The sequence below is a fragment of the Procambarus clarkii genome, chromosome 5 (assembly GCF_040958095.1).
Source record: "Procambarus clarkii isolate CNS0578487 chromosome 5, FALCON_Pclarkii_2.0, whole genome shotgun sequence".
Classification (NCBI taxonomy): domain Eukaryota; kingdom Metazoa; phylum Arthropoda; class Malacostraca; order Decapoda; family Cambaridae; genus Procambarus; species Procambarus clarkii.
This window is the reverse complement of record NC_091154.1, coordinates 42840615-42912703: the sequence shown is the minus strand read 5'-3', so window position 1 is coordinate 42912703 and position 72089 is coordinate 42840615. Positions and strand designations below refer to the sequence as shown.

The 72089-nt window shown below is 46.0% G+C and overlaps 1 protein-coding gene across 1 annotated transcript; it reads right to left on the bottom strand.

Moving 5' to 3' along the window:
* Positions 1-41359: 41359 nt before the first annotated feature.
* Positions 41360-66730, bottom strand: LOC138351890 (neurofilament heavy polypeptide-like). Its single transcript, XM_069303941.1, has 5 exons — positions 66674-66730; positions 66127-66373; positions 65545-65802; positions 42067-42276; positions 41360-41811 (listed from the first exon to the last, which is right to left on the bottom strand). Exons 1-5 carry the CDS (start codon positions 66728-66730, stop codon positions 41360-41362), a joined length of 1224 nt encoding a protein of 407 aa, XP_069160042.1.
* Positions 66731-72089: the final 5359 nt, after the last annotated feature.

Sequence of the window (72089 nt, the reverse complement as noted above, 5' to 3'; positions counted from 1 at the left end):
GTCGTTTTCGTATTGTCTTTCTGCCTCTCTTCTCATCCTGACACACTCATTCCTGGCATTCTAGTATCTTTCTCTGCCCTCCAGTATCCTGTTATTCCTATAGTTTCTCCACGCCCTTTTACTTTGCTGCTTAGCTAGCCTACATCTTTGATTAAACCATGCGTTTCTCATCTTCATTTCACTGTTTTCCTTTTGGGCTGGGACAAACTTGTTTGCTGCGTCCTTGCACTTTTGCGTGATGTAGTCCATCATATCTTGGGCCGTCTTTTCCCTGAGCTCTGTTTCCCATGCTATATCTTTTAGGAATTTTCTTATCTCCTCATAGTTTCCCTTTCGGTATGCTAACCTTTTGGTTTTGGTATCCCTCCTCGAGTTCAATAACCCTTCTTCAACCAGGCACTCAAACACCAATACACCAAAGCACAATGTGTGTATTCACTTAATTGTACTCACCTAATTGTGCTTGCGGGGGTTGAGCTTTGGCTCTTTGGTCCCGCCTCTCAACTGTCAATCAACTGGTGTACAGATTCTTGAGCCTACTGGGCTCCATCATATCTACATTTGAAACTGTGTATGGAGTCAGCCTCCACCACATCACTTCCTAGTGCATTCCATTTATTAACTACTCTGACACTGAAAAAATTCTTTCTAACGTCTCTGTGGCTCATCTGGGTACTAAGTTCCCACCTGTGTCCCCTTGTTCGTGTCCCACCCGTGCTGAAGAGTTTGTCTTTGTCCACCCTGTCAATTCCCCTGAGAATTTTGTAGGTGGTTATCATGTCTCCCCTTACTCTTCTGTTTTCCAGGGATGTAAGGTTCAGCTCCTTTAGCCTTTCTTCGTAGCTCAATCCTCTCAGTTCCGGGACGAGCCTGGTGGCATACCGCTGAATCTTCTCTAACTTTGTCTTGTGTTTAACTAGGTATGGACTACAGGCTGGAGCGGCATACTCCAGGATTGGTCTTACATAAGTGGTATACAGGGTTCTGAAAGATTCCTTACACAAGTTTCTAAAGGAAGTTCTTATGTTGGCCAGTCTAGCATATGCCGCTGATGATATTCTTTTGATGTGGGCCTCTGGGGACAGGTTCGGTGTGATATCAACCCCCAGGTCTTTCTCTCTATTTGATTCTTGCAGGATTTCACCTCCCAGATGATACCTTGTGTTCAGCCTCCTGCTCCCTTCGCCTAATTTCATCACCTTACACTTCCCGGGTTGAACTTTAGCAGCCATTTTGTACACCATTCCTCCAGTTTATCCAGGTCATCCTGTAGTCTCTGTCTATCTTCATCCGTCTTGATTCTTCGCATCATTTTTGCATCATCAGCAAACATTGAGAGGAATGAGACTATACCCTCCGGAATATCGTTCACATATATTAGAAACAGGATGGGTCCAAGTACTGAGCCCTGTGGGACTCCGCTGGTGACGTCTCGCCACTCTGATGTCTCCCCCCTCCCCCCCCCTGTGTGTGTGTGTGTGTGTGTGTGTGTGTGTGTGTGTGTGTGTGTGTGTGTGTGTGTGTGTGTGTGTTTGTGTGTGTAATCACCCACCTATTTGTACTCACCTATTTGTGCTTGCGGGGGTTGAGCTTTGGCTCTTTGGTCCCGCCTCTCAACTGTCAATCAACTGGTGTACAGATTCCTGAGCCTACTGGGCTCTATCATATCTTCATTTGAAACTGTGTATGGAGTCAGCCTCCACCACATCACTGCCTAATGCATTCCATCCGTTAGCTACTCTGACACTGAAAAAGTTCCTTCTAACGTCTCTGTGGCTTATGTGGGTACTTAGTTTCTACCTGTGTCCCCTTGTTCGCGTCCCTCCAGTGTTGAATAATTCATCCTTGTTTACCCGGTCGATTCCTCTGAGGATTTTGTAGGTTGTGATCATGTCTCCCCTTACTCTTCTGTCTTTCAGTGTCGTAAGGTGCATTTCCCGCTCCCTTTCCTCGTAACTCATGCCTCTTAGTACTGGGACTAGTCTAGTGGCATACCTTTGGATTTTTTCCTGCTTCGTCTTGTGCTTGACAAGGTACAGGCTCCATGCTGGGGGCCGCATACTCCAGAATTGGTCTTACATATGTGGTGTACAAGATTTCTAAATGATTCCTTACACAGGTTCCTGAACGCTGTTCTGATGTTAGCCAGCCTCGCATATGCCGCAGACGTTATTCTTTGTATGTGGGCTTCAGGAGACAGGTTTGGTGTGATATCAACTCCTAGATCTTTCTCTCTGTCCGTTTCATTAAGTACTTCATCCCCTATTCTGTATCCTGTGTCTGGCCTCCTGTTTCCACTGCCTAGTTTCATTACTTTGCATTTAGTCGGGTTGAACTTCAACAGCCATTTGTTGGACCATTCACTCAGTCTGTCTAGGTCATCTTGTAGCCTCCTACTATCGTCCTCAGTTTCAATCCTCCTCATAATTTTTGCATCATCGGCAAACATTGAGAGAAACGATTCTATACCCTCTGGGAGATCATTTACATATATCAGAAACAGTATAGGTCCAAGGACTGACCCCTGCGGGACTCCACTTGTAACGTCTCGGCAATCTGAGACCTCACCCCTCACACTGGCTCGTTGTCTCCTCTTGCTTAGGTACTCCTTTATACAATGGAGTACCTTCCCTTTCACTCCAGTCTGCATCTCCAGCTTTTTCACTAGCCTCTTGTGTGGCACTGTATCAAAGGCTTTCTGACAATCCAAAAATATGCAGTCTGCCCACCCTTCTCTTTCTTGCTTTATTTTTGTTGCCTGGTCTTAGAATTCAAGTAACCCTGTGAGGCAGGACCTGCCATCCCTGAACCCATGTTGATGCTCTGTTACAAAGTTCTTTCGCTCCAGGTGCTCCACTAGCTTTCTTCGCACAATCTTCTCCATCAGCGTGCATGGTATGCAAGTTAAGGACACTGGCCTGTAATTCAGTGCCTCCTGTCTATCCCCTTTCTTGTATATCGGGACTACGTTAGCTGCTTTCCAAAATTTCTGGCAGTTTCCCTGTTGCCAGTGATTTGTTATACACTATGGAGAGCGGTAGGCACAGTTCTTCTGCTCCTTCCTCTAGTATCCAAGGGGAGATTCCATCTGGGCCTATAGCCTTTGTCACATCTAACTCTAGTAAACACTTCCTTACTTCCCCGCTGGTAATCTCAAAGTCTTCCAGTGGTTCCTGGTTAGCTATTCCCTCTCTTATCTCTGGGATTTCTCCTTGTTCTAAGGTGAAGACGACCTAGAATTTCTTATTCAGTTCCTCAAACACTTCCTTGTCGTTTGTAGTGAATCCTTCTGCCCCTATCCTTAATTTCATAACCTGTTCCTTTACTGTTGCTTTTCTCCTGATGTGGTTATGCAGCGATTTAGGCTGAGTCTTTGCCTTGCTTGCGATGTCATTTTCGTATTGTCTTTCTGCCTCTCTTCTCATCCTGACACACTCATTCCTGGCATTCTGGTATCTTTCTCTGCTCTCCAGTGTCCTGTTATTCCTATAGTTTCTCCTATACCCTTTTACTTTGTTGCTTAGCTAGCCTACATATCTGATTAAAACATGGGTTTCTCATCTTCATTTCACTGTTTTCCTTTTGGGCTGGGACAAACTTGTTTGCTGCGTCCTTGCACTTTTGCGTGATCTAGTCCATCATATCTTGGGCCGTCTTTTCCCTGAGCTCTGTTTCCCATGCTATATCTGTTAGGAATTTTCTTATCTCCTCATAGTTTCCCTTTCGGTATGCTAACCTTTTTGTTTCGGTATCCCATCCTCGAGTTCAATAACCCTTCTTCAATCAGGTACTCAAACACCATACACTGTGGTCGCTAATTCCTACTGGGGCCTCAAAACCTATTTCTCTTATGTCAGAGTCGTTCAGGGTGAAGACCAGGTCGAGTCTCGCTGGTTCGTCATTTCCTCTCATCCTTGTGGGTTCTCTGACATGCTGGGTTAAAAAGTTTATAGTCACCACCTCCAGTAGTTTGGCTCCCCATGTATCCTCGCCTCCATGCGGTTCCTCGTTCTCCCAGTCAATCCTTCTATGATTGAAGTCCCCCATGATGAGCAGGTGAGATCTATTTCTACAGGCAGCAGAGGCTGCCCTCTCAATTATAGTGTTAACTGCCATGTTGTTGTTTTCATACTCTTGACTGGGTCTTCTGTCATTTGGTGGAGGGTTATATATTACTGCTACTACTATTCTTGGTCCTCCCATTGTCATGGTGCCTGCTATGTAGTCTCTGAAACCCTCACAGCCCGGGATAGCCATCTCCTTAAAACTCCATTCTTTTCTCAAGAGTAGGTCCACTCTGCCTCCTCCCCTACCTTCCCTCTCTTTCCTTATTACTGTGTGCTCCTGAGGAAACACGGCATTCGTTATGATTCCAGAGAGTTTTGTTTCAGTGAGTCCGATTACATCTGGGTTCACTTTTTGTGCTCTTTCCCTTAGTTCACTTGCCTTGCTTGTGATCCCATCTATGTTCGAGTACATTACCCTGAAACTGACTCTCTTCCCTGGAAACACAAACCGAAACTGTCTCTATTTTCCGCTTGTTACAACTTGTAATAAAGTTGTTACATCTTGGCTTAACGTGTTTATGACGTATTAGAACGTTGTTACAACTTGCTATATTGGTTGTTATAACTGGTTAGGAGGTGGTAAAACTTGTTCGAACGTTGTACCAACGTCGTAGTTTCGGTGTGTGTTTGGCGGGTTCTGCTTCTCCTCTGGGGGGGACCTGTGGGGTCTGGGGTGAGCAGGAGCTGGGAGGATCTGGTACGAGGAGACTGGTGGAGGAGGAAGGGCTTGGGGGTGATGGGGGGGGGGAGGGTAGGGTGGGTGGGTGAGAGGAGGAGGGTTGGGGGGATGAGAGGGGGAGGTTTGGGGGAGTGAGAGGGGGAGGTTTGTGGGGGGGGGTGAGAGGGGGATTGTTGGGGAGATGAAGAGAAGAGAAGGGGGGGTTTGGGTTGGCAGTAAAGGGGGGAGGGCGTGTGGGAAAGGGAAGGCTGAGGTGGGTAAGGAAGAGGGGAGGGTTTTGGGGAGTGGTGGAGAGGGGAAGGCTTAGGTGGAGTGGGGGAAAGTGGGGGGCAGGGAGAGAGTGGGGGACGGGGGAGAACAGGAGGGCTTGTGGGTGGGAGAGACAGGAGGGCATGTGGGAGAAGGGAGGGCTTGGGGGATGGGGGAGAAGGGAGGTCCTTGGGGGGTGGGGGAGTGGGAGGAGGGGGTGGGTGGGGAGGGGGAGTGGGAGGAGGGGGTGGGTGGGGGGAGGGGGGAGTGGGAGGAGGGGGGTGGGTGGGGGGATGGTGCCTTAGGTGGATATTTAGTGGGGGTCTGACAGGGGTTGGGGTAGGTAGGGTGTCTATTGGGTAGAATGTGGGGGTGGTGACGCTCTCCCTGTGGTTATTGCACTGTTTGAGGAGGGTTCCCCACTCCCCTCTGGGATTGTAGGGATCGAGGTTGTGGCTCCCTGATTCCTTTCTCTCTCCCTGCACTCCTTCCTTGCATCTGCTGCCTGCTTTCTCTCTTCCCTTGTCATATCCCTCCACAGGAAGACTTTTTTTTAATCTTTTCTACATTTGCTAGACCGCTCTTCCTTGCTAACAGTTCCTCTTTGGTGATTTCGCTCATGAATACCACCTTTATCATTCGGTCTCTGTCCTTGTTGTACTTTCCAAGCCTGAAAACCTTTTCAACATTTTGTTCAGTTCCCTCCATCCTTACCTCTTTAAGGATCTCGGTAACTATGTTTTTGTCCTTGTCTCTCCGCTCCTTTGGTCTGGTCCCTGTTTGCTCTTTAATGCCTGCTACTACTACTGCTCTTTTTCTCTCTATCAGCCGGCTAGTACATCTAGCTGCTTCCTGAGAGGAAGTCACCTCCATGGCAACTTCCTTAACTGCAGATCTAGCTTCAGGGCTCTTTTTAAGCATTTCAGCAAATGAGAGCTGAGGTGTGGAGGTCCCCTCCACAGTAGCATTCCTATCTCCCTGAGGCACGGTTTGTGTCTCGGTATTGTGGAGAAGTCTCCTTCAGGCATCTTATCTCCTCCTTTGCTGCCCTTAGTTCATCCTGCAGGTTGGCAACTGTCTCCCTCATTACCCTCAGTCCTTCACTGAATTCATCCCACATTTGCTGGAATACTCCCTTCATCCAGGCTTCCTGTTCCACCCCATCCTCTGAATTTGTTCCAGCCACGATTGTCATCCTGCGTTTGTCACCTCGAGTTCGTGTCCCTTCCATGTTTTCCCTATGAGAGAGAGAGAGAGAGAGAGAGAGAGAGAGAGAGAGAGAGAGAGAGAGAGAGAGAGAGAGAGAGAGAGAGAGAGAGAGAGAGAGAGAGAGAGAGAGAGAGAGAGAGAGAGAGAGAGAGAGAGAGAGAGAGAGAGAGAGAGAGAGAGAGAGAGAGAGAGAGAGAGAAAGAGAGAGAGAGAGAGAGAGAGAGAGAGAGAGAGAGAGAGAGAGAGAGAGAGAGAGAGAGAGAGAGAGAGAGAGAGAGAGAGAGAGAGAGAGAGAGAGAGAGAGAGAGAGAGAGAGAGAGAGAGAGAGAGACAGAGAGAGAGAGATGTAGGGGAGAGATATGGATATGTGTGTGTGTGAGATGTGTGTGTGTGTGAAATTGTCAGGTGATAGATGCAGGCTGTCACATGCCAGGAGAGGCTGTGACGGGGTGGGAGGGGGAGGGACATATGACCCACTTAGGAATTTGTATGTTGAGGTCATGGCACACCTTTGAGAAAGAACAATGACACACTCAATGCTATGAGGAGGTTCGTTATTCAGAGTCCAACCACAGTGCTGGCATAGCCCTGACGGGGGTGAATATCTCCCAGACTCCCCTGTAGACTTGGAAAACGATTAAGGATGATGGACGTCATCCGCAAGACCCTGCTCTCTCTCTCACACTCTCCTCAACATTTCCTGATCATAAAGGGGGAAACTAATCGTCGTCATTGATCACCATCAACACAGCTGCATTGGCTGAGAAAAAGTTAAACGCTCCTTTGTTTACATTGTGAGAGTTTTAAGTGGTGGAATAAAATGCTATTGGTATAAGGAATTCAGCTCGGAAAATTTCTAAGAATTTTCTTTATTCTTTAACCTTTATTCCGTGTCGTGATATTCAATTAGGTCGCCTGAGGAAGGACTTGCTTAGCTAACACACCAGTGTAGTAAGCAGCTCATTCCTCACTTTGGGACCATGTATGAACAATTGACTAGGCGCGAGCAAACGCCGAGACCCCAATGAAAATTGAAATCCCCTCCACTTGGGCGACGACCTTCGCCAATCGCTGAAGCGAATCTTGCGAGTAGGTCAAGGGCTCTCACAACAATAATTTATTGTTGTGTGGTGCCGTATATTTGGTCCAAAACTCAGAATCAGTCTCAATTTTATTAATAGAGTGTGAAGAACACTTGCAGGGCAATAATAATGTGTGGGGTGTAACGAAAAGACAGTGTTAAACATAACAACTTAGTTTATTCAATAAAGTACTAACTAGTGCAACAAAACAAAAAGAAATGTCAATGACGTTACTCGAAATCCTTCCTGTGACACTGTCAATGACAGCTAGACACCAGCCCCTCGGACTGCACAATGAACTAACTCGAACATAAGCGTGAACACAGAGGAATCAACAAGAAACAAGAACTAACAGATATATAATCACAATTACAACAAATGACACAGTGGGTTCTGAAACACGTCTCCAGTAACCTCCTAACTGTTCTACGCCTCAGTGCAGTCTACACCTGCAATGGCGGTTGCAATGAAATCAAATCAGTAGTCTTTCCATGACAACAATAACTAATGGGTTCACTGGCACTCCAGCACCCTTCCTCAAATTACTCCTTACGTTAACACTCCGTCCCACTGACACGATCAACAATCAATAACAATTGATTTACGTTAATAACAAAATAACATTTACGTTAATTTAATAACTCTTACAACTGTCACTAGTAACGCGGAAATTACACAACACTCTACCCGTCGAGCATTCAGTGAGAAAATCCCATTAATCCCTGTACTACCAGACAGCTGATTAATCTCTTTACTAGTTACGTTAATTTACGTTAATCGGTTACTAATCACTCAGCGATGGTAAACTCTGATTTACAATGTCCAAAGTGCTAAGAGAACGGTAATCACTCGTGATTACCTTTAGAGTAATTAACTACTATCCTCAAGATCAATAATTAAACAATAAAATACCCAACCTTTCACATCTGGCTCAGCAATTTACATTAAGGTATGAATTCCGTCTAAGCCTTCCATACTCAGACCAATTCAGGTGGCTAATAACAGTAATTAGCCCCACGTTTATGTTATTCTAAAATGACGTTACTCCTCCCATGAGTCAATCAAGTGCCGGTACTTCCGGGCAGATAAATAACGACGTTACGTTAATGGAACAATGGAGCCTTCGTGTGAGTCGATCAAACAAGGAATCGAGGTTAATTACTTTGACATCCTGAAACACGTCAATATCCCGGTCCACTGACCGTTAAATAAGACAGGCAATACTCTAATTCTTATCTGGCTGATGGCTAGGCTCCTCTAAACTACCGTAGCTGCTTGGCAGGAAAGTAAATTAATCCCAAACGTATTCTACAGTTACTCAAATTGTCAAAGAACAAATTCTCTTAAAACAATGGGCGTTCCCTTGGTTATGTTATATTAATTGCCTCGCAATCACCTCACCTGAGTACTGGACTTCGATGTCCTACCAGATAAACAGGAGAATATATGTGTACCCAAGTATTCGTCTACAGCTGAGTTCACCCACGACAATGACAAATCACACTAACAAATCACAGTGATTTACGTTACAATCCGGTTGCAATGACAATACTGCAGAATCTAGTAAAATAACATACCGGACATGAACCCTCTAGAACACTGCCCACAATGACTTTACTGAACTGCAATTACATACGGTGATGCTCAACACTAGCAACAATCACCATCAAATAACAACCCCTTTGCAATAACACACACGGCAAGTACTCTAATTTCCAAATATTAGAATACTGCACACACTTACTGTTGCAAATGACCCCAGTGCTCTCAATAACCCCTAGAACATAGGTCCCAAATTTGCAATCACCACAGTAAATAACACAATAACACTGGGCACCGTGACACTACGATTATATATATATAAATATATATATATATATATATATATATATATATATATATATATATATATATATATATATATATATATATATATATATATATATATATATATATATATATATATATATATATATATATATATATATATATATATATATATATATATATATATATATATATATATATATATATATATATATGAGTGAGTGATTTATCGATCACGCATGCCGAGAGTTACGTTACTCGACAGAGCGATGGCGGTCTCTCCAGACAGCCTCGTCACTCGCCAAATTCTACCAAAATTACGTTAATACTGCAACCACAATACATATATATATAAATCACACTTGTCACGGCCCTGGGAACAATACAAGAAATTAAGACCACACTGTGGTACACTCCACAATAATCATTGCCAGGAATCACTGACGTTACACACACACTAACCTAAGCGCTCAGTGTTGGAATTCCACACCTGCAAGACTACACATGGAAATGATATCACTCCATCCCATGGACGATCAAAATGATTAATTACCACAATGGAATAATATAATTATTACATGGACATCCTCTCAGTCCTTGGCTAATCTATGTATACTCTATTCCCATGTGTACCCACACACACACACACACACTGTACGTCTGTGTACACAAGACGTAAGTCCCTCTGGACTGACAAGATGACAATAAAGGGTGATTATCTCCTCGTCCACACTTCACTTCACCTCACGGGTGCTGCGGGACAATGTGACAGAACACTTGACTTTCGAATTCAAGCTTTTAGAGACTAACTGATCACCAGAAATACACACATAGGTACTTACTCATTCATACTGCCTGGCTTACACACCATTCCCATACATCAGGCACCCCGCTACGGGTGGCTGGCTCGCTCACGGCAGTGGTAGGTGGCATAGGCGTCGGTAGTACCTCACGTGGTATTTTACGTACAATTGGCACGCACTTCGAACCCCTCCCACTCACAACATAGGCTCGGTTTGCACCCTCGACCCACAGGTGAAGTGAGGCGTTCGTACCCAGGTGACGCGCACAACGATAGCGTCTTACACAAACATGGGAAATTTGCCTTAAAGCACTGACATGAATTTCCCCATTCCAATCGACTGCTAGAGAGCACTAGCAGGTATTATTAATAATCACTGGTATGGGATCTACGAGTCTGTTACTGCTCGTATACACATTACCCCACAATCCCAGATCACAAGATCTCCCCTACCCACTGTACAATGTCTTTCCCCCTTCGAGCGACGACTTCGGCTGGATTCTGCACCGGCTGCTGTCGTAGATGAAGCAGGAGGTGAAGCAGTTAAGTAGTCAAGCCACCACGACGCCCTATACTCAATTTGGCCGAATTGAGTACAGAGAGCGTCTTGACAAAGTGGCAGCTATGTTCAGAATGACGCTTACACCCACGATTCCCGCGTTCTCCTCGAAATAACCAATGAAAGGAAGGCATACAGCGGCCTACCCCTCTCAACCAATCAGCGACGGTGTAGCAAGGCCCCTAGGACAACTCCAAGATGGCCGACCAACATGGCGGCTCAAGATGTTTACTAAGATAGCGGCTGTTTCCATGACGATGACTCAAGTGGCAAGCGAGCGCGGGAGGCCCACAGCTCACGCCACGTCTGCAGCCTAGCTGTTCCCTCGCAAAGTTGAGTCTCGCTCAAGCCATACAATGAAATGATGCTATCGGCTCTAGCACTGTCCACAGACGTGCTACCCCAGCCAGGGTAACATTTCTGGAATGCTGGTGACTGGGGCTCTCACATGAGCCCAAACACTAGATGTTTTGGTTGCTGGTTACCAAAGTTAAGTCCGCACACTTAACAAGTGCACTTAACAAGTGTACAGGCCTCCACAGGCATAAGAGCGCTATTGTAAGTGAGCTGGTGAACCATCTCCTCACATACATATACTGTCACACAAACCCACCTTGTTCCCTCACTTTCCCCTTCTTCTCCCCTCACATCTTAAATACCTGATCTCCTCCCTCTCAGCTAGGGCTCCCCCCTCCCTCCAGAACATAACCTACATACTCCAATACCCATATTAAGACTATGCTCTCCTTCACTCAACATACTCCAATCTATCTACACACACAGGATTAACTCTACGGAACATACTCATACATATTCATCTTCTCCTCCTCCTCTTCCTTCTCCCTACATGACCGCATACCAACCACATACCCTCCTACCCCAAACATAACCCTCGGTCAAAGGCCCCGTGCACCCAGACGCCACGCGCCGACATGCGCCAAAACTCTCGGGGAATCCCCCCAGACCCCATTGTGACTTTGCACCTGTGCTCACCTGAGAGGGGGGCTTAATGAGCTCACCTGCTCCAGTGCTGCGCACGGTTCTAGGCGTACTTTACACTACTTAAAGTTCTTTCAGAAAACTCTAACCAAGGCGAGGGAGCGCATGACAGAGCTCAGGCAAGGTAACTGGAAACTTTTGTTAACAGTCTCAACTCTCACACCCCACTCAGCAAGGCATGGAAGGATATTAAAAGAATTAAAGGCGATAAGCTCGGCCAAGTAGCACACCCTCACCCTCTACACAGAGCAAACGAGCTAGTCGATGATTGGGCAACCACCTCTAGCTTCAATAATCTTCCCCCAGACACACAATTCAGGTTAAATGCTGGTTACGGAGATCGAGAGAGGCTCGTTGACTTCATGCTCCACAAGGATGATGAATGCAACGTGCCATTTACCGACTTTCAGCCCTAAACAAAGGTAAAGCCACATCCCCCGGTGAAGATGGTATCACTTATGACATATTGCGTCTGCTCCCTTTAGTACCAGGGAATCCCCTGCTTGAGCTGTATAATATGAGCTATGTTACTGGGGAACTTCCTATCTCTTGGCCCAACAGTATAATCATTCCAATTCCCAAGCCAAATCAAGAGAATGCTTTCCGCCCAATTTCCCTTACTAGCTGCATTTGCAAAACATTCGAGAGAATGGTCCTAAACCGTCTCCTCCATAGAATCAGAACCACGTTATCCCCCCAGATATATGGCTTCATGCATGGAAGGAGTGTGCATCATTGCAGCACCATCTTTCTTACCCTGCACAGTGAAAAGTCATATACCACCTTCCTAGATCTCAAGTCTGCCTTTGATATTGCAAATAGACATGTTATCTTGTGTGAGCTTGCAAGAATGAATACGGGTGGTCGGCTTCTTTGTTGGATCAGGGGTTACTTATCCAACAGGAAGTCATCTGTATTTTTCCAGGGGCATAGGAGTGTAACAAGTGACTTTGAACTAGGTACCCCACAGGGAGGTATCTTCAGTCCTACCTTATTTAATATCTTAATAAACACGCTGTTAAACTCTGTACCAAGCAAACCCAACGTTCACATCATTAGCTATGTTGCTGATACACACCACTGGGTATGCTAATACGCAGAACGCTCTTAACTCTGTATTAGACACATGTCAGGACCTAGGTTTAGTTATCTCAGCAGAGAAAACAAAGATACTAAATCGGCGCCCACCCTGGCAGGGAGGAACTGTTCGCAAGATGCAACTGTCTGATGGCTCCAAGCTTGACTATGTAAACAGATTCAAGTAAGTAAGTAGTTATCAAAAGAAGGCACCAAACTGGGAAGGCTATGAAGCACCATCAAATGTGCGGAATAATCAGAGGGTGCTAAATATCTCCAAGGATGCCAATACGAGAACAAAAACGCATAAGGCGAACGATATCAAAAGTATCCGAGTCACCAAGAATTCTATTGAGGGACAGGTGACCGTGAGGGGCGGTCGGAAAGCAAGACACATGCTCATCCTGAAGTCAGGACATTCAAGAAGGACATGCACGACTATAAGAGGGACAATGCAATTAGGACAATAAGGAGCAGGGCGGCGCTCTATCAAATGACCATGGGCTAAGCGAGTATGGCCGATACGCAACCTCGCCAGAGCCGTTTCCCATCGCCGGTTACGGTGGTAGGAGGACGGCCACGAAAAAACACAACATTTAAGAGAATGTAGTTTGTTACCAGTAACAGACGACCAAGAAGCCTGCCAACGGGTAAGGATGGAGAAATGGATAACCGGGTAAAAGTCGAAATATGGAATTACCTTTACGAGAGATGGGACAAGAGTGGACAGTTTCCTTGGCAGCAGCATCCGCACTCTCATTGAAAGACACACTAATATGGCTGGGAACCCAACAAAACTCAACCGACTTAAATTTACTGTGAACAAGAAATAGCCAATACTGGATCTCGACTACTACTGGATGAACTGGATTAAAGGACCCGAGAGCCATGAGGGCACTACGAGAGTCAACAACAACTACAAAGGAAGACTGACAACGAGAAAGCAGGAGACAAAGAGCATAGAGAATAGCATAAAGCTCCGCTGTGAAGATGCTAGTCTCCGGAGGTAAGCGACACATATAAGTGCGATCAGGAAAAACAACTGAGTAGCCAACACTGTCCTCAGACTTGAAGACAGAAACAGACCCATCGGTGAAGACAGAAACGGAGCAGGAGTGAGAAGAAAAGTGCTCAAGGAAAAGGCGTTTTAGAACCATAGGAGGGGTAAAAGCTTTAGTGATGCGGGTCAAGGAAGTAAGAACTGCGGAAGGGGGGACTCTCCACGGGGGGCAAAGAAGGAACAACACGAGGAGAAACATTAGAAATACGAACAGAAAGAGAATCCTGTAAGCGAGATAACCGGACAGAAAGAGGGAGGTGGTGAAGAGGAACAGGAACCGCAGGAGGGGGTAAAAGTTAAAGCACGACAGAGGCGAGAGCAAGGATGTTGTAAGGACCGCGCAAAATAGCGAAGACAGTAGCAATCACGGCGGTCCTGGAGAGACAGGAAGCCAGTGTCAACATACAAGATAAGGATGGGAGTCGAACGAAAAGCACCAGAACTGAGGCGCAACCCAGTATGGTGCAAAGCATCAAGACGGCGAAGAGTAGAAGGAGAAGCAGACGAGTAAGCAGGGCAACCATAATCGAGCTTAGTCAGGACGAGAGAGGAATGTAAAGCAAGGAGGGTGCGCTTATCCGCTCCCCAAGAAGTATATGCCAATACCTGAACGAGGGTAAGGGCCTTAGAGCACTCAACACGGTGGTAAGAGATATGGGGAGACCAAGGCAAACGAGTGTCAAGCTATAACCCCAAAAGCTTAGCGCAATCTTTGTACTCAAGGAGATGACCATAAAGTGACAAAGAGGGACGAAGAACAACCCGTTTCCGAGTAAAAGTCATGGCACAAGACTTAGTAGTAGAGAACTTGAAGCCATGATCGGTGGCCTAAGACGACACGGCATCAATCGCAAGTTGAAGGAGAGGCGAATCATCACCCTGACAGCAAAGGGTAAGATCATCGACATAGAGAGCGGAGAAGACGCCTGAAGGAAGAGAGGAAAGAAGACCATTGAGGGCAACCAGAAAAAGAGTAGTGCTCAGAACACTACCCTGGGGCACACCTTCGTATTGCTGAAAAGAGACAGAGAGAGCGGTACCAAGCCACATCCGAAAGGAACGACGAGAGAAGAAGCTGCGGAGAAAGAGAGGGAGATGACCACGAAGGCCAAAAGAATGAAGCTGGGATAGAATATGATAACGCCAAGTGGTGTCGTAAGCCTTTTCCAGGTAAAAAAGGACGGCAACAACGGAGGTCTTCGCAGCAAAAGCAGTACGAATATAGACCTCCAAGTTCACCAGGACATCTGTCGTGCTGCGGCACTTGCGGAAACCAAATTGAGAAGGGGAGAGGAGGTGATGGTGTTCCAGGAACCACATCAGACGAATGTTAATCATACGTTCAAAGAGTTTGCAGACACAAGTCGTGAGGGCAATAGGGCGAAAGTCCTTAGGGGATGTTCCCAGAGACCCTGGTTTGTGAACAGGGAGGACAACGGCATCGAGCCAGTCCTCAGGGACTGACGACGACTCCCAGATCCGATTATACAGACTCGGTAAATACTGAGACGTGCATGGAGGGAGATGGCGAAGCATCTCATAATGAATACCATCGGAGCCCGCCGCCGTAGAACCACAGAGGGCCAGGGCAGAACGAAGTTCAGAGAGAGAGAAGGGATCGTTATAGGGAAGTCGAAGACGAGTGCAGAAATCTAAAGGACGACAAACCATTGCCACAACAACACACCCTGGGTCAGGGTAGAGAGGAGGGAGAACTACCAAAACCTTCCAGAAGTGACACACAATATGGACAATCATTCATATTTGCAAACATTAAAGGTTTAAAGCCAAAGTCAAGAAATAAAGTTAAGTTCATAAATGGCCTCCTATTAGAGTCAAACTCAATATTTGGGGCATTCACGGAAACTCATACAAAAGATTACATGGATGGTGAAATCTGCATTCCAAATTATAATTTATATAGATGTGATAGAAAAACTAAGTCAAATGGTGGAGTAGGTCTGTATATTAATGAGGACCTGGTATGCACAGAACTACTAAACTCAACTAATGAGGTGGTAGAGGTACTTGGAATTAAGGTAGAGAAACTAAACCTAATTATTATTCTAATATATAAACTGCCCGATACAACGGTTGAGGAATTCACAGAGCAGTTGCACAAAATAGAGAACATACTTGATAACCTAGCAAACCCAGCTCCAGATATTATCTTCCTTCGAGATTTCAATTTACCGAGTCTAAGATGGAGAATGGCAAACACAAATATCATAGCAGGGAATGACCCTGGGAAATAATCAACCACAGGTCAGAGAACTTTGAGATTCTGTGACAAATTCTCGCCCAATCAACAGATTACAGAACCAACTAGGAACGAAAACACACTAGACTTGTTATTCACAAACAATGATGAACTAATCAGAGACATCACAATCTCAGATACTTCATACTCAGACCATAAGCTCATTGAAGTGCGAACTAGCATAAATAACGGTAGTAGGTCTAAAAGACCCAACAAGCGAGAAGGAGTATTCAATCAATTAAATTTCAACAATAAGAGGATTGACTGGGAAAAAATAAATGTAGACCTTGCAACCATTCAATGGGAGACTGTTTTAAGCGACAAAACTCCCACACAGGGAATAGCTCAACTGACAGCTGAAGCTTACAAGGTCTGCTTGAAGCACGTGGCTGTGAGGAGGGGCAGAAAGAGGACAACTCTAGAAAGAGAACGCAGACGACTGAACAGGAGAAGGAAAAAAATAACGGAAATGCTTCGGCAGACACAACTATCACAAGCAAGGAAAATAAGCCTAAGCAGGGAGATCGTAGAAATAGAACAAATGTTGAAGCGATCATATGAGTCTGAGGAAATGGAATTGGAACAGAAAGCTATACAAGAGATAAGGAAAAATCCGAAATATTTTTACACATACGCAAAATCAAAATAAAAAACCTCGACCAGTATTGGACCGTTAATTACAAATGAAGGTACGTACACAGAGGACAACAAAGAGATTAGTGAAATTCTAAGAAGCCAGTATGAGGCTATGATTAGCACACCAATAAACAACATGAAAGTTGATGACCCAGACAGCTTCTTTATGAATGACATTCAAGCTGCAGATAATATAACGGATATTACCACAAACTCGGAAGACTTTGAAAGAGAAGTTGACAATGTACCTACGCACTCAGCTCCTGGGCCTGACTCATGGAATTCAATATTCATAAAGAAATGTAAAGTACCAGTAGCGAGAGCACTCAGCGTAATATGGAGAGAGAGCCTGGATACAAGGGAGATACCAGCAGCACTTAAATCTGCAGATATAGCTCCATTGCACAAGGGGGGGAAGTAAAGCCTTGGCAAAAAATTATAGGCCAGTTGCATTAACATCACACATAATAAAAGTGTTTGAAAGAGTGATTAGGAATCAAATTTTTAGTTTTATGGAAAACAAGGAATTGCACAATCCAAGACAACATGGATTTATAGTGGGAAGATCCTGTCTGTCACAGTTACTCAACCACTATGACAAAATCACAGAAGCCCTAGAAGAAAAGCAAAATGCAGATGTTGTATACACAAACTTTGCAAAGGCATTCGACAAATGTGACCATGGAGTGATAGCTCACAAAATGAGGTCAATGGGAATAACTGGAAAAGTAGGACGCTGGATACTCAATTTCCTGTCGAACAGAACACAAAGAGTAATAGTCAATCAGATAAAATCAAGTCCAAGCGCAGTTAAAAGCTCTGTACCTCAAGGTACAGTCCTTGCACCGCTACTGTTCCTTATTCTCATATCTGATATAGACAAAAATAAACGTCACAGTTTCGTGTCGTCCTTTGCAGATGACACAAAAATCAGCATGAAAATTACCTCTGCTGAAGACATTGAAAAACTACAAGCAGATGTCAACAAAGGTTTCGATTGGGCAGCAGAAAATAACATAATGTTTAAATGATAAATTTCAGGTACTCAGGTACGGCAAAAATGAGGATCTGAAACATAATACAGGGTACAAAACACAATCGAATCTTCCCATAGTAGAAAAACAGCATGTCAAGGATTTGGGAATAATGATGTCCGACGATCTAACGTTTAGGGAGCATAACCAAGCAAATATCGCGTCAGCCAGAAAAATGATCGGATGGATTATGAGAACTTTCAAATCCAGGGATCCCATCACAATGGTTGTATTCTTCAAGTCACTTGTATTGTCCCGTCTCGAGTACTGCTCAGTACTCACTTCCACCTTCAGAGCAGGAGAGATTGCTGAAATAGAGGGAATACAGAGAACATATACAGCACGCATAGACGAGATAAAACACCTAAATTATTGGGATCGTCTCAAAGCTCTTCAAATGTACTCTCTAGAAAGGAGACGAAAGAGATACTAAATAATATACACATGGAAAATACTGGAGGGCCAGGTCCCAAATCTACACAGTAAAATAACAACGTACTGGAGTGAACGATATGGAAGAAAATGCAGGATTGAACCAGTGAAGAGCAGAGGTGCCATAGGCACAATCAGAGAGTACTGTATAAACATCAAAGGTCCGCGGTTGTTCAATGTCTTCCCAGCGACTAAGAAATATTGCCGGAACAACCATGGACATCTTCACGAGAAAACTGGACTGTTTTCTAAGAGAAGTTCCGGATCACCCGGGCTGTGGCGGGTATGTGGCCCTGCGGGCCGCTCCAAGCAACAGCCTGATGGACAAAACTCTCACAAGTCGAGCCTGGCCTCGGGCCGGGCTTGGGGAGTAGAAGAACTCCCAGAACCCCATCAAGCAGGTGTCAAGCAGGTACGAGACTCAAGGACAGGTTTATGAAGAAGGAAAGATTGGGGAAGATGAAGACCAGAGCTAACAGTAGAAAAGTGGGAACCCAGTTCTGTAGCGACCTGCAATGGGTCCGCCACAAGAGTACCATGGAGGTGAAGGACCGGTGAAACATTGGGAACGAACTTACCCGCTATCTTGTGGATACGCTTCCAGATCTGTGGCAGAGGAGTTTCGGATGTAATGGTAGAGACATAAGATGCCCAACATTCACGTTTAGCCATACGGATGGCCCTACGGGCCACCGCACTCGCCTTCCGAAAGAAAAAGAAAAGAATCGGCTGTCTGCCAACGGCGGTGTCTCCTCCAAGCTGCACGCTTAAAGCGAACAGCCCAAGCACAGTCTGCATTCCACCAGGGAACGCACTTCCGTGGACCCGAGAGGAAGAGCGAGGAATAGAGCGGAGGGCAGCATCGAAGACAGTGTCATGAAAGAAGAGGAGAGAGCGAGGGAGAGGCCAGAGAGAGAGCAGCGCTAAGGGTAAAGAGGTCCCAGTTGGCTTTCGCAAACTGCCACCTAGGGAAGGAGAGGGGAGCGAAAAGAGAAAAAGGTAACATAAATAAGGAAATGGTCACTGCCATGAAGGTCATCAAGAACCTGCCACATGAAAACTAAGTAAAGAGAAGAATAGCAAAGAGAAAGATCAAGACAGGAAAGGGTGCAAGTCCAAGAGTCCAAATGCGTGGGCTCACCAGAATTCAGAAGAGACAGGGAAGAAGAGAGGATAAACGGCTCAAGAAGGCAACCCCGGGTGTTCATCAGAGCATCACCCCATAGGGAATGATGACAACTGAAATCACCCAGCAGGAGCACAGGCTCCGGCAAAAAGTCCAGTAAGTATTTCAGATCAGGAAGAGAGAGTGGGACACTCGGGGGGGGGGGGGGGGGAGATAATTGGAACAAACAGTGTACCATTTCCCCACAAAGATACGAGCAGCAGAACAATAGAGAGGCGAAGGAAAAAGTAAGGGGACAAAGGGAACATCAAAGCGATTCAAGAGAGCAGAAGAGTTAGGAGCCCCAGCAATAGCTGGGGGGGGGGGGGGGAAGAGAGAAAGGAATAGCCACGAAAGCGACCAGGACGAGCACCAAGCATCAGCTCCAGGAGACAGACACAAAGGGGCGAAAACCCGCAAAATCAGAAGTTGGAGTTCGAGGAAATTGGTGTAATAACCTCGAACGTTCCATTGAAGAATAGACATCGAGGAGAAGAGAAAGGACAACAACAGAGAACAAGGAAGAAGCAAAGGCAAAAGAGCAACACAGCACGTTAAAGAAAATCAGGGTTGGGATCAGGATCAGCAAAGTCAGGGTTAGGGGGCATGGGTAAACTGAGCAAAGACGGAGGGAAGGAAGCGAGAGAACAGACCAGAGGTGGGCAGGCGGGGTCCGGAGGAGGAGGAGGAAGAGGAGACAACGGAGAGGAGCAGTCAAGGACAGCAGCAGGAAGAGGGGGAGTAGAAAGAGGGGAGCGCACCTCAGCAAGGGCAGCAACCGAGAGGGAAGCGGGGGCCAAAGAAACCTCCATAGCAGGAACAGGGAGCACAACCACCGAAACGGGAGGGGAAGGAACAATAGAGTCAGTAGTAGGGGCCGAGGAAGAGAGCAAATCCTTCTTACCCGCCAGGGAGGAGGAAGGAGAGGAGCCAGGCTAACGCTTCTGACTTAAAGAGACCGGTGTCCCAGCAACTACTATCGGGCAACGGATTCCAGCGTCTCAACAGAAGAAGCTGAATGAGAGCACACACGACGGCCGCTAGGAGAGCGATGGACACCAGCCCGCACCGACAGGCGGCAGGGAGAGTCAATAGATGGAGGAGAAGGATGGGAAGGAGGATCGGAGGGAGATGAGGAAGAAGACACAGGAGACATGACAGACTAGGTAGAAAGAAGGGGAACCCCAGACAGAGGACCAGGAGGGGGACCCTTCGGGACAGAACTCAAAGTAACAAAGGAGGGGGCAGTGGGCGTATCAGGGTCCAAGGCCCAGAAACGGTTGTGAGTCTGAGGAAGGCGGGAAGGATGAGGAGAGGAAGAGCGCAACACGCGTGCGTAAGAGACGTTAGCATAAGGCAGGAGCCGGCGAGCCTGGCGCCTCGCCTCAGGAAAAGATAAACTCTCCCGGTGCTTCAAGGTGAGGACGGCTGCCTCAAGCTTGTAATGGATACACGCACAGGAGAAGGTAGGATGGGCCTCACCGCAGTTGAGGCAGCGAACCTGGGAAGAAGTGCACTCCGACTTAGAGTGACCTTCGCCCACACGCAAAGGACAGAGAGAGAGACAGTCCCAGAGCAGCGGAGGGCACCATGCCCAAACCTCCAGCACTTGTTACAGAGCCTAGGAAAAGGAATATACTCCTGGACAGAGAACCTGGCACCAGCAAAAATGACAGAGGGTGGAAGGGTTCTACCGTCAAAGGTAATCTTCCCAACTCGAAGGGGTTGACGGCGACACCCACGATGGGGACGAGTAAACGTGTCAACCCGGAGGACAGAATGGCCCTGGGTATCAAGGATATGTCGAATATCATCGTGGCAGTCCTGCAAATTCCGAACACCGGTCGCAACATGGGGCGGGAGGAGAATAGTGCCAACCCTGGCATTTAACTGAGCGTTCTTTGAGACCCAAACAAGGGTCTCGCCAAGGCAGGATAAGGCAGCCAAGCGGGAAGCTGCATCCTGAGAAGGAGCAGCAACGACACGTGTACCGAGACGAGTAGGGTTGAAGGTAACAGAGGCATCCACAGAATCAACAAGATGTCGATGGAGGGAGAAATCGTCAGGAGGCGCAGAATCAAGAGGGAGGAGATCAAAGTATTTGGCCCACGAAGCGGGACCAAATAAGGCTTGATAGGTATCAGAACGGGAAGGAATCGAGCGAGTGCGGTCGTGTCGAGGCCGGCGTTGAGATCCCCCAGAGAGAGAGGGGTTAAAAGGCAAAGTAGTTATAACTAGAGATGGAGCCGTGCCAGGGGACGAGGTAGTCACCACTGGGGGCATGGGGCTCGACCCAACGACAGAGAAGGGAGGGGAGCCGAGGGAAGTAGTCAGAGATGCCAAAGGAGGAGCAAGGTCGGGACTCAATGCAGCAGAGGCTACAGACCCCGGTCGTCCAACACGGACCGACTCGGGGGCTTGGTCGCCCACCCCACGAGCCTGAGAAGGTAAAGGAGGAACAGAACACAACATAGGTACGAACCATTACCATTCATTCACGAATGTGCCCCCACACCCACCATGGAGCCACAATTAGAGGCAGGACACCCAACAAGAAGCTATCGCTGATCATGCCGGGGCCTCCTAGGGGTGTGTCGTGAGTATACGCCCCACAAACACCACCTTAAGAACCGACAGTCCGTCGAGATCAGGTTCAGTGACGAAAGGGGGATTGACAATAAAAGGTTCCCCTCGCTCTCGACGTTGGGTACTACAGTTCTACGGGTGCAAGAGTGTGCCTCCTCAAGCACCTGGGCGTCAAAATAGAAGAAGTCCAATTAAGGAATAACCAAAACAAGCAAAAGGTCGGCAGGAAACGGCAAGCAGATAGGAGAAGAGCGGGGAGAAAAACGAAACAGAAGGAAAAGGAAAAGTTGCTAAGCACAACTGGAGAGGACGGCCACAGGAGCACAAGGCTACAAAAGGACAGACTGTCCCAAGGAGCATCACACTCCGGCAGCCGTCCACTAAGCCCACCACATGGCATCAACGAGCTGAACGGGGAGGGGGTTTCCTTTCTAAAGATAATCTTCAATGAAAGTTTGCTGATTTCGTGTATTATTGCTTAATGAACTCGATCATGTAAATAGATTGATTAATCCTGTAGATATTACTGTGATGTAAAATAAGTCTACACTAAATCTTTCTCGTTTATTTCACAAAGTCTTAATTAAACAAAATGCCTTACAAGAAATAGTATTACGATGTAACATTTATTTATGACATTAATATTTGTTGTAACTCCTTACTTCCCTAATTAATTATGAATACGTAAACTACTTTACGCTCGGGATTCCTATGGAGCATACTGCGCATGCGTATCCCAGCGAAGAAGAGACGCCATTGACAGCGTGTTAACAGCGTGTTCAACCGCACTGCTGATACAAAGTTGTGTTTAGGAGCGTGTAATACCGGCTCACAACTCGACAGTCTACAGCAGCAGGTATCAGGGATCGAAAGTGACTCCAACAACTACTGAACACCTTTACGGTGAGCGTAATTTATCATTGTTCCTGCTAATGGTGGTAATTTGTGCACATTAGTCAACGGGTAGGTTGCTCGTTGTTACTGCTAAAACAACAAAATAACTCAAGTTAGTCTCCATTTCTCTCTTGTCCCCACTATCAGAAGTAAGTAATTAAATTAATTATCAAAAGTAAGTAAGTAATCATCAAAAAGAAGGCACCAAACCGGGAAGGCTATGTAGCACCATCAAATATGCGGGATAATCAGATGGCACTAAATATCATGAAGGATGCCAATACGAGAACAGAAACGCATAAGGTGAACGATATCAAAAGTATCCGAGTCACCAAGAATACGATTGAGAGACAAGTGACCGCAGGGTACAGTACGGAAAACAAGACACACGCTTGTCCCGGAAGTCAGGACATTCAACAAGGATATGCACAACCATAAGAGGGACAATGCAATGAGGACAATAAGGAGTAAGGCGGCGCTCCATCAAGTGACCATGAGTTAAGCGAGTATAGCCTAACCTCGCCAGAGCCATTTCCCATTGCCGGTTTCAGTGGTAGGAGGACGGCCACGAGGACACACAACTCTTAAGAGTATGCAGTTTGTTACCAGTAACAGATGACCAACAAGCCTACCAACAAGTAGTGATGGAGGAATGGATAACTGGGTAAAAGTCGGAATAAGGAATACCTTTACGAGAGATGGGACAAGAGCGGACAGCTCCCCTGGTGGGAGCATCCGCACGCTCATTTAAAGGGACACCAATATGGCTGGGAACCCAACAAAACTCAACCGACTTAAATTTACTGTGAACAAGAAACAGCCAATGCTGGCTCTCGACAACCACTGGTTGAACCGGATTAAAGGACCCGAGAGCCATGAGGGCACTACGAGTCAAAAACAACTACAAAGGAAGATTGACAACGAGAAAGCAGGAGACGAAGAGCAGAGAGAATAGCATAAAGCTCCTCTGTGAAGATGCTAGTCTCTGGAGGCAAGCAACACATATAAGTGCGGTCAGGAAAATCAACAGAGTATCCTACACCGTCCCCAGACATTGATCCATCAGTTAAGACGGAAACGAAGTGAGAGTGAGAAGAAAAGTGTTCAAGAAAAAGGCGTTTTAGAACCGTAGGAGGGGTAAAAGCTTTAGTGATGCGGGTCAAGGATGTACAAAACTGCGGAAGGGGGACTCTCCACAGGGGCAAAGAAGAAACAACACAAGGAGAAATATTAGAAATACCAACGGAAAGAGAATCCTGTAAGCGAGATAACCGGACAGAAAGAGGCAGGTGGTGAGGAGGAACAGGAACTGCAGAAGGGGCAAAAGTTAAAGCACAACAGAGGGGAGAGGAAGGATGCTGCAAGGACCGCGCAAGATAACGAAGACAATAGCGATGACGGCGGTCCTGGAGAGACAGGAAGCCAGTGTCAACATACAAGCTGAGAACGGGAGTCGAAGGAAAGGCGCCAGAACTGAGGCGCAACCCAGTATGGTCCAAAGCATCAAGACGGCAAAGAGTAAAAGGAGAAGCAGATGAGTAAGCAGGGCAACCATAATCGAGCTTGGACAGGACCAGAGAGGAATGTAAAGCGAGTAGAGTGCACCTATCCGCTCCCCAAGAAGTATGGGACAATACCCAAAGGAGGGTAAGGGCCTTAGAGCATTCAACATAGAGGTAAGAGATATGGGGCGACCAAGACAAACGAGTGTCAAAAATTAACCCCAAAAGATAAGGTAAGGTAATTATCAAAAGAAGGTACCAAACCAGGAAGGCTATGTAGCACCATCAAAGTGCGAAATAATCAGAAGGCGCTAAATATCACCAAGAATGCCAATACGAGAACAAAAACGCACAAGGCGAATGATATCAAAAGTATCCGATTCACCTAGAATTCTATCGAGGGACAAGTGATCGCGAGGGACGGCCAGAAAGCAAGACACACGCTCGTCCTGGAAGTCAGGACATTCAACAAGGATAGGCACATCTGTATGAGGGACAACGCAATTTGGACAATAAGGAGCAGGGTGGCGCTCCATTAAGTGACCGTGGGTTAAGCGAGTATGGCCCACCCGCAGCCGTGCCAAAGCAGTTTCCCACCACCGGTTATGGTGGTAAGAGGAAGGCCATGGGGACACACTATGTTTGAGAGTGCGCAGCTTGTTACTAACTACAGAGGACCAACAACCCTGCCAACGGGCAAGGATGGAGGAATGAATAACAGGATAAAAGTCGGAATAAGGAATACCTTTACGGGAGATGGGACAAGAATGGATAGCTTCCTTAACGACAGCATCCGCACGTTCATTGAAAGAAACACCAATATGGCTGGGAACCCAGCAAAACTCTACTGATTTAAATTTACTAGAAATTTACTAGAAATAAGAAACAGCCAATGTTGAATCTCGATGACCACCGGATGGACAGGATTAAAGGACCCTAGAGCCATGAGGGCACTACAAGAGTCAACCACAACCACAAAGGAGGAATGATAATGTGAAAGCAAGAGACAAAGAGCATAGAGAATAGCAAAGTTCTGCTGTAAAGACGCTAGCCTCCGAAGGAAGGCGACACATATAAGTACGGTCAAGAAAAACAACAGAGTAGCCCACACCGTCCGCAAACTTAGACCCATCGGTGAAGATGGAAATAGAGTGGGAGTGCGAAGAAAAGTGCTCAAAGAAGAGGCTTTTCAGAATCGAAGGAGGGGTAGAGGCTTTAGTAATACAAGTCAAGGACGTACAAAACTTGGGAAGAGGGGACTCTCCACGGAGGCAAGGAAGGAACAATACGAGGAGAAACATTAGAAATATGAACAGAGAGAGAGAATCCTGTAAGCGAGTTAACCAGACAGAAAGAGGGAGACGACGAAGAGGAACAGGTGCTACAGGAGGAGGAAAAGTTAAGCATGACAGAGGCAGGAGGAAGGATCCTTAAAGGACCGCGCAAGATAGCGAAGACAGTAGCGATCACGGCGGTCCTGAAGAGAAAGAAAGCCAGTGTCAACATACAAACTGAGGGCAGGAGTCGAACGAAAGGCACCAGAGCCGAGACACAACCCAGTATGGTACAAAGCATCAAGACTGCGAAGAGTAGAAGGAGAGGCAGAAGAGTATGCAGAGCAACCATAATCGAGTTTAGACAGGACGATAGAGGAGTGCAAATAGAGGAGCCTGCGCCTATCCGCTCCCCAAGAAGTATGGGACAAAACCTTAAGGAGGTTAATGGCCTTAGAGCATTCAACGTGGAGGCAAGAGATATGGGCTGACCAAGACCAACTAGTGTCAAAGACTAACCCCAAAAGCTTAGCGAAGGCCCTGTACACAAGAGGATGACCATAAAGCGACAAAGAGGGACGAAGAACGACATGCTTCCGAGTAAAAGTCATAGCACAAGTCTTAGATGTAGAGAACCTGAAGCCATGATCGGTGGCCCAATGACGACACGGCATCAATTGCAAGTAGAAGCCGGTGTTGAAGGAGAGGCGAATCATCACCCTGACAAAAAAAAAAAAAAAGAGATCATCAACATAGTGGAGAAGACGCCTGAAGGAAGAAGGAAAAGATCATTGAGGGCAACCAGAAAAATAGTGCTCAAAATACTACCCTGGGGCACACCTTTGTAATGCTGAAAAGAGGCAGAGAGAGCGATACTAAGCCTCACACGAAAGGAACGACGGGAGAGGAAGCTGCGGAGAAAGAGAGGGAGATGACCATGAAGGCCAAAAAAATGAAGCTGGGATAGAATATGATATTGCCAAGTGGTGTCCTAAGCCTCCAGGTCAAAAAGGACGGCAACAACGGAGGTCTTCACAGCAAAAGCAGTACGAATATAGACCTCCAAGTTCACCAGAACATCTGTTGTGCTGCGGCATTTGCAGAAACCAAATTGAGAAGGGGAGAGGTGATGATGGTGTTCCAAGAACCACATCAGACGAACGTAAACAATACATTCAAAAGAGTTTGCAGACACAACTTGTGAGGGCAATAGGGCAAAAGTCCTTAGGAGATGTTCCCAGAGACCCTGGTTTGCGAACAGGGAGGACAACGGCATCGAGCCAGTCCTCAGGGACTGATGACGACTCCCAGATCCGATTATACAGATTCAGTAAATACCGAGACGTGCACGGAGGGAGATGGTGAAGCATATAATGAATGCCATTGGAGCCCGCCGTCGTAGAATCACAGAGGGCCAGGGCGGACCTGCAACGGGTCCGCTACGAGAGTACCACAGAGGTGAAGGACTGGTGAGACATCAGGAAAGAACTTACCCGCTATCTTGCGGATACGCTTCCAGATCTGCGGCAGAGGAGATCTGGAAGATTACATTCGGACGTAATGGTGGACACACACGATGTCCAACATTCATGTTTAGCCATACGGATGGCCCTATTGGCCACCGCACTCGCCTTCCGAAAGAAAAGAAAAGAATCGGCTGTCTGCCGACGGCGGTGTCTCTTCCAGGCTGCACGCTTACAGGGAATAGCCTGAGCACAGTCTGCATTCCACCAGGGAACGCACTTCCGTGGACCCCAAGAGGAAGAGCGAGGAATAGAGCAGAGGGCTGCGTCGAAGACAGTGTCATGAAAAAGGAGGAGAGAGCGAGGGAGAGGCAGAAGGGAGAGGTCAGAGAGCAGCACTGGGGGTAAATAGGTTCCAGTCCGCCTTAGCAAACTGCCACCTAGGGAAGGAGAGGGGGAGGGTGAAATGAGAAAAATTTAACAAGGATGGGGAAATGGTCACTGCCATGGAGGTCATCAAGAACCTGCCACGTGAAATCTAAGTAAAGAGAAGACAAGCAAAGAGAAAGATCAAGACAGGAAAGGGTGCGAGTCCGAGAATCCAAATGCATGGGCTCACCAGAATTCAGAAGAGACAGGGAAGAGAGGATAAACAGCTCAAAAAGGCGACCCCCGCGTGTTCGTCAGAACATCACCCCAAAGGGAATGACGACCATTGAAGCAGGAGCCCGGGCTCCGGCAAAGAGTTCAGTAGGTGTTTCAGATCGAAAAGAGAAAGCGGGACACTCGGGGGGGGGGATAAATGGAACAAACGGTGTACCATTTCCACACAAAGATACGAGCAGCAGAACAATGGAGAGACGAAGGAAAAAGTAAGGGGACAAAGGGAACATCAGAGCGAATCAAGAGAGAATTAGAGTTAGGAGCCCCAGCTGTTGCTGGGGTGGGGGAGAGAAAGGAATAGCCACGATAGCGACCAGGACGAGCACCAAGCATCGGCACTGGGAGACAGACACATAGGGGAGAAAACCGCGAAATCAGAAGTTGGAGTTCAAGGAAATTGGCGTAATAACCCCAAACGTTCCATTGAAGAATAGACATCGACGAGAAGAAAAAAAACAGGAACAGAGAACAAGGAAGAAACAAAGTTGAAAGAGGAACATAGCTCGTTAAAGACGATCAGGGTCGGGATCAGGGTCAGCAAAGTCAGGGTTAGGGGGCATGAGTAAACTGAGCAAAGACGGAGGAAAGGAAGCGGGAGAAACAGACCAGAGGTGGACAGGCGGGGTCCGGAGGAGGAGGAAGAGGAGACAACCGAAAGGAGCAGTCAAGGACAGCAGCAGGAGGAGGGGTAGAAAGAGGGGCACGCACCCCAGCAAGGGCGGCAACCGAGAGGGAAGCGGTGGCCAAAGAAACCTCCATTGCAGGAACAGGGGGCGCAACAACCGAAACGGGGGGAAAGGAGTGAGAGTCAGAAGTAGTGTCCGAGGAAGAAAGCAAAGCCTTCTTACCTGCCGGGGAGGAGGAAGGAGAGGAGCCAGGCTTACACTTCTGACTCAAAGAGACAGGTGTCCCACCAACAACGTACTGGGCATCAGATTCTAGCATCTCAACAGAAGAAGCAGAACGAGAGCAGACACGATGGCCGTTGGGTGAGTGATGGACATCAGCTCGCACCGACAGGCGGCGTGGAGAGCCAATAGACTGAGGAGAAGGATGGGAAGGAGGATCGGAGGGAGACGAGGAAGAAGACACAGGAGACACGACAGACTGGGTAGAAGGAAGGGGAACCCTAGACAGAACCAGGAGGGGGACCCTCCGGGCCAGAACGCAAAGGAACAGTGGTGGTGGCGTTGGGTGTGTCTGGGTCTAAGGCCTAGAGACGGTTGTGAGACGGAGGAAGGCGGGAAGGATGAGGAGAAGAAGAGCGTAATACACGAGCATAAGAGACGTTAGCGTAAAGCGGGAGACGGCGAACTTGGCGCCTCGCCTCAGGAAAAGAAACGTTCCTGGTGCTTCAAATTGAGGACGGCTGCCTCAAGCTTGTAATGGGTACAGGCACGGGAGCAGGCAGGGTGGGCCTCACCGCAATTGAAGCAGCAAGCCTCGGGAGAAGTACACTCCGATTTAGTGACCCTTGTCCCCACACACAGGACAAAGAGAGACAGTACTGGAACAGCGGAGGACTCCATGCCCAAACCTCCAGCACCTATTACAGAGCCGAGGAGAGGGACTGTACTCCTGGACAGAGCACCTGGCACCAGCAAGAATGACAGTGTCAGGGGACATATTTTCCCTGCTCTCTCGTGCACTGAATTAAGTACGAAATTGCATAGTGCACCAGTGATGTGCACCGTGATTCAACTTTCTGAATATAACTTTTCCACAGTCGTGTTGGGTGTCGTTGGACAGCCCATGACATTTGCTAGCCATTGATGTCATTCTGATCGCTGTATCAGGTCTGTGAAGGAAATTACAGGAGGGAGTTGATTTCAGGGAAATTTTTGTACAAGTCAAGTGTAGAGAGGGAGGTATGGGGTGTTAACGGCCGTAGACCACCCCCCCCCCCCTATCACGTGTCCACCTCGTGAGAGAGGGGGTAGCGTCATGGGGCAGGTGCGGGATTGGCTGAGGGCCTGGGCCTCAGAAATGCTGAACCGTGATTGGCCAAGACGCTGAGGGGTACCGCATGGTACCCCAGGCATGATGTTGGCGGGAAAGACATTCTTACCTAGGACGTTACCTTGAGGAGGACGACGTTTCCCGTGCTAGGCCAAGCAACGGGAAATACCGCCTGCAACGTTACTAAAGTCACGCCTACATCTTGCTATCTTTCCGTGTGCCGTGCGTAAGAATCCGGTAATCGTTAAGGGGCTTGTATCAAACCGTGTGAACTTGTCATCTAGCCGCGTAATTGTGGGACGCCATCTTAGAGGAACTGGACTGAGTGAGGCGTTAATTATCGGGCTACGAAAACGACATCCGCCGTCCATCGTATCTGTGCTTGAAGATACTGCTGTGAGACGTGCTAGAAAAAGTTTCAGTGTTATGAGAGAAACCTTAAAAGTTCTAATTCTGAGGAACAGTGAAGGACTCTGTCTCGGGTCTCGTGTACCATGTAACACCGTGTACCGTCGTATCCTGGGGTACCGTGTCAAGTGGAAGGGGCATGGTACCACATCCCTGCTGTTGTGCGCAACCTTGGCTGCCTGTGCCGGTGTGTCTGCGCCATCCTGGTCTGTGTGTGTGTGGAGCTAACCCCGTGGTCTAGGACCCTGTGCTCCACCTGACCACGGGTAGGAAGTGAGGACGCCTACGTCATCATCCAGCAGCAGCAGTGGGAGTGTGATTGACGTGTATGTGTGAGTGAAAGAAGGTTGAGGGGCCCCACATGATTGATGTAAGTACACTGTTTCCGTTTGGGTAATAAAACTCTGAAGCTGGGTTCGCCCCCAGTGTTCCGTCTGTCCTCTGTCCCTGGGACCACCTGGGGAGGTGAATGGGAATTGGAGACGTGTGAGTCTACCCTGTTTGTCATCAAGTTGAGGATTGGGCCCAACTGGGATTTATGACGTGTGTGAAGACACCTAGTGACACATTCAGAGGTAGAGTAAAGTGAGTTATTTACTTCTATTTTTTTTCTATGTGCCGTGTATGTATTCGCTGTAATTTGATTCCCTTTTTCAGCAGTGAAAAGTGGTAACAGGGAGATTTCCCTTGGTTATATATTTTACTGTTGTGTTGTGGTAAAGTGTGAATTATTGGTGGATAATTTACTGGGGGAAGTCATTTACAAGTTTTGCCGTGAGTGGCAAGGATGTACTGTGTTGTACTGTGATGTACTGTGTTGTACTGTGTGTGTGTAAACCGTAGACAAGTTTGACCTTGGTGGAAGGCGTTGTGTACTGTGAAGGATTCCGTGAGAATTAAAGTCAGTTAACGTCACCGGGGGTCACGATTTACTTAACGAGGTCACTTGTTCGTTGAACATTGTTGTGATTAACGTAGGGACGTGTAAAAGCAACAGTCACAGTGAAGTTCACGCAGTGGAGGAATTGTCAAGTGAAGACTAACGTAGTGTTAACGATTTAACGAGCTGTCGTTAATTGAGTGATTAACGTAAGGGGTTGACGGTCTGTTATGATCGGAGTCAATTGCGCTGCAATTAAGCTTCCGTAATTCATTGGACTGATCAGATCTGTCTGCGGACAGAGTGATTAAGCACTCGTAGCTAATTAAGGAGAATTAGTAATCACCACTTAGTGAATTCACCAGGTGTTGATGTTGTTGTTTACACGGAGTATCGGAACATTGTGTGTGGTACAGTAGTCTACCCTCGTTAAGGTAATCTTGTCGTAAGACCGGAAGAGAACTGTCAGTTGAGAGACAGTAGGCTTTATCAATACTCGTCTGAATTAATAGGCTGTTGTATTCAGTAATTAATTGGGAATTACTCACCGAATGCTTGACTTTCAAGTTGATGTAATTAATTGATTTACAAGTTATTGCTGCCATTTAAGTGTCGTTGAGACACGTGTGTGTTAACGTAATTGTTTAAATTCAATTAGAGTAACTTTTGTTTTGATTGTCCTGAGAGACAAGTGTTAACGTAAGATTTTTTATAAGGGGTTATCATTCTTGGATTAACCGCCTTGTTACTTGGTACCTCGTTGTGGGCAGCGAGCGCCAGTCAAGTTTTTGTGATTATAGTATTGGTCACCGTGAAGCCGTGACAATATTGATTGCAAGCTTGCGTCACCAGTGGGCACCACTGTGTTCAGTTAGTGTCATTGTTCAGTCAGCGACTGAACAATGAAAGTATTAGCTGTCCTTTAATGTGCCACTGTAGTGACAGTAAAGTAACGTAAATTCACTGTGTAGTAGTTTAGTCTTGTTTTGTGAATAAATTGTTTTGTTATAGAAAACGGTCGTTTACGTCAAACCTTCCAATATTACTGCCCCACATTTTATGTCTGCAACGCTTTGCCTGCTTATGTTCATATTCAGTCTGTATCTAAAGCTCGAGTCCATTGCACAGCACCACACTTCCATAAATAAGAGGTGAGAATCCGTCGGCTACCCTTTATTAGTTGTCAACTAGGAGGAGCCAGCGACCTAAGTGACAGGTGTTACCCGTGTGGTTTCGCCTGGCGGTTTGCTCCCGCGGTCCTATGATCTTAGGCTTTAAGATTAAATATCTGCCACTGGCAGCTCTTGCTGCTTAAGGTCTGCCTCTCTTGCGAGGTAGTTGCGATTAACGTAACATCAATAGGACTTAATTCTTTTGATAACCTGTCAAAGAAAAAAAAATCTCACAGACAGAGGGTGGAAGGGTCCTACAATCAAAGGTAATCTTCACAACCCGAAGGGGCTGACGCCGACGACCATGAGGGGGGATGAGTAAACGTGTCTAACTGGAGGACAGAATGGCCCTGGGCCTCAAGGATATGCTGAATATCATCGCGGCGGTCCTGCAGATTCTGAACATTGGTTGCAACATGGAGCAGGAGGAGAATAGTGCCAACACTGGCATTCAACTGAGCGTTCTTGAACATCCGAACAGGGGTCTCGCCAAGGCAGGATAAAGCAGCCATGCAGGATGCTGCATCCTGAGGAGCAGCAGCAACGACACGTGTACCGAGATGGGTGAGGTTGAAGGTAACAGAGGCATCTAGGGAATCAACAAGATGCCTATGGAGGGAGAAATCATCAGGAGGGGTAGAATCAAGAGGGAGATCAAAGTATTTGGCCCACGAAGCGGCACCAAACAAGGCTTGATACATAACGGTACGGGAAGGAATTGAGCGAGGGAGACCGTGGCGAGGACGGCGTCTCGTCAGAGACGCCGTCAAAGAGAGGTCTTTGCAGCAAAAGCAGTACGAATATAGACCAAGTTCACCAGGACATTCTTTGTGCTGCGGCACTTGCGAAAACCAAATTGAGAAGGGGAGAAGTGGTGATAGTGCTTTAAGAACCACATCAAACGAACGTTAACCATACGTTCAAAGAGCTTGTAGACAACTCGTGAGGGCAATACGGCGGAAGTCCTTGGGGGGATGACCCGAGAGACCCTGGATTCCAAACAGGGAGGACACCAGCATCGAGCCAGTCCTCAGGGACTGACTACGACTTCCAGACCCGATTGTGCAGACTCAGTAAATACTGAGACGTGCACGGAGGGAGATGGCGAAGCATCTCATGAATGCCATCGGAGCCTGTCGCCATAGAACCGCAGAGGGCGAGGGCAGACTGAAGCTCACAGAGGGAGAAGGGATCGTTATAGGGAAGGCGAAGATGGGTACAAAAAAGGACGAGATTCAAGAATACGCTTATGAAGAAGGAGTAGGGAAGATGAGAACCAAAACTAACAGATGAAAAGTGGGAACCCAGTTCGGTCACGACCTGCAACGGGTCTGCCACAAGAGCACCACAGACACGAAGGACCGGCGAGACATTGAGAACGAACTTACCCGCTATCTTGCAGATATGCTTCCAGACCAGTTGTCGAGTTGTTTCGGACGTAACGGTGGAAACATAAGACATCCAGCATGCACGTTTCACCGCATGGATGGTCCTACGGGCCACCGCACTCGCCTTCCGAAACAAAAGAAAACACTCAACCATCTGCTGGCGGCAGTACCTCTTCCAGGCTGCACGCTTACAGCAGACAGCCCGAGCACAGTCCACATTCCACCAGGGAACACACTTCCGCGTTCCCCGAGAGGAAGAACAAGGAATAGAGCAGAGGATGCATCAAAGACAGTGTCATGAAAAATGAGGGAGCGAGGGAGAGGCGGAACAGAGAGGTCAAAAATAGTATCACGGAGAGTAAAGAGGCGCCAGTCAGCCTCGGCAAACAGCCACCTAGGGAAGGAGAGAAGAGGGTGAAAAGAGAAAAAAGTAACAAGGATAGGAAAATGGTCACTGCCATGGAGGTCATCAATGACTACTCGAAATCTAAGTGAAGGGATGACGAGCATAGAGAAAGATCGAGACAGGAAAGGGAGCGAGTCCGAGAGTCCAAATGAGTGGGCTCATTAGAATTCAGAAGAGACAGGGAAGAAGAGAGGATAAAAGGTTCAAGGAGGCGACCCCAGGTGTTTGTCAGCACTTCACCCCAAAGGGCATGTCGACAATTGAAATCACCCAACAGGAGCACAGGCTCTGGTAAGGAGTCCAGGAGGTGTTTAAGATCGGGAAGAGAAAGTGGGACAGTGGGGGGAGATAAATGGAACAAACCATGTACCATTTACACACAAAGACACAGGCAGCAGAACAGTGGAGAGGCGATAAAAAATATAAGGGGACAAAGGGAACATCAGAGCGAATCAAGAGAGCAGAAGAGTTATGGGGCCCAGCAACATAGCAGCAACTGGGGGGAGGGGAGAGAAAAGAATATCCACGGAAGCGACCAGGAGGAGCACCAAGCATCGGCTCCTGATGACAGACACAAAGGGGCTGCCTCAAAATGAGGACGATTGCCTCAAGTTTGTAACGTATATACATGCGGGAGAAGGGTGGGCCTCACCTCAATTAAGGCAGCGGGCCTGGGAAGAAGTGCACTCCAGTTTACAGTGACCCTCGCCTCCACACATGGGACAGAGGGAGACAGAACTAGAGCATTTGAGGGCACCATGCCCAAACCTCCAGCACTTATTGCAGAGCCGAGGAGATGGAATATACTCCTGAACGGAGCATCTGGCACCAGGAAGAATGATAAAGAAGAATGATAGATAGGGAATGTTACCTTCAACCCCACCAAGACGGGTGGGATTGAAGGTAACAGAGGCATCTACTGAATCTACAAGATGCCTATGAAGGGAAAAATCGTCAGGATTAGTCGAATCTAAAGGATGGAGGTCAAAGAACTTAGTCCACGTAGCAGGACCAAACAAAGCATGGTATGAATTAGTGTGGGAAGGGAGCATACGAGAGTAGCCGTGGCGGGAACGGCGATAAGAACCTTTAAAAAGAGATGGGCCAAACGGCGCAATAGTCACAATAAGAGATGGAGCCGTACAAGAGGACGAGGCGGTCACCACAGCAGGCTTGGGGCTCAACGCAACCACAAAGGAGGGAGGGGAGCAGGGGGAAGGAGTCCGGTCTGGGCCTAAACCGGGCTCTGTAGCAGGGGCTACAGAGCTCGGTCTTCCAGGACAATCCAACTCAGGGGGCCTGGTCGCCCACCCCATGAGCTTGGGTAAGAGAAGTCTTGTCGTCATCCATGCAGCAAACAATTTCAACGGTTTGGGACCAGGAACCAAGGGATACCACCTACCAGGGCAGCCAGGGAGGTCTAGCGCGGGCTAGTGCAAGAAGGGTGCGTCATCCCTAGCGGTGCTCCCTCTTTTCAACAGGGGTGTCCTACTACACCGTCCATTCTCCCACACTGGTGCTAAGACCCCAGTCCCCCTATCGCCGCAGCCTGGACACCCAACCATCCATTCAGGGAGGCCCGTCACGGGCGACCCTCCAGCGGGTTGTCTGATGGCTCACAAGGCCCCTACATGGTGCCCTTCAGCACGTACTCCACCCAAAGAGGGGGGTAAAGGCAACCCACACCGATCCCAGGGAGGTGTACGAGAGTCCCTCACCATGGTAAGGAGACACCACAGAGGGGGGGGGGGGGTGCAAAAAGAACCATCTATTATTTTCAAGAGGATCTAAAAATCATTAGATGTAAGCTAATGGTTTTGGAAAATAGGAATATTTTGCACACCAAAAAGCTTTTTCATATATATACATTCAGGGTTCGTTATTCCTCCAATGACCTTAATAATTAGGAATTATGACTTTCCAAATACCAAAGCATTATCATAGGGTAAACAAACAATGTTATATAAAGATCATTTATGTGCTAATTAAAAGAACATTTACAGTAAGACAGTAAATTTGAATGTTGAGACAATTGTCAATAATTATATAATAAAAGGTGATAAGTAAGAGCCATATATTGCATTTTATTCTATCTATAATGTGAACAAATAATAGTGCCTAAATAAATACAGTAATAACATATCATTCATATCCATTAAGACAGCGGGAAATTAAACCAATCAAAACCATATAGGCTACTCTTATACTGGGTAATATAGACCTATAATGATCATACATACCAATTAAACAATACTTAAACTTAGGCCTATACATTAAAATTTAAAATCACTAATTTTAAAAACAAAAAGCAATTTATTAAAAGCAAAAATGATGACTGCTCAAAAAGCAGTCATCATTTTATATTAATAAATTGCCAGCTTCAGGCATGTGTAAACAAAATTAAGTAAATACTAGCAGCAATTAAGCCTTGAATGAAATACAGTACTCCACATTATAATACAAATTATGGAGTCAGACTCATATATATGTAAAGTTCTGGTTAATAAAATGCTGGATTCAGGATAATGCAACTGTTAGAATCAGGCAAATATAATTGCTTCAAATATAAATGTTCAAGGTAATATAATTACCATATTCATGCTATTTTCAGATATTTGAATTATTAAATTGCCAGACTCACCATACTATGTCAGTTTCAGGCTATATAATTGCCAGTCAGGTTTTGATACTGTAAACCGTGATTACCTCTTACTTAAACTTCATCATTATGGAATCTGTGGCCTTACTCTGAAATATATTTGAACATATCTTAAGACAGACATAAATATGTAGTCATCGATGACAACCTTATCAACTCTACCATAAACCATAAGAGTGACACAGGACAGCAAACTTCTCCTAGTTCTTATATAATAAATTTCTCAAACATACTCCAACCAATAATATTTGCTGGCAATACTACCTTCATCTGTTCAGACCCCAACCCACACACACACAAAATAATATTGTAAATAACAAATTAAAAAGAATTCACTTATTGATGTTGGCCAACAACTCACACTGAACACAGATAAGATATTCCTACTACATTTCGTTTGGAAGTAAATAATCAAACCAAATTCGCTTTTGTCTATACAATGTCAACATTAGCATTAAAAATGATGGGAAGGCCCTTGTTTGGTCTATACATAAAGATGGCACTAAACTTCAGCACCCACATATGGCACACAGGCAGTCTCGAAAATAATTATCAAAGAAGGCACCAAGCCGGGAAGGCTATGTAGCACCATCAAATGTGCAGAATAATCAGAGGGCGCTAAATATCACCAAGGATGCCAATACAAGAACAGGTACGCATAGGGCGAATGACATCAAAAGTATCCGATTCACCAAGAACTCTATCGAAGGACAAGCGACCGCGAGGGACCACAACACACATATTAGTTGGAAGTGTAGGAGAATCGTGCATAGATTATTATAAATATAGAACAGTGGCAAGAGACGGCATCAGCTAGGCTGTGTTTACACAAGCCACGAGGCCTACCCCAGGGCACGTCCCTCAGTGATAATATACGGACAATATATAGTATAATATGGAAATGTGGATCTAGGAATTAGTAATAAAGTGAGTGAATACCATTGCAAGCAGAAATGAGGCAGAAAATTCCTCGTAATGATACAAGCAAATAATAAATCAGTGTTATAAATCGATTAACTGGAAACTGGTGGCATCATCCCGGGACAAGGGGGGTCAACTATACCTCACTGGGGACCATCTTCGCTACCCTACGCTAAGTACCTGCCATAAAGTTTTAACAAAATAACATACATAATATTACAAATATACGGTATACATATAATATTACAAATATATACATTTGATATTATAAGGAGTAAAATTACTGAAATCAACAAGTGATTCATACAGTGAAGCACAAATACAATACAACATCAGACAATGGAGATGTGTGGCGAGTGTTTGGAAGTATTGGGAAGACGTACTGTAGGTGTCAAAGTGTTGCATCTGTAACCTAAGATTTCACCTGGGCTGTGCAGAATTATCTCCAGGAAGCACAAACAGGCAAGGAATTTACTGGGTTTGCAAAGATGACAGGTTAATGTGGGAGAACATAACTAAACCTGATGAAAAACATTCCCGAGTCACAGAGATTATCATTCACAGAAAAGCTACCAGGGATATATGTGGACTAGGAAAGGAAAACACTGGATAACGACCAAAACTCAGGAACAGGTAGTTTAGAGAACCGCAGCAGTAGTGTGGAGGAAGAGGGTATTATGGCACAAAACAACAGCAATACTGCAGAGCCAGGTAATAGAAACAATGAGAGCAACAGTGAGAGTGCACAAATGAAGGAATTGGGACGAAAGATGGAGATGGCTCCAATAAAGAGGTAGACAAAATAGGCACAGGTATAAATACCTTGAAAAACGTAAAAACTAAAATTATTTGCAAATTCTACGCTCAAGGAATATGCAAATATGGAAGATTAGGACCAAAAATGCAATTTTCTGCATCCTCGAAAATGCAGGAACATGTTGGCGAGGGGTACATACCATTATGGAATGGGGTGTAGATACTTCCACCCTAAATTATGTCAATTTTCAATTAGGGACAAAAAATGCTGCAATCATCAGTGTCCGGAAATCCACGTGAGAGGTACACAGCGTTATAGATGGGAAGATCAATATGACACTACTGGAAATTTTTTAGGAGGAAGGTAGAAACAGTAGAAAATATAAGAGGAACAGTCAGATGTAACCACTACAGGATTACAGAAAAAAGGGAGATACCCACAAGACTGGAATACAAATTATCAACGAGCACACAAGTACTACACCACACATGTTGACAAGAGGCACTGAACTACAGGCCAGTGTCCTTAACTTGTATATCATGCAAGGTGATGGAGAAGATTGTGAGAAAAAACCTAGTAACACATCTGGAGAGAAGAGACTTCGTGACAACCCATCAACATGGGTTCAGGGAGGGTAAATCTTGCCTTACAGGCTAAATAGAATTCTACGATCAGGTGACAAAGATTAAGCAAGAAAGAGAAGGATGGGCGGACTGCATTTTTTTGGACTGTCGGAAAGCCTTTGACACAGTACCCCATAAAAGGTTGATGCATAAGCTGGAGAAACAGGCAGGAGTAACTGGTAGGGCGCTCCAGTGGATAAGAGAGTACCTAAGCAATAGAAAGCAGAGAGTTACAGTGAGGGGTGAGATCTCAGATTGGCGTGAAGTCACCAGTGGAGTCCCACAGGGCTCTGTACTTGGACCTATCCTGTTTCTGATATACGTAAATGACCTCCCAGAGGGTATGGACTCATTCCTCTCGATGTTTGCTGATGCCAAAATTATGAGAAGGATTAAGACAGAGGAGGACAGCTTGAGGCTTCAAGAAGACCTGGACAAGCTGCAGGAATGGTCGAACAAATGGCTGTTAGAGTTTAACCCAAGCAAATGTAATGTAATGAAGATAGGGGTAGAAAGCAGGAGACCAGATACAAGGTATCATTTGGGAGATGAAATACTTCAAGAGTCAGAGAGAGAGAAAGACCTGGGAGTTGATATCACGCCAGACCTGTCCCCTGAAGCTCATATCAAGAGGATAACATCAGATGCATATGCCAGGTTGGCTAACATAAGAACGGTCTTTAGAAACTTGTGTAAGGAATCTTTCAGAACATTATATACCACATATGTCAGACCAATCCTGGAGTATGCGGCTCCAGCATGGAGTCCATATCTAGTCAAGCATAAGACTAAACTGGAACAGGTTCAAAGGTTTGCCACCAGACTAGTACTCGAGCTGAGAGGTATGAGCTACGAGGAGAGACTACAGAAATTAAACCTCACTTCGTTGGAAGACAGAAGAGTTAGGGGGGACATGATCACCACATTCAAGATTCTCAAGGGAATCGACAGGGTTGATAAAGCCAGGCTATTTAACACAAGGGGTACACGCACTAGGGGACACAGGTGGAAACTGAGTGCCCACATGAGCCACAGATATTAGAAAGAACTTTTTTAGTGTCAGAGTGGTTGACAAATGGAATGCATTAGGAAGTGATGTGGTGGAGGCTAACTCCATACACAATTTCAAGTGTAGATATGATAGAGCCCAATAGGCTCAGGAACCTGTACACCTGTTGATTGACGGTTGAGAGGCGGGACCAAAGAGCCAGAGCTCAACCCCTGCAAGCACAACTAGGTGAGTACACACACACACACACACACACACACACACACACACACACACACACACACACACACACACACACACACACACACACACACACACACACACACACATATTGTCGGAATTGTCTTGGATTGTCGGAACGCCTTTGACACAGTACCGCATAAGAGGCTGGTAAATAAGCTGGAGAGACAGGCAGGTGTAGCTGGTAAGGTGTTCCAGTGGATAAGGGAGTACCTAAGCAATAGGAAGCAGAGAGTTACGGTGAGAGGTGAGACCTCGGATTGGCGTGAAGTCACCAGTGGAGTCCCACAGGGCTCTGTACTCGGCCCTATCTTGTTTCTGATATATGTAAATGATCTCCCGGAGGGTATAGATTCATTTCTCTCAGTGTTTGCTGACGATGCCAAAATTATGAGAAGGATTAAGACAGAGGAGGACTGCTTGAGGCTTCAAGAAGACCTAGACAAGCTGAAGGAATGGTCGAACAAATGGTTGTTAGAGTTTAACCCAAGCAAATGTAATATAATGAAGATAGGTGTAGGGAGCAGGAGGCCAGATACTAGGTATCATCTGGGAGATGAAATTCTTCATTAGTCAGAGAGAGAAAAAGACTTGGGTGTTGACATCGTGCCAGACCTGTCCCCTGCAGCCCATATCAAGAGGATAACATCAGCGGCATATGCCAGGCTGGCCAATATAAGAACGGCATTCAGAAACTTGTGTAAGGAATCATTCAGAACTTTGTATACCACATATGTCAGGCCAATCTTGGAGTATACAGCCCCAGCATGGAGTCCATATCGAGTCAAGGATAAGACCAAACTGGAAAAGGTTCAAAGGTTTGCCACCAGAATAGTACCCGAGCTGAGAGGTATGAGCTACGAGGAGAGGCTACGGGAATTAAACCTCACTTCACAGGAAGACAGAAGAGTTAGGGGGACATGATCACCACATTCAAGATTCTCAAGGGGATTGATAGGGTAGATAAAGACAGGCTATTTAACACAAGGGGCACACACACACTAGGGGGGACAGGTGGAAACTGAGCGCCCAAACGAGCCACAGAGATATTAGAAAGAACTTTTTTAGTGTCAGAGTGGTTGACAAATGGAATGCATTAGGAAGTGATGTGGTGGAGGCTGACTCCATACACAGTTTCAAGTGTAGATATGATAGAGCCCAATAGGCTCAGAAACCTGTACACCTGTTGATTGACAGTTGAGAGGCGGGGCCAAAGAGCTCAACCCCCGCAAGCACAATTAGGTGAGTACACACACACACACACACACATTCTTGAAGCTTTTTTTATGTTATTTTGTTGTTTTATGTGTTTGTGGGCACGTACCCCCCCCCTCCCCTCTGATGTACTAGTGGGCACGTAATCTTTCCCTCGCTGGCTCTAATGGTGGCTCTAATGGTGGCTCTAATTAGCCAACCCTTCACCGTGGGGCAGCTTTTATTCCTTTGTTAATTTTATTCATTTTAGCCTTCCTTGCTTTCTCATGATGGGCAATAAGTTTTTCGATGAGTGCCGTTGCTGTAGTTACGTTTCCTTCTAGACCCCTGACTGTGATGGGGCCTTCTGTACCTTTTGCTGGGATGTGGATTCTCACTTTGTGTTTCTCAGTAATGTTGTGGATGGTATTACCATTGGGGCCAAGCACGATTTTTCTATTATGTTCTTCCACCTCTACGGTCCTTGTAATATTCTTTGCCTCCTCTTCCATTCTGGCTTTTGCTGCTGCTTCCTTTTTGGCTCTTTCCTCTTCCCGTTTAACCGCTGCTGCTTCCTTCTTGGCTTTTATTTCCTCCAGTTTTATCAACCGTTGTTTATGTTCCTCGATTACTGTGTGAATTTTGACAATAGCTTTGTCTACGTTTGATCTCGAACCTTCAACCACAATGTCCCTGTGAGAATGTTATTTTGGCGGTATTATTATTTTGACCGAAAATGTGTTTTCGATTTCTTTCAGAGTTTAGCCTTTAGGCCCTATTATTACGCCCCGGAGATCGGGGGGGATATGGTGAGTCTTTGTAATTTTGCGAGTGTCTTCCGTAGTCTGACAGGAACATGAGTCGCCACATTCCTGGATGCCGGTTTTGCGTTCCTTTCCCGGAGTGTTACGGGAGCTTTCGGGATGCTAACGGCCTTCATTTGCGGGATTCGAACCCGTTTTGGGTGTCTTATCTACATCGTCGTCGTTCTTATGTCGCTTTGTTTCTACTTTTGTCCAGCCGTGATCGCCTGCATCTTCGGTGTGACCTGCTTGAATCTTTTTAGGTTCTTTGGTGGTAACCTTTGTAGGTCCTTTGGTGGTAACCTTTGTAGGTCCTTTGGTGGTAACCTTTGTAGGTCCTATAGTGGTAACCTTTGTAGGTCATTTGGTGGTAACCTTTGTAGATGATTTGGTGGTTTGCGCGACCCTTGAATTCGTTTTTTTAGTTGGTTTCGTTGGTTTTGTGAGGGGGACTTCAATCTGTTCACTAACAGTCGTTTGTTATTTTATGTCTGGAGGACCATTGCCGCAAATTCCATTCAGACTTGCTCCCATTACGGGCGTCCGGCCGTGACAAAGGCTGGCCTTCTATGCCCGCCGCTTGTAATAAAGGCCAACTGACAACATGAAGTAAACCACCATTAAAACATTTATCCCGACGCACCAAAAACTAGTTTTTTATGGGTCGGGTCTAACCCCTAGGAGCATCAGATGATTCTTAATGAGGTCGACATACTCGTCAGTGTCCATCATATTTTCATCAGTTCGCAGCGTTACCACTGACAAGAGTCTTTTGGCCTCATCCACCCATCCTGGAGCGGATGGCAGCGGCGGCGTTTCGGTTCCTGATATCCTTCGTAGGCGGCCAAGTACCAGGTCACTCAGGAATTATGTTTCCCTTCGGACCTGTTACACCTTAAGGAGCTGCTATTTTAAATCCCGTCCATAATTCATTTTATCGAACTACATAATTATAAAGTGTAGGATAACCAATACAACAAATCCCAAGCCGGATTTCATTATTAGAGTCATTTTGGAGATCCTTTTTCAATTATATTGTTAAGAATAGTTAAACCACTGTTTGACAGTCCACTTGTCACATTGATATTCAAGATGAGAAAAATCTAGTTAGGTTAGAAGAAATCTAGTCAAGTTAGAATATTCCCGGGATTTGTGCGAGTGATGTGGCTAGACCCTGTGTTAAGATTCAGTAACTAGAGAGCCCGGGGTAGTAGAGAGCGCGCGTATATGGCTTAGGAAGCATACTGTAGAGCTGGGGTATCCAGAGGGTACAAAAGTAGCAGGGGTTGTAGGTACCACAGGATGTAGGGAGTCTTTGTGATGATTGGGAACACAAGGTGTTAAGATCCTGGACCACCACTAGTAACGCTACCATGATTGTGTGTGTGAATATGTATATATGTGTATATATGTGTGTGTGGTTTGTGTGACCAGTGAGCCTAGTATTGATCGTGGTGTTAACAGTAGTGATTGACAGCCCTAGATTGTGTGCTTCTTTTCCTGTATGTAGCATTTCTGTGATGAGTTTCATATTATCTCTGTGCTGCCTAAATAACAATGTCTGTAGCAAAGATTTAGCGTCGGTTTGAATGATAACATCTTGTAAATTATTCTCAATTGCATAATTGATGGCCACTTTTATGACATATAATTATGTTTGCAATTTTGAGCACCTACTGTTCGTGCTCCAGTAAGGGGAACTAGTGAGGCACGAGGCATCAAGTAGGCAAGAGAGAGGTGAGGATCAGGAAGGAGGAAATTCCTAAAGGAAGGTAAGAACAAGAAGAAGGGTATGGATGGGATGGGTGTAATAATGGGGTGTAAGAAGAGGTAATGATGGGGGTTTAAGAATGGGAACGTAAGAACAGGAGAAGTAAGAAATACAAAAGATAAAAAGGAGGGGGAGGCTTATGTCAGATCACGTTTGGTAAAAAGGTTAGAGTATTTAAGTACTGTGAAAGGGAAGAGTGAACAGCAACACAGCCGGGACTGAGGTTCATGTTGGGTAGGTTGTGTATCACAGCAGAGTCGACCAGACGGCGTCTGTGAAGAGTATAGAGGCAGGAAAGATTATTTTATATTTCTTGTTTATACTCCATTTTCACCGAGTGTTTCTTAAGGTGGGGGCTCCATGATGGGGCTGCATACTCTAAGACTGGTCTCACGTAGGCAGTGTAAAGCGCCCTAAATGCCTCCTCACTTAGGTTTCTGAATGATGTTCTAATTTTTGCCAGTATAGAGTACGCTTCAGTCGTTATCCTATTTATATGTGCCTCAGGAGTTAGATTAGGTGTCACATCCACTCCCAGGTCTCTTTCTCGAATCGTCACAGGTAGGCTCTTCTCCTTCATTGTTTTCTGTCCCTTTGGTCTCCTATCACCTAATACCATTTCCATAACTTTACATTTGCTCGTGTTGAACTCCAGTAGCCATTTCTCTGACCATCTCTGCAACTTGTTCAAATCCTCTTGGAGGATCCTTCAATCCTCATCTGTCACAACTCTTCTCGTTAATTTTGCGTCATCTGCGAACATAGACATATAGGATTATACTCCTGTAAACATGTCATTAACGTATATTAGAAATAGAATTGGTCCCAGCACCGATCCTTGAGGTACTCCACTTGTTACTGTTCGCCAGTCCGACTTCTGGCCCCTTACCATTACTCTCTGGCTCCATCCTGTTAGGTAGTTCCTTACCCTTGCTAGGACCTTTCCGCTTACTCTCGCCTGCCTCTCAAGTTTGCCTCTCTCGAGTATATATTTAATTTTATCCAAATTTATATTTTAGTAGTTTAATATCACTAATAGGGGAAAATCAGACTTAAGAATTGAGACTGGAGCCAGCAAGGCACCTAGGTGATGACAGAGGCTGGTGTACGTGCCTCACGCCCATGTACACACACACACACACACACACACACACACCAAGGGGCCTCGTAGCCTGGTGGATAGCGCGCAGGACTCGTAATTCTGTGGCGCGGGTTCGATTCCCGCACGAGGCAGAAACAAATGGGCAAAGTTTCTTTCACCCTAAGTGCCCCTGTTACCTAGCAGAAAATAGGTACCTGGGAGTTAGTCAGCTGTCACGGGCTGCTTCCTGGGGTGTGTGTGTGTGTGGTGTGGGGGAAAAAAAAAAAGAAAAAAAAAAAAAAGTAGTTAGTAAACAGTTGATTGACAGTTGAGAGGCGGGCCGAAAGAGCAAAGCTCAACCCCCGCAAAAACACAACTAGTAAACACAACTAGTAAACACACACACACACACACACACACACACACACAGTGTGACACTTGTGTGGTAGTGGTGCTCGTGGTGGTGAATGGAGGAGGACCTTGAACACGGCGCTCTTGATAATAAGGCGGTTGTAGTGTAGTTGTGAAGGGACGTCGCAGTTTGTGGGAGAGGGAAGGTGGTGGTTGAATCGTAGGTTGTGTGGGGGGGGGGGTTATTTACTTGGTGATTGTGAGCACACCTTTGTACTTACCTTATTGGGCAAGTACATGTGTGTGTGTGTGTGTGTGTGTGTGTGTGTGTGTGTGTGTGTGTGTGTGTGTGTGTGTGTGTGTGTGTGTATGTGTGTGTGTGTGTGTGTGTGTGTATGTGTGTGTGTGTGTGTGTGTGTGTGTGTGTGTGTGTATGTGTGTGTGTGTGTGTGTGTGTGTGTGTGTGTGTGTGTGTGTGTGTGTGTGTGTGTGTGTGTGTGTATGTGTATGTGTGTGTGTGTGTGTGTGTGTGTGTGTGTGTGTGTGTGTGTGTGTGTGTGTGTGTGTGTGTGTGTGTGTGTGTGTGCGTGTGTGTGTGTATTCACCTAGTTGTACTCACCTAGTTGCGCTTGCGGGGGTTGCACTTTGGCTCTTTGGTCCCACTGTGTGCGCGTTTGTGTGTTAGTGGGACTAGGGAAGTCATGGTTTGTATAATTACCAGTTTAGATACCGTTGTTTGACTAGGAGGCCTGGTCAGAGACCGGGCCGCGGAGACGTTGATCCACGGAACCATCACAAGGTAACCACAAGGTCAAATAAGGTAGGTCTCGAATCTACAAATTTGCGTTGAAGTTCTTGGTGTATTACAGTTCTCAAAATTTCTCATAGACATAGGCAGTAAAACATCTAAACTATTGGGACCGACTAAAGAGCCTAAATCTGTACTCCCTTGAGCGCAGGCGGGAGAGATACATAATAATTTACACGTGGAAAATATTAGAGGGGCTGGTCCCAAACCTGCACCCAGAAATAACATCACGTGAGACCAGGAGGCATGGCAGGATGTGCAGAATACCCCCGTTGAAGAGCAGAGGTGCAACAGGTACTCTGAGAGAGAACTATCAACATCAGAGGCCCGAGACTGTTCAACACGCTTCCACTACACATAAGGGGCATAACTGGCTGACCCCTCACAGTGTTCAAGAGAGAACTGGATAAACACCTCTACAAGATACCTGATCAACCAGGCTGAGATTCATACGTCAGGCTGCGAGCAGCCGCGTCCAACAGCCTGGTTGACCTGGTTGTCCGCGGGGATGTTGCGTCCCGAAATCATTAACCACCCTCCAAGGTGAGGATGGTTAAAAGTGCTTACAAGGACCCTTGAGTGGGTCGGGGACGAGGGGTAGAGGGGTTCTGCAAAATCGGAGAGTGCGCCCAGTACAGTAAATTAAATTGTAATTTATTAAAAAACAAATTATTCTGGGGGTACACAATCTTTTCTTTGATCATCCATCATTACAGCTTGCCATTTATACCTGGATTGTACCTGGATGAGGTACTGGGAGTTCTCCTACTTCCCAAGCCCGGCCCGAGGCCAGGCTTGACTCGTGAGAGCTTGGTCCAACATTCTGTTGCTTGGGGAGGCCCTTAGCCCACATGTTCACTACAGCCCCCCCCCCCATATATCAAATCTTCATCTTGATCCCTTAACAAGGCGTAATGGCTTGCTCCTGTTAGTTCCCTTCCCCTTTCTCTCGACTCATTGCCAGAGAGCACATTGTGACAGCTTTGAGAAGATCCCAGTAGTGTAGCTGCTTATCGTGTCTATGTATACTGTATATGTACTCTGTATTCCCTCTATTTCGGCAATATTTTCTGCTCTGAAGGGGAAAATGAGTACTGAGCAGTACACAAGACGGGACAGCACAAGTGACTTGAAGAGTACAACCATCGTGATGGGATCCCTGGATTTGAAAGTTCTCGTAATCCATCCTATCATTGTCTGACTTGACGCAATATTTGCTTGGTTATGCTCCCCAAACGTTAGGTCGTCAGACATCATTATTCCCAAATTCTTGACATGCTGTTTTCTTACTATGGGCAGATTTGATTGTGTTTTGTACCCTGTATTATGTTTAAGGTCCTCATTTTTACCGTACTTGAGTACCTAGAATTTATCGCTGTTAAACATCATATTATTTTCTGCTGCCCAATAGAAAACTTTATTAATATCTACTTGTAGTTCTTCAATGTCTTCAAAAGAGGTAATTTTCATGCTGATTTTTGTGTCATTTGGAAAAGTTGTCATTAAGTTGTGACTTGTATTTTTGTCTATATTATATATCTTGAATATCTTTGTCTATATACGAGAATAAGGAAAAGCAGTGGTGCAAGGACAGTACCCTGAGGTACAGAGCTTTTCACAGTGCTGGACTCGATTTGATTCGATTGACTGTTACTCTTTGTGTTCTATTTGACAGAAAATTTAAAATCCATCTCCCTACTTTACTTGTTATTCCTATTGACCTTAGTTCATGTGCTATCACTCCACGGTCACATTCATCAAATGCCTTCACCAAGTCCGTGTATACCACATCTGGTATACACGGACCTTTGTATGATATGTATTACTTTGATCAGTTCCCCCTATTCAACCCGTCCCATCCCAAATCCTTATTCTGACCCCTTCCGAGTGCTTTGTAGTCGTAATGGCTTGGCGCTTTCCCCCTGATAGTTCCATTTCATTCAATTCGCCATTCAACCAGCCAGCTGGGCCTTCATCAAGCCATCTGGATCTTCATCCACTCATCTTGTGCAATGTCTTAACATATTAGCATCGTCTGTCACAAACTATTGCTCAGACGCTTCTGGCTGAACAATGCGACAATGTTGGGTCCAGCCACTCTCAAGAATACCTTGTAAGAAAGTGTTTAAATGCCGGCCCCTGACCAATGTTTTTAATCATCATAAAAAAATTATTAGGGACTTTTATACATTTATTTGTGTATACACAAACGCACACGCACACACACCCACACCCTCACCTCACCCACACCCTCACCCACCTCAGCCCTCCCTTTTCCCCCACGCCCCCCAAGCCCTCCACCCTTTTCTCTCCCCCCAAGCCCCCCCATCTCCCCTATCCCCCACAGCCTCTCCTCCCCCCATGCTTCCCCAACCCTCCCTCTCTTACCCACCCCCTGTACCCTCCCCCTCTTATCCACCCCCTGTACCCTCCCCCTCTTATCCACCCCCTGTACCCTCCCCCTCTCCCCCACCACCCCAAGCCCTCCCTCCTCCACCAATCCCCCCGTGCCAGGTCCCCCCAGCTCCCACTCACCCCAGATCCCAAAGGTCCCCCCCAGAAAAGAAGCAGGAGAGAGTCAGTTTCAGGGTGATGTACTCGAACATAGATGGGATCACAAGCAAGACAAGTGAACTAAGGGAAAGAGCACAAGAAGTTAACCCAAATGTAATCGGACTCACTGAAACAAAACTCTCTGGAATCATAACGAATGCCGTGTTTCCCCAGGAGTATACAGTAATAAGGAAAGAGAGGGAAGGTAGAGGAGGAGGCGGAGTGGCCCTACTCATGAGAAGGGAATGTAGTTTTAAGGAGATGGCCATCCCGGGCTGTGAGGAGTTCAGAGACTACATAGCAGGCACCATAACAATGGGAGGACCAAGAATAGTAGTAGCAGTAATATACAACCCTCCACCAAATGACAGGAGACCCAGTCAAGAGTATGAAAACAACAACAAGGCAGTTAACACTATAATTGAGAGGGCAGCCTCTGCTGCCTGTAGAAATAGATCCCACCTGCTCATCATGGGCGACATCAATCACGGAAAGATTGACTGGGAGAACAAGGAACCGCATGGAGGCGAGGATACGTGGAGAGCCAAACTATTGGAGGTGGTGACAAGCAACTTTTTAACGCAGCATGTCGGAGAACCCACAAGGATGAGAGGCAATGACGAACCAGCGAGACTCGACCTAGTCTTCACTCTGAACGACTCCGACATAAGAGAAATCGGTTTTGAGGACCCAGTAGGAATGAGCGACCACAGTGTACTGGTGTTTGAGTACTTGATTGAAGAAGGGTTATTGAACTCGAGGAGGGATACCGAAACCAAAAGGTTAGCATACCGAAAGGGAAACTATGAGGGGATAAGAAAATTCCTAACAGATATAGCATGGGAAACAGAGCTCAGGGGAAAGACGGCCCAAGATATGATGGATTACATCACGCAGAAGTGCAAGGACGCAGCAAACAAGTTTGTCCCAGTCCAAAAGGAAAACAGAGAAATGAAGATGAGAAACCCATGGTTTAATCAAAGATGTAGGCTAGCTAAGCAGCAAAGTAAAAGGGCATGGAGAAACTATAGGAATAACAGGACACTGGAGAGCAGAGAAAGATACCAGAATGCCAGGAATGAATATGTCAGGATGAGAAGAGAGGCAGAAAGACAATACGAAAATGACATCGCAAGCAAGGCAAAGACTCAGCCTAAATTGTTGCATAGCCACATTAGGAGAAAAACAACAGTAAAGGAACAGGTTATGAGATTAATGATAGGGGCGGAAGGATTCACTACAAATGACAAGGAAGTGTGTGAGGAATTGAATAAGAAATTCCAGGAGGTCTTCACCTTAGAACAAGGAGAAATTCCAGAGGTAAGTGAGGGAATAGCTAACCAGGAACCACTGGAAGAGTTTGAGATTACCAGTGGGGAAGTAAGGAAGTGTTTACTAGAGTTGGACGTGACGAAGGCTATAGGCCCAGATGGAATCTCCCCTTGGGTTCTAAAGGAAGGAGCAAGAGAACTGAGCCTACCACTCTCCATAGTGTATAACAAATCACTGGCAACAGGGGAACTGCCAGATATTTGGAAAGCAGCTAACGTAGTCCCGATATACAAGAAAGGGGATAGACAGGAGGCACTGAACTACAGGCCAGTGTCCCTAACCTGCATACCATGCAAGCTGATGGAGAAGATTGTGCGAAAAAAACTAGTGGAGCATCTGGAGCGAAGGAACTTTGTAACACAGCATCAACATGGGTTCAGGGATGGCAGGTCCTGCCTCACAGGGTTACTTGAATTCTACGACCAGGCAACAAAAATAAGGCAAGAAAGAGAAGGGTGGGCAGACTGCATATTTTTGGATTGTCAGAAAGCCTTTGATACAGTGCCACACAAGAGGCTAGTGCGAAAGTTGGAGATGCAGGCTGGAGTGAGAGGGAAGGTACTCCGGTGGATAGAGGAATACCTAAGCAACAGGAGACAACGAGTCTGTGTGAGGGGTGAGGTCTCAGATTGGCGAGACGTCACAAGTGGAGTCCCGCAGGGGTCAGTCCTTGGACCTATACTGTTTCTGGTATATGTAAATGATCTCCCAGAGGGTATAGAGTCGTTCCTCTCAATGTTTGCCGACGATGCAAAAATTATGAGGAGGATTGAAACAGAGGATGATAGTAGGAGGCTACAAGATGACCTGGATAGACTGAGTGAATGGTCCAACAAATGGCTGTTGAAGTTCAACCCGAGTAAATGCAAAGTAATGAAACTAGGCAGTGGAAACAGGAGGCCAGGCACAGGATACAGAATAGGAGATGAAGTACTTAATGAAACAGACAGAGAGAAAGATCTAGGAGTTGATATCACACCAAACCTGTCTCCTGAAGCCCACATAAAGAGAATAACGTCTGCGGCATATGCGAGGCTGGCTAACATCAGAACGGCGTTCAGGAACCTGTGTAAGGAATCATTCAGAATCTTGTACACCACATATGTAAGACCAATCCTGGAGTATGCGGCCCCAGCATGGAGCCCGTACCTTGTCAAGCACAAGACGAAGCTGGAAAAAGTCCAAAGGTATGCTACTAGACTAGTCCCAGAACTAAGAGGCATGAGTTATGAGGAAAGGCTACGGGAAATGCACCTCACGACACTGGAAGACAGAAGAGTAAGGGGGGACATGATCACAACCTACAAAATCCTCAGGGGAATCGACCGGGTAAACAAGGATGAACTTTTCAACACTGGTGGGACGCGAACAAGGGGACACAGGTGGAAGCTGAGTACCCAAATGAGCCACAGAGACGTTAGAAAGAACTTTTTCAGTGTCAGAGTAGTTAGCAAATGGAATGCATTAGGAAGTGATATGGTGGAGGCTGACTCCATTCACAGTTTCAAATGTAGATATGATAGAGCCCAATAGGCTCAGGAATCTGTACACCAGTTGATTGACGGTTGAGAGGCGGGACCAAAGAGCCAGAGCTCAACCCCCGCAAGCACAATTAGGTGAGTACAATTAGGTGAGTACACCCACACCCACACACACACACACACACACACACACACACACACACACACACACACACACACACACACACACACACACACACTTGTCTTGTGACCATCGTGTTGGGTGGACGTGGGTTGGGAGCTCCTGGGTCACTAGTGGAGTGGGAGGGGTAATCAGGCAACTTCGAAGTGAAAAAGACTATAAGTGAATGTACAAGTGAATGAAAAAACCTTGGGTTTTGACCAGAGCCATAAGGTAGTGAAGAAAAACAGTTTAATTAGCGTAATTCAAAATAGTTGAGGAAATACTGTGCAGTGTGGAAGCAGCAGACATCACCGACCTCTGACCGCGTGACCTCACCTCGCAGCAACCCTTCTACCACCACGTGGGACGACGATTGGAGATTCACTCACCTATTGTGTTGGCAGATTGTGCAAGGTATTGAGGAGCGCCTTTTTGGCTAGATTGTTACTGCAATGACTAGAAGGGGTTCAAGGTCAATCACCAGCAGGGATGAGGAGGAGGACAGATTTATAGACAAATTAATAGGGAAATTTGTAGAGAGAAGGAGTGATTGGTTGGAGGATCTAATCCAGGGGATTAAAAGTGAGCTATTTCAGCAAATACAGGATGCGGTAGAGAGGCAGAAACAAGAATTTATGCTCTATGTTCAGGAAGAGATTAGGAAGGGAAGAGAGGACTGGGAGAGGGAATGTGCTCGTATCACAAACGAATTAGGAAGGATTAGCAGCATGGCTAAGGATAGAGGAGTAATGGGGGATGGGTTAGTGACTGCGGTTGGGATGGGGAATCCCCAGGGGACAGGCTACCAGCATGACAATGAATTACTGAGGAGACGGTCTATTATAATACATGGATTATTCGAATCTAGGGCACCAACAAGACAAGAGAGAATAGAAACAGAAAAATACGAATTGCACGAGATATTGAGGTGTATTGGAGCAGAGATGGCAGAACGCGAGGTGGATATCAATCGACGGGTTGGACCTTACAATTGTACCAAGAATAGACCTGTTCTGGTGCAATTCTCCAATGAGGAGGCAGTGGAGTACATAATGAGGAGCAAGCATTTACTCAGAGGAAGTGAAACCCATTACAATGTGTTTATAGAGAGGTTTATGACGAAAGATGAGCAAACAGCCCACAAAAATAGATGGCAACAACGACACCGAAATAGTCTCTCAGGTAGTCTCACCTCCCAGGTCACATCCCAGGTCACCTCCCAGGGCACCTCCCAGGTCACCTCCCAGGTCGCATCCTCCCCAACTCAGCCCTCCTATACATCCCCCCTGCCTCAGCCTCCCACAACCCCCCTGTCCCTTCCACATTTGCACCTCCACAACGATTCCCCTGCCCCTGCTACATCACACTTGTCAGCGACCCCAGTGGGTCAAGCCATGCCCTCCCCAAACCCACCTTCCCATCCCCCCTCCCCAAATACCCCTTCCCACTCCCCTGCCCCTTCTACCCCATTGACTTCAATTCCATCTACTCCATCCCAGCTTCCACTGCACCCCTCTTCCACTCACCCCCAAACCCCACCCAACCCTCACCCCTCCTATGCACCTCCAGCCCACATTTAACCCCCTCACCTTGTGACCCCCTAACACCTTCCCCCATCTCCCTCTTCCCCTCTTCTACCCCAAAACCCCCACCTACCCCGATTCCCCCCTAACTAATATACCCTCTCTTCCACTCCCAGCACCCATGCTCCATTCTCATCTCAGCTCTCCGCCCTCAGTATCCCTCTTCCCCCCAACCTCTCAACCTCTATCTGACTCTCAGTCTCACTCTATTTCTCAACCCCCCTATGCTATTCAGACCCCTAACTTTCAGACCCATTATGCCCTTCCTACCCCCCTAGATGCCCAGACCCCATTCGCCTACCAGGCACTCCCAGGCACCCCCCTAGCACCCCCCCACTCACCCCCACAGCCCCCACTTGCCCCCCAGACACCCCCCAGTTCCCCCCAGACCCCTGGTGAAAGGGGGAACTCTGACACCCGAGTTTCCAAGAAGAGTCTCAAGGTTTGGTACACCAATGCTGATGGGGTAGCCAATAAAGCAGAAGAGATAAAAGAAAGAGTTAGTGAGGCAGACCCAGACATAGTGGCAATAGTGGAAACTAAAATAAATGGCATGATCTCGGATGCAATCTTTCCAGAGGGGTACCAGGTGATAAGAAAAGAAAGGACACAGAGACAGGGAGGAGGAGTGGCACTACTAATAAAGCGGAAATGGAAGTTTGATGAGCTGGAAAATCCGGGTACCAATGAAAGCACAAGCTTCATACATGGAACTCTGACAGTGGATGGGAAGAAGATTGTAATCTTGATACTCTACAATCCCCCACCAAACAGTAGAAGGCCCAGGCAGGAGTACGAGGACAGCAACAAGACATGTATGGATGAACTGCAGAGGGCAGCAACTTTAGCGCATAGAATGAGAGCGAAGCTGCTGGTCATGGGGGACCTAAATCACGGAGAGATAAATTGGGAAACGAGGAATCCCCATGGCGGGGAGGAGACCTGAGGAGCGAAGCTGGTAGACGTTATTGACAGGAATTTCCTAACACAGCATGTGAAAGAAGATACTAGGGAAAGAGGAGGGGATACGCCCAGCCTATTAGATCTCATTATCACTCAGAATGTAGAAGACATCGAGCAGTTGGAACATGAAATACCACTAGGAGCTAGTGACCATTGTGTCCTAGTCTTTGACTACATGATGGAGCTTAAAATTGTGACCAAAGGACAAGAGGTCCGGGAAAGGAGACTTGATTACAGAAAAGGGGACTACAGAAGGATAAGGGACTACCTGGGAGAAGTGCAGTGGGAGGAAGAACTTAGAGGAAAAACAGTGCAAGGTATGATGAACCAAGTCATATTGAAATGCAAGGAGGCTGAAGATAGATTTATTCCAACAATAAAGGAAAAAAGCAGGAGGGAATATAATAACCCATGGTTTAATAGACAGTGTCAGGAAGCAAAGGTGAGAAGCAGGAGGGAGTGGAGGAAGTACAGAAGACAAAGGACAGAGGACAACAGGGTTAGATGTAACAGAGCTAGGAATGATTACATTAACATAAGACGAGTGTCGGAAAGAAATTATGAGAACGATATTGCAGTCAAAGCGAAAAAGCAACCAAAATTACTACATAGCCATATAAGAAGGAAGATGTCGGTAAATGACCAAGTGACAAGACTGAGGAAAACAGAAGGGGCATATACAGAAAGCGACAAGGAAATCTGCGAGGTACTGAATGCAAAATTCCATGGAGTGTTCACAACCGAGCCTGAGCAGCTCCCATTGTTAGAAGAGATTACCCAAGATGAAAGACTATCGGATATAGAGGTGACAGCAGAGGATGTAATGAAACAGTTGACAACACTGGATGCAAATAAAGCTGTTGGACCAGACAAAGTATCACCGTGGATACTCAAAGAGGCAGCGCAGGCTCTCAGCGTGCCTCTGGCAATGATCTTTAATGAGTCACTTATGTCGGGAGAATTGCCCAGTTGCTGGAAGGAGGCAAATGTCGTACCGATTTTCAAAAAGGGTGATAGGGAGGAGGCACTTAACTACAGACCCGTATCACTGACAAGCATCCCCTGCAAAATACTTGAAAGAATAATTAGGCTAAGACTTGTTGAGCACCTGGAGAGCATTGGGTTTGTAAACAAGCAACAACATGGGTTCTGGACAGGGAAATCATGCCTAACAAACCTTTTAGAATTCTATGATAAAGTAACAAGGATAAGGCAGGACAGAGAAGGCTGGGCAGACTGCATATTTCTTGACTGCCAAAAGGCCTTTGATACGGTACCGCACATGAGACTGCTATACAAACTTGAGAGGCAGGCAGGAGTAAGCGGAAAGGCCCTAGTATGGGTGAAGAACTACCTAACAGGAAGGAGCCAGAGGGTAATGGTAAGGGGCGAAAAGTCGGACTGGCGAACAGTAACAAGTGGAGTACCTCAAGGATCGGTGCTGGGACCAATCCTCTTTCTAATTTACGTAAATGATATGTTTACAGGAGTGGAATCATACATGTCAATGTTTGCAGATGACGCAAAATTAATGAGAAGGGTTGTGACAGACGAGGATTGTAGGATCCTCCAAGAGGACTTAAACAGGCTGCAGAGATGGTCAGGGAAATGGCTACTGGAGTTTAACACCAGTAAATGTAAAGTTATGGAAATGGGATCAGGTGACAGGAGACCAAAGGGACAGTACACAATGAAGGGGAACAGCCTACCTGTAACGATTCGAGAAAGAGACCTGGGAGTGGATGTGACACCTAATCTAACTCCTGAGGCACATATAAATAGGATAACGACAGCAGCGTACTCTACACTGGCGAAAATTAGAACTTCATTCAGAAACCTAAATGAGGAAGCTTTTAGGGCGCTTTACACTGCCTACGTGAGACCCGTCTTAGAGTATGCCGCGCCATCATGGAGTCCCCACCTGAAGAAACACATAAAGAAACTGGAGAAGGTTCAGAGGTTTGCGACGAGGCTTGTCCCAGAGCTACGAGGGATGGGATATGAAGAGCGGCTGAAGGAACTGAACCTTACGACACTAGAGAAAAGAAGGGAGAGAGGAGATATGATAGGGACATATAAAATACTCAGGGGAATTGACAAAGTGGAAATAGATGAAATGTTCACACGTAATAATAACAGAACGAGGGGACATGGGTGGAAACTGGAAACTCAGATGAGTCACAGAGATGTTAGGAAGTTTTCTTTTAGCGTGAGAGTAGTAGAAAAATGGAATGCACTTGGGGAACAGGTTGTGGAAGCAAATACTATTCATACTTTTAAAACTAGGTATGATAGGGAAATGGGACAGGAGTCATTGCTGTAAACAACCGATAGCTAGAAAGGCGGGATCCAAGAGTCAATGCTCGATCCTGCAAGCACATATAGGTGAGTACATATAGGTGAGTACACACACACAGCCTCGTAGCCTGGTGGATGGGGCCTCGTAGGCTGGTGGATAGCGCGCAGGACTCGTAATTCTGTGGCACGGGTTCGATCCTTGGCGCCGGCGAGAAACAATGAGCAGAGTTTCTTTCACCCTATACCCCTGTTACCTAGCAGTAAATACGTACCTAGGAGTTAGTCAGCTGCCACGGGCCACACACCTCACCTGTCCTGGGTGTGTGGCGAGGATAAAAAATAGTAGTTAGTAACAGTTGATTGACAGTTGAGAGGCGGGCCGAAAGAGCAGAGCTCAACCCCCGCAAGCACAACTAGGTGAAGACGCACGCACGAACGCACTTAAACGCACGAACGCACATATTCACACCCAGTAACAAAAGTTTCCACACTCAATGGCGCAAATCACACATCATGCGGATACAGACAAATATAATTGCACAAAAACTATAAAAAAAAGGGAGTCACAAAATCTCTGGCCAGCAATTGGCTGGTGGATCAGCGCTCCACTAATGTGGGTCTCCACTCTTGGGGAATAGGGGGTATGTTGGAAGGGGAGGGGGAGGGGGGGTAGGCTGGAGGGGGAGGGGGAGGGTGGAGGGGCAAGGGGGGGGGGGGGGGAATGGGGGGGGGAGGAAGTTGCAGGAGTCACAGTGACGAAGATGGAGGAGGACCTGGAGGTGGTCCATGTTTTGACCTTCTATTCCAACCAATTTTTACCCCTCCCTCCCTCCTCTTTCCCACTCCCTACCCTTGCTCACTTCCCTCCCTCTCTCCCTCCCCTCCCTCCCTCCCTCCCTCCCCTCCCTCCCTCCCTCCCTCCCTCCCTCCCTCCCTCCCTCCCTCCCTCCCTCTCTCTCCCTCTCTCTCCCTCTCTCTCTCTCTCTCTCTCTCTCTCTCTCTCTCTCTCTCTCTCTCTCTCTCTCTCTCTCTCTCTCTCTCTCTCTCTCTCTCTCTCTCTCTCTCTCTCTCTCTCTCTCTCTCTCTCTCTCCCTCTCTCTCCCTCTCTCTCCCTCTCTCTTCCTCTCTCTCCCTCTCCCCCTCCCTCCCTCTCCCTCTCTCTCCCCCTCCCTCTCTCTCCCCCCTCCCTCCCTCTCCCTCTTTCTCCCCCCTCCCTCCCTCTCTCCCTCATTCACACTGATAGGGGGATCTGGTAGCTGAGTGGACAGCGCGCGGGACTCGTAATCCTGTGGCCTGGGTTCCATTCCCGGCGCCGGTAGAGGCAAATGGACAGAGTTTCTTTCGCCCTGTTCCCCCTGTTACCACTATCGCTACAATCATATTAAAAACATAATTATATATACGAACAGAATACTTTTTTTTTTACCGTCGGTAGGAAGGGTCTTTTTCTGGCCGGTAGAGCGACGGTCTCGCTTCATGCAGGTCGGCGTTCAATCCCTGACCGTCCAAGTAGTTGGGCACCATTTCTTCCCCTCGTTCCATCCCAAATCTTTATCCTGACCCCTTACAAGTGCAATATATAGTCGTAATGGCTTGGGACTTTCCCCTGATAATTCCCTCCGTTCCCACAGCCCCCCTCCACCCCCTTCCCCTCCTTTTTCCAATTTAGAATGCCCCCCCCCCCTGTTACCTAGCAGTTAATAGGTACCTGGGAGTTAGACAGCTGTCACGGGCTGCTTTCTGAAGGGGGGGGGGGGGGGAAATAGTAGTAATAAAAACAGTTGAGTGGCAGTCGAGAGGCGGGCCAAAAGAGCAGAGCTCAACCAAGTGAATACACACACACACACACACACACACACACACACACACACACACACACACACACACACACACACACACACACACACACACACACACACACAGGGGCCTCGTAGCCTGGTGGATAGCACGCAGGACTCGTAATTCTGTGGCACGGGTTCGATTCCCGCACGAGGCAGAAACAAATGGGCAAAGTTTCTTTCACCCTAAGTGCCCCTGTTACCAAGCAGTAAATAGGTACCTGGGAGTTAGTCAGCTGTCACGGGCTGCTTCCTGGGGTGTGTGTGTGTGTGTGGTGTGGGAAAAAAAAAAAAAGTAGTTAGTAAACAGTTGATTGACAGTTGAGAGGCGGGCCGAAAGAGCAAAGCTCAACCCCCGCAAAAACACAACTAGTAAACACACACACACACACACACACACACACACACACACACACACACACACACACACACACACACATTCTCAAGGGAATTGACAGGGTTGATAAAAACAGGCTGTTTAACACAATGGGCACACGCACAAGGGGACACAGGTGGAAACTGAGTGCCCAAATGAGCCAGAGATATTACAAAGAACTTTTTTAGTGTCAGAGTGGTTGACAAATGGAATGCATTAGGAAGTGATGTGGTGGAGGCTGACTCCATACACAGTTTCAAGTGTAGATATGATAGAGCCCAATAGGCTCAGGAACCTGTACACCTGTTGATTGACAGTTGAGAGGCGGGACCAAAGAGCCAGAGCTCAACCCCCGCAAGCACAACTAGGTGAGTACAACTAGGTGAGTACACACACACACACACACACACACACACACACACACACACACACACACACACACACACACACACACACACACACACACACACAGGGAAAGAATTACATCTCAAAGGGGATCTTCTTATCTTGAGGTTATCTTGAGATGATTTCAGGGCTTTTTATTGTCCCCGCGGCCCGGTCCTCGACCAGGCCTCCACCCCCAGGAAGCAGCCTGTGACAGCTGACTAACACCCAGGTACCTATTTTACTGCTAGGTAACAGGGGCATAGGGTGAAAGAGTGCCCAAATGAGCCAGAGATATTACAAAGAACTTTTTTAGTGTCAGAGTGGTTGCTTTCTGAAGGGGGGGGGGGGGAAATAGTAGTAATAAAAACAGTTGAGTGGCAGTCGAGAGGCGGGCCAAAAGAGCAGAGCTCAACCAAGTGAATACACACACACACACACACACACACACACACACACACACACACACACACACACACACACACACACACACACACACACACACACACACACACACACAGAGGGGCCTCGTAGCCTGGTGGATAGCACGCAGGACTCGCGTGCTATCCACTTTCCCTGACCAGGAATTTGGAATTTCGGAATTCGGAATTTCGGAATTTCGGAAAAAGTGGAATTTCGCAGACCACTTTCCCTGACCAGGGATGGTCAGGGAAATGGCTACTGGAGTTTAACACCAGTAAATGTAAAGTTATGGAAATGGGATCAGGTGACAGGAGACCAAAGGGACAGTACACAATGAAGGGGAACAGCCTACCTGTAACGATTCGAGAAAGAGACCTGGGAGTGGATGTGACACCTAATCTAACTCCTGAGGCACATATAAATAGGATAACGACAGCAGCGTACTCTACACTGGCGAAAATTAGAACTTCATTCAGAAACCTAAATGAGGAAGCTTTTAGGGCGCTTTACACTGCCTACGTGAGACCCGTCTTAGAGTATGCCGCGCCATCATGGAGCCCCCACCTGAAGAAACACATAAAGAAACTGGAGAAGGTTCAGAGGTTTGCGACGAGGCTTGTCCCAGAGCTACGAGGGATGGGATATGAAGAGCGGCTGAAGGAACTGAACCTTACGACACTAGAGAAAAGAAGGGAGAGAGGAGATATGATAGGGACATATAAAATACTCAGGGGAATTGACAAAGTGGAAATAGATGAAATGTTCACACGTAATAATAACAGAACGAGGGGACATGGGTGGAAACTGGAAACTCAGATGAGTCACAGAGATGTTAGGAAGTTTTCTTTTAGCGTGAGAGTAGTAGAAAAATGGAATGCACTTGGGGAACAGGTTGTGGAAGCAAATACTATTCATACTTTTAAAACTAGGTATGATAGGGAAATGGGACAGGAGTCATTGCTGTAAACAACCGATAGCTAGAAAAGCGGGATCCAAGAGTCAATGCTCGATCCTGCAAGCACATATAGGTGAGTACATATAGGTGAGTACACACACACACACACACACACACACACACACACTCACACATCAGGCTGGCTAACATCAGAACAGCGTTTAGGAACCTGTGTAAGGAATCATTCAGAATCTTGTACACCACATATGTAAGACCAATCCTGGAGTATGCGGCCCCAGCATGGAGCCCGTACCTTGTCAAGCACAAGACGAAGCTGGAAAAAGTCCAAACCTATGCCACTAAACTAGTCCCAGAACTAAGAGGCATGAGTTACGAGGAAAGGCTGCGGGAAATGCACCTTACGACACTGGAAGAGAGAAGAGTAAGGGGAGACATGATCACAACCTACAAAATCCTCAGAGGAATCGACCGGGTAAACAAGGATAAACTATTCAACACTGGTGGGACGCGAACAAAGGGACACAGGTGGAAACTGAGTACCCACATGAGCCACAGAGACGTTAGAAGGAACTTTTTCAGTGTCAGAGTTGTTAACGGATGGAATGCATTAGGCAGTGATGTGGTGGAGGCTGACTCCATACACAGTTTCAAATGTAGATATGATAGAGCCCTGTAGGCTCAGGAATCTGTACACCAGTTGATTGACAGTTGAGAGGCGGGATCAAAGAGCCAAAGCTCAACCCCGCAAGCACAAATAGGTGAGTACACACACACACACACACACACACACAAATTTGGAATTACAAATAAAGCAAATGAGCTTGGAGAACTGGTACTAGAGGAAAACCCAGACATAATAGCCCTCACAGAAACAAAGATCACGAAAACAATAACAAATGCAGTGTTCCCACAGGACTATTATGTTATGCGGAAAGAGAGGGAAGGAAGAGGTGGGGGTGGTGTAGCTCTGCTGGTAAGAAAAGGCTGGGATTTTGAGGAGATGGATATTCAGGGCTGTGAAGGTTTCAGTGACTACATAGCAGGTACTGTAACAAATGGAGGGAAAAAAATTATAGTCGCAGTCATATATAATCCACCACCAAATGACAGAAGACCTAGACAGGAATATGATAGAAACAACATGGCCACCATTAACATAATAGAAAGAGCAGCTTCTGTTGCTAGCAGGAATGGATCTGGACTACTAATTATGGGAGACTTCAACCATGGGAAGATAGATTGGAAGAACAGAGACCCGCATGGAGGACCAGAAACATGGAGAGCTAAGCTGCTGGACGTGGCAACAAGAAACTTTCTAAGCCAGCATACCAAAGAGCCAACAAGAATGAGAGGAGAAGATGAACCAGCAATGCTTGATTTGATATTTACCCTAAATGAATGGGATATAAGGGAAGTTAAGATGGAAGCGCCCTTGGGAATGAGTGACCACAGTGTATTGAACTTTGAGTACCTGGTAGAGCTAGGACTTATCTCCCCCCAAAAAGAACTAGGAATCAAAAGGCTGGCATACCGAAAGGGGAATTATGAACAGATGAGAAGTTTCCTAAGTGAAATACCTTGGGACACAGACCTCAGAGACAAGTCTGTACAGGGTATGATGGACTATGTTACCCAAAAGTGTCAGGAGGCAGTAAACAGGTTCATCCCGGCCCAAAGGGAAAAATCCGAGAAGCAACAGAAGAATCCATGGTATAATAGGGCATGTATGGAAGCGAAGAAACTGAACAAAAAGGCGTGGAGGAACTTCCGGAATAACAGAACACCAGAAAGCAGGGAGAGATACCAGAGAACCAGGAATGAGTACGTCAGGGTGAGAAGAGAAGCAGAGAAAAATTTTGAAAATGATATAGCAAACAAAGCCAAGACCGAACCAAAGCTACTCCACAGTCACATCAGAAGGAAAACAACAGTGAAAGAACAGGTATTGAAACTTATAACAGGCGAGGACAGGTATACAGAGAATGACAGAGAGGTGTGTGAGGAACTCAACAAGAGGTTCCAGGAGGTCTTCACAATAGAACAGGGTGAGGTCACTGTGCTAGGAGAAAGGGAGGTAAACCAGGCGGCCTTGGAGGAGTTCGAAATTACGAGAGAGGAGGTCAAGAGACACCTGCTGGATCTGGATGCTAGAAAGGCGGTTGGTCCAGATGGGATCTCACCATGGGTACTGAAAGAGTGTGCAGAGGCACTTTGCTTGTCACTCTCCATAGTGTATAGTAAATCACTAGAGACAGGAGACCTACCAGAAATATGGAAGACGGCGAATGTGGTCCCAATATACAAAAAGGGCGACAGACAAGAGGCACTGAACTACAGGCCAGTGTCCTTGACTTGTATACCATGCAAGGTGATGGAGAAGATCGTGAGAAAAAACCTGGTAACACATCTGGAGATAAGGGACTTCGTGACAAATCGCCAACATGGATTCAGGGAGGGTAAATCTTGCCTTACAGGCTTGATAGAATTCTACGATCAGGTGACACAGATTAAGCAAGAAAGAGAGGGCTGGGCGGACTGCATTTTCTTGGATTGTCGGAAAGCCTTTGACACAGTACCGCATAAGAGGCTGGTACATAAGCTGGAGAGACAGGCAGGTGTAGCTGGTAAGGTGCTCCAGTGGATAAGGGAGTATCTAAGCAATAGGAAGCAGAGAGTTACGGTGAGGGGTGAGACCTCCGATTGGCGTGAAGTCACCAGTGGAGTCCCACAGGGCTCTGTACTCGGTCCTATCTTGTTTCTGATATATGTAAATGATCTCCCGGAGGGTATCGATTCATTTCTCTCAATGTTTGCGGACAATGCTAAAATTATGAGAAGGATTAACAGAAGAGGACTGTTTGAGGCTTCAAGAAGACCTAGACAAGCTGAAGGAATGGTCGAACAAATGGTTGTTAGAGTTTAACCCAACCAAATGTAATGTAATGAAGATAGGTGTAGGGAGCAGGAGGCCAGATACAAGGTATCATCTGGGAGAGGAAATTCTTCAGGAGTCAGAGAAGGAAAAAGACTTGGGGGTTGATATCACGCCAGACCTGTCTCCTGCAGCACATATCAAGCGGATAACATCAGCGGCATATGCCAGGCTGGCCAACATACGAACGGCATTCAGAAACTTGTGCAAAGAATCATTCAGAACTTTGTATACCACATATGTCAGGCCAATCCTGGAGTATGCAGCCCCAGCATGGAGTCCATATCTAGTCAAGGATAAGACTAAACTGGAAAAGGTTCAAAGGTTTGCCACCAGACTAGTACCCGAGCTGAGAGGTATGAGCTACGAGGAGAGACTACGGGAATTAAACCTCACTTCGCTGGAAGACAGAAGAGTTAGGGGGGACATGATCACCACATTCAAGATTCTGAAGGGGATTGATAGGGTAGATAAAGACAGTCTATTTAACACAAGGGGATCACGCACAAGGGGACACAGGTGGAAACTGAGTGCCCAAATGAGCCACAGAGATATTAGAAAGAACTTTTTTAGTGTCAGAGTGGTTGACAAATGGAATGCATTAGGGGGTGATGTGGTGGAGGCTGACTCCATACACAGTTTCAAGTGTAGATATGACAGAGCCCGATAGGCTCATGAATCTGTACACCTGTTGATTGACGGTTGAGAGGCGGGACCAAAGAGCCAGAGCTCAACCCCCGCAAACACAACTAGGTGAGTACAACTAGGTGAGTACACACACACACACACACACACACACACACACACACACACACACACACACACACACACACACACACACACACACACACACACACACACACACATATTGTCGGAATTGTCTTGGATTGTCGGAACGCCTTTGACACAGTACCGCATAAGAGGCTGGTACATAAGCTGGAGAGACAGGCAGGTGTAGCTGGTAAGGTGTTCCAGTGGATAAGGGAGTACCTAAGCAATAGGAAGCAGAGAGTTACGGTGAGAGGTGAGACCTCGGATTGGCGTGAAGTCACCAGTGGAGTCCCACAGGGCTCTGTACTCGGCCCTATCTTGTTTCTGATATATGTAAATGATCTCCCGGAGGTTATAGATTCATTTCTCTCAGTGTTTGCTGACGATGCCAAAATTATGAGAAGGATTAAGACAGAGGAGGACTGCTTGAGGCTTCAAGAAGACCTAGACAAGCTGAAGGAATGGTCGAACAAATGGTTGTTAGAGTTTAACCCAAGCAAATGTAATATAATGAAGATAGGTGTAGGGAGCAGGAGGCCAGATACTAGGTATCATCTGGGAGATGAAATTCTTCAGGAGTCAGAGAGAGAAAAAGACTTGGGTGTTGACATCGTGCCAGACCTGTCCCCTGCAGCCCATATCAAGAGGATAACATCAGCGGCATATGCCAGGCTGGCCAATATAAGAACGGCATTCAGAAACTTGTGTAAGGAATCATTCAGAACTTTGTATACCACATATGTCAGGCCAATCTTGGAGTATGCAGCCCCAGCATGGAGTCCATATCGAGTCAAGGATAAGACCAAACTGGAAAAGGTTCAAAGGTTTGCCACCAGATTAGTACCCGAGCTGAGAGGTATGAGCTACGAGGAGAGGCTACGGGAATTAAACCTCACTTCACAGGAAGACAGAAGAGTTAGGGGGACATGATCACCACATTCAAGATTCTCAAGGGGATTGATAGGGTAGATAAAGACATGCTATTTAACACAAGGGGCACACACACACTAGGGGGGACAGGTGGAAACTGAGCGCCCAAACGAGCCACAGAGATATTAGAAAGAACTTTTTTAGTGTCAGAGTGGTTGACAAATGGAATGCATTAGGAAGTGATGTGGTGGAGGCTGACTCCATACACAGTTTCAAGTGTAGATATGATAGAGCCCAATAGGCTCAGAAACCTGTACACCTGTTGATTGACAGTTGAGAGGCGGGGCCAAAGAGCTCGACCCCCGCAAGCACAATTAGGTGAGTACACACACACACACACATTCTTGAAGCTTTTTTTATGTTATTTTGTTGTTTTATGTGTTTGTGGGCACGTACCCCCCCCCCTCCCCTCTGATGTACTAATGGGCACGTAATCTTTCCCTCGCTGGCTCTAATGGTGGCTCTAATGGTGGCTCTAATGGTGGCTCTAATTAGCCAACCCTTCACCGTGGGGCAGTTTTTATCCCTTTGTTAATTTTATTCATCTTAGCCTTCCTTGCTTTCTCATGATGGGCAATAAGTTTTTCGATGAGTGCCGTTGCTGTAGTTACGTTTCCTTCTAGACCCCTGACTGTGATGGGGCCTTCTGTACCTTTTGCTGGGATGTGGATTCTCACTTTGTGTTTCTCAGTAATGTTGTGGATGGTATTACCATTGGGGCCAAGCACTATTTTTCTATTATGTTCTTCCACCTCTACGGTCCTTGTAATATTCTTTGCCTCCTCTTCCATTCTGGCTTTTGCTGCTGCTTCCTTTTTGGCTCTTTCCTCTTCCCGTTTAACCGCTGCTGCTTCCTTCTTGGCTTTTATTTCCTCCAGTTTTATCAACCGTTGTTTATGTTCCTCGATTACTGAGTGAATTTTGACAATAGCTTTGTCTACGTTTGATCTCGAACCTTCAACCACAATGTCCCTGTGAGAATGTTATTTTGGCGGTATTATTATTTTGACCGAAAATGTGTTTTCGATTTCTTTCAGAGTTTAGCCTTTAGGCCCTATTATTACGCCCCGGAGATCGGGGGGGATATGGTGAGTCTTTGTAATTTTGCGAGTGTCTTCCGTAGTCTGACAGGAACGTGAGTCGCCACATTCCTGGATGCCGGTTTTGCGTTCCTTTCCCGTAGTGTTACGGGAGCTTTCGGGATGCTAACGACCTTCATTTGCGGGATTCGAACCCGTTTTGGGTGTCTTATCTACATCGTCGTCGTTCTTATGTCGCTTTGTTTCTACTTTTGTCCAGCCGTGATCGCCTGCATCTTCGGTGTGACCTGCTTGAATCTTTTTAGGTTCTTTGGTGGTAACCTTTGTAGGTCCTTTGGTGGTAACCTTTGTAGGTCCTTTGGTGGTAACCTTTGTAGGTCCTTTGGTGGTAACCTTTGTAGGTCCTTTGGTGGTAACCTTTGTAGGTCCTTTGGTTGTAACCTTTGTAGATGATTTGGTGTTTTGCTCGACCCTTGAATTCGTTTTTTCAGTTGGTTTCGTTGGTTTTGTGAGGGGGACTTCAATCTGTTCACTAACAGTCGTTTGTTATTTTATGTCTGGTGGAATATTGCCGCAAATTCCATTCAGACTTGCTCCCATTACGGGCGTCCGGCCGTGACAAAGGCTGGCCTTCTATGCCCGCCGCTTGTAATAAAGGCCAACTGACAACATGAAGTAAACCACCATTAAAACATTTATCCCGACGCACCAAAAACTAGTTTTTTATGGGTCGGGTCTAACCCCCAGGAGCATCAGATGATTCTTAATGAGGTCGACATACTCGTCAGTGTCCATCATATTTTCATCAGTTCGCAGCGTTACCACTGACAAGAGTCTTTTGGCCTCATCCACCCATCCTGGAGCGGATGGCAGCGGCGGCGTTTCGGTTCCTGATATCGTTCGTAGGCGGCCAAGTACCAGGTCACTCAGGAATTATGTTTCCCTTCGGACCTGTTACACCTTAAGGAGCTGCTATTTTAAACCCCGTCCATAATTCATTTTATCGAACTTCATAATTATAAAGTGTAGGATAACCAATACAACAAATCCCAAGCCGGATTTCATTATTAGAGTCATTTTGGAGATCCTTTTTCAATTATATTGTTAAGAATAGTTAAAACACTGTTTGACAGTCCACTTGTCACATTAATATTCAAGATGATAAAAATCTAGTTAGGTTAGAAGAAATCTAGTCAAGTTAGAATGTTCCAGGGATTTGTGCGAGTGATGTGGCTAGACCCTGTGTTAAGATACAGTAACTAGAGAGCCCGGGGTAGTAGAGAGCGCGCGTAGATGGCTTAGGAAGCATACTGTAGAGCTGGGGTATCCAGAGGGTACAAAAGTAGCAGGGGTTGTAGGTACCACAGGATGTAGGGAGTCTTTGTGATGATTGGGAACACAAGGTGTTAAGATCCTGGACCACCACTAGTAACGCTACCATGATTGTGTGTGTGAATATGTATATATGTGTATATATGTGTGTGTGGTTTGTGTGACCAGTGAGCCTAGTATTGATCGTGGTGTTAACAGTAGTGATTGACAGCCCTAGATTGTGTGCTTCGTTTCCTGTATGTAGCATTTTTGTGATGAGTTTCATATTATCTCTGTGCTGCCTAAATAACAATGTCCGGAGCGAAGATTTAGAGTCGGTTTGAATGATAACATCTTGTAAATTATTCTCAATAGCATAATTGATGGCCACTTTTAGGACATAATTATGTTTACAAATTTGAGCACCTACTGTTCGTGCTCCAGTAAGGGGAACTAGTGAGGCACGGTGCATTAAGTAGGCAAGAAAGAAATGAGGATCAGGAAGGAGGAAAATTGCTAGAGGAAGGTAAGAACAAGAAGAAGGGTATGGATGGGATGGGTGTAATAATGGGGTGTAAGAAGAGGTAATGATGGGGGTTTAAGAATGGGAAAGTAAGAACACCAGGAGTAAGAAAAAAACAGAAAAAGAAAGATTAAAAGGGGGGCGGGGGTAGGCTTATGTCAGATCACGTTTGGTAGAAAGGTTAGAGTATTTAAGTACTGTAAAAAGGAAGAGTCAACAGCAACACAGCCGGGACTGAGGTTCATGTTGGGTAGGTTGTGTATCACAGCAGAGTCGACAGAGGATCCTATTATTATTGCAGAGCGAGCAAAAGTGCTTCAGCTGCTGACTGTTATAAACGAGACAAAACAGCTGACAATTTACTTGCATTCCTTAATGCCAACAGAGGTTTTCGCGAGCTTAAGGGTCAAGTTAAGAACAAATATTGGGAACAATTCCTACAAGGTATCAATAGAACTACAACATTATCAGGAATGTGGAACAAAATTAAAAACATTACCAAACCTTCAGCCCCAGTTCAGCTTCATCATACTCCTGCAGAATATGCTGACATGCTCCTAGCTCAATGGTCTAGTGTCTCACAAATTTCTTCCTTACCCCCAGATATACCGCAGCATTTAAGACATACCAACATTAACAGAAACTTTAATATTGAAATAGCACGCTGCTCTCCAGATTTAACAGATCAGTTTCCTATAACCCCCTTTGAATTAACATCAGCACTAGGAAAACCTAAGCAAACTGCCCATGGTGAGGATGGTATAACTTATAACATCTTGAGCTTACTGAATGATGTCCCTAGCCACCCTCTGCTTGACCTCTATCAAATGAGTCTCTCACAAGGTATCTTGCCAAAGAAATGGACACAAAGTCTCATAATACCAATTCCTAAACCTAACTCTCAAAAATTCAGACCCATTTCCTTTACATCTTGCATGTGTAAAGTCTTAGAGAGAATTGTTCTCAATCGTGTCATGTTTCAGGTCAAAGAAAAACTGGCCCCAAACCTATATGGGTTCATGCCCAAGTGTAGCACACAAACATGCTTTGCTGAATATTTTGTAAACTCCCAGGATGGGACACAGGCAGCCTTTATTGACCTAAAGTCAGCTTTCGATGTAGCGAATGGCGAAATAATATTAGAGCAACTTGCTGAATTTGGAATCAAAGGTAATCTTCTGAGTTGGATAAAGAGCTACCTATCCAACAGGCGTGCTAGTGTCCTATTTAAAGGAGTTAAAAGTACAAGAACAGATGCATTCGAACTAGGCACACCTCAAGGTGGTGTCCTAAGCCCTATGCTCTTCGATATACTTATGCACAAACTTATCCATGACATACCTGTACAACCTACGGAAACTGTTATTTGTTATGCTGATGATATTTGTATTATGGCACACAGTAAACCAAGGTTACAAATGGTAATTGATGCATTCTCCAAGAAAGTAGTAGAATGTGGCCTCATAATCTCTGTTGATAAAACAAGGGTTCTTATTCCCCATTCTCTTCATGTTAACTATACTATTAATGGAGTGCCCGTGGAGAATTGTGAGTCTTATAAATATCTTGGAGTCGAGGTTAATGATACAAATCTCATCAGCAACCTGCGCAAAAAACTAGTTGAGCGTCTTAAACCTCTCAAAACTCTTGTTGGCAAAGGATTTGGCATTAACATAAAATATGCTCGTAGTTTTTATATTGCCTTTATACGATCTGTTGTTGATTATTATGCCTTGCATCTTCTTAATTTTTCTCCTAAACAATTACAAGGCCTAGATGTAGTACAGAATGATGCCATGCGCATCATCTGGGTTGTCCTAGAACTGTCAGAATTGTTAACATGAGAAAGGAACTAAACTTACCTTCCATTTACGAAAGAATAGTTCTACTTAGTACTATGTTTTGCGCCAAAACTTTGAAAAATAATGGTCACCACAGCTCTATTCAAATTAAATTGAGATACATTCTAAACAATTCTGACTGTTTCCTCAATCCGCCGCAAAAAGCTCCCTACAGTGTGTGGCTCAGTTGTTGTGCCTATAATCTTCAGAAACTGAATGTGTCTCTTAATCCTGATAAAACTGTTCACTATATTCCCCCTTGGAAAGATGTGGAGGTCTCTCTGCATTATACCCCCATCAGTGTAAAACAAATGTATAACACTGACATTTTGAGATGTATAACATTAGATGCTATTGACAGTCATCTTCAAATTCTCAAACCGACTGAATCCTATGCCTTTACTGATGGTTCTGTGCAGTTAGGCACTGGTAGAACAGGTTGTGCATGTGCAGTGTACAAAGGGAATGAAATGATCATGACTAGTACACAGAGATTGAACAACTGGGCAAGCACGACACAGATCGAGCTATTGGGCATTTATCTAGCCACTGAATACCTTAAGCTCAATGGTAGTGGAGTTATTTTCTGTGACTCTAAAAGTGCTCTGCAGTCCTTAAATAACCCATCACAATGTATGTCGGAAGTAGCTTGTAATATTAAATGGAATGTAATTTTTGCCAATGATAATAACTCTTGTATAAAATTTGTGTGGATCCCATCCCATGTTGGAGTTGGAAAACATGACTTTGTAGATCAATTGGCCAATGAGGCTTGTAGGAAAGAAAACATTGATTATGACTTTGGACTATCTAATGCAGTTATTAGAAACATACAAATTAAAGAAATTAATTCAGATTTAGAAGAACTAAGAAATGCCCAGAGACCTGGAAGCTGCAGTATTAAAAGTTATGACAAGTTTTGTTATAATAGGTATTTGTATGGTCAGCACAGTAACCGAACCAGGCAGTGTGATGTAGTCACTGCGCGAATTCGCCTTGGCTATAGACACATCTGGCAGGTTAGTGAGGCTGAGCCACTACCAGAATACTCAGATTGTAAACTCTGTGATAAACCTTTAATGCATTCACTAGAACACTATATTGATGAATGAGAAGCCGTAAAGGACTTTAGACCTCCTGGCCTCTTGTACCACCAACTGTGTAACTATTTTATTGACTCAGGTGTTCTGGACATCCTAACAATTTATCCAAAATTTGCTTGTCCATTTTAAAGAATGAAGAACAATTTTTATTTTTTATTTATATTACTTCTAAGCTGCATCACTTATGAACCCATCCCTGCCCTTGTGTGGCAGTGCGCAGTAGAAAGTTGTTTTCACATATCCATACATTAAAACATTGATTGTAACCATGATATATATGTGCTTCAGCCTACAGTTTAGACCTATTGTCTTATGTATGACGCTCTGTCCTGCGTGACAGTGAATGCCAGCATCATCACTTTAATAAGACTATCAAAATCCTCAGATTAGGCAAAATTGTAATTAATTTTGTCAATAAAGATGTTAATAATAATAAGAGTCGACCAGACGGCGTCTGTGAAGAGTATAGAGGCAGGAAAGATTATTTTATATTCCTTGTTTATACTCCATTTTCACCGAGTGTTTCTTCAGGTGGGGGCTCCATGACGGGGCTACATACTCTAAGACTGGTCTCACGTAGGCAGTGTAAAGCGCCCTAAATGCCTCCTCACTTTGGTTTCTGAATGATGATCTAATTTTTGCCAAGTATAGATTACGCTGCTGTAGTTATCCTATTTATATGTGCCTCTGGAGTTAGATTAGGCGTTACGTCTACTTCCAGGTCTCTTTCTCGAATCGTCACAGGTAGGCTGTTCCCCCTTCATTGTGTACTGTCCCGTTGGTCTCCTATCACCTAATACCATTTCCATAACTTTACATTTGCTCGTGTTGAACTCCAGTAGCTATTTCTCTGACCATCTCTACAACTTATTCAAGTCCTCTTGGAGGATCCAACAATCCTCATCTAACACAACTTTTCTCATTAATTTTGCGTCATCCGCGAACATAGACATATAGGATTGAGACATATAGGATTGTACTCTTGTAAACATGTTATTAACGTATATTAGAAACAGAATTGGTCCCAGCACCGATCCTTGAGGTACTCCACTTGTTACTGTTCGCCAGTCCGACTTCTGGCCCCTTACCGTTACTCTCTGGCACCTTCCTGTTAGGTAGTTCCTTACCCATGCTAGGACCTTTCCGCTTACTCTCGCCTGCCTCTCAAGTTTGCTTCTCTCGAGTGTATATTTAATTTTACTCAAATTTAAATTTTAGTAGTTTAATATCACTAATAGGGGAAATTCAGAATTAAGAATTGAGACTGGAGCCAGCAAGGCACCTAGGTGATGACAGAGGCTGGTGTACGTGCCTCACGCCCATGTACACACACACACACACACACACACACACAGTGTGACACTTGTGTGGTAGTGGTG

Bases quoted from the DNA above. Each gene is read 5' to 3' on its own strand.
- LOC138351890 (XM_069303941.1), bottom strand. From the start codon at position 66,730: ATGATGGACACTGACGAGTATGTCGACCTCATTAAGAATCATCTGATG. The intron at 66,374-66,673 runs GTTAGACCCGAC...TCATCTACAAAG, and splicing joins ATCATCTGATGCTCCTGGGG to GTTACAACCAAAGGACCTAC. The intron at 42,277-65,544 runs GTACAGAAGGCC...TTACCACTATAG, and splicing joins AATCCACATCCCAGCAAAAG to GACCTACAAAGGTTACCACC.